The 72,089-nt window shown below is 33.6% G+C and overlaps 1 protein-coding gene across 1 annotated transcript; it reads right to left on the minus strand.

Annotated features, from left to right (window-relative positions):
• Positions 1-9,048: 9,048 nt before the first annotated feature.
• Positions 9,049-44,719, minus strand: LOC129226715 (dynein regulatory complex protein 1-like). The gene is made up of 9 exons (XM_054861343.1): positions 44,597-44,719; positions 41,247-41,372; positions 39,485-39,759; positions 35,184-35,330; positions 32,623-32,654; positions 26,054-26,256; positions 14,986-15,072; positions 9,297-9,427; positions 9,049-9,190 (listed from the first exon to the last, which is right to left on the minus strand). Exons 1-9 carry the CDS (start codon positions 44,717-44,719, stop codon positions 9,049-9,051), a joined length of 1,266 nt encoding a protein of 421 aa, XP_054717318.1.
• Positions 44,720-72,089: the final 27,370 nt, after the last annotated feature.

Raw genomic sequence — 72,089 nt, forward strand, 5'->3', positions numbered from 1 at the left:
AAATTTCTCAAAATATCGGGGGGAAAATTAATTTTTAATCGCCAAACCTGAAATTTACTTACGACGAAATTTATGATTTACTTTACTTACACACGAAATTTTTTCTTTTGCCAAACGAAACTTGCTAAATATTCTAAAATTATTAAGAACTATACAAGCCAACAAAGTCCTAAAATCGAACACTACCAAAAATTATCCCAAATCAAATGTCTGTTCATTATTTTTTTAATTTACAAGAGTTTCATTGCTATAATTATTACTATTTTATTTTCATACGCTGATGATCTCAATATTTTTGAATCTGTGATAGAATTAATTTTTTTTTCCATGTGCGATTTTTATTGAGCTTTACTAAATGGCAAATAAAAATTTGTTTATTTTCTTAAATATCTTTATTTGCAATATTTAAATTCTGTTATCATTTTGAGTAAGAGTTTTCAAATGTCAGAAGTTAAATATTGATACAAGAAATAAAAAAATGAAAAAAGAGTTAAAATATTTTAAATGTGAAACTTATTGTTTTCCTCCTACTTTTCAAACTAAAATCTACTGCTTGTGTTTCTTGCATAAAATGGCAGATGCTATATTGATGTAGTTCTACCTTTTAGATATGTGTGATAGCCACAATTGTAAAATCAGGAAAGTTTTTGGAGCTATATCAGGGAACTTTCTGGGATTTGTTACCACCGTGATATAGAAAAGCAGTTGCTTATGTTTAGAGATTGCTGCTCCAGAAAAGCTGTACAATAATGTAAGCCTACTTTTCCATGTGAAAGTGAGAATGCATTCTTGGTTTTTAGTGTTCAATCTTTCTGTATCCTGCACACAAGTCCTCGGTCTCGTAAACCGAGATGGGCACAGTTAGCTTTAGCCCCCACGGGCTGTTGCTCCACTTCGTTTTATTGAAGTTTAATGATTTCTAGGTTTCGCTGATATGTTATCAGTCGTTTATATCATATATTTATTTTCATGATATTTTCAATATTTATTTTTTCAACTACGGTACTTTCAATGTAAAAGCTATATTAATTGTAGTAATATTGTTCATTTATTATTAAAAATAACTAAAAAGGTATATACTATATTTTTATGATGTAATAATACATTAATATAACTAGGTAAGTAATATAATATTTTTTTATTCATAACATTAAAATGTAACATATTCATATTAAAAGTGCCTAATTAAATATTAAACGTTTGTCAGAAAAAAAAGAATGTCTTATGACTGTGCACAGACTAATGCATACATAATTCTGAAATAAATGTGTTAGTAAGGAAAAATGAGTAAAACAGCTAATACTAAATTAACTCCATTAAAATCAAAAAAATGTAAAATAAAATATTAGATATAATTAATGAAAGAAACATTACTTTCAAGCACTCTTTATTTTCTTATATTATTGTAAAAATAATATAAGAAAATAAAGAGTGATTAAGAGTCATTTGTTTAAGTTGGACAAAGTAAAATTGGGCCTGATAGTTGACAACTTCAATTTTTCTGAAACTTTCAGGATATTTTACTTAGTATGGTGAGAAGAAAAAGTATAACTTCTTTCCTCTCTAGTTTGAGTTGTTGGCCCTCGAGTTAAGGTTAAAGTTTAGGGTTGTGATAAAAAAGAGCCAAATATAAGATTGCTTTGCTTCGAAAGCAATGAGTGAACCAAGCCAATTCTTTTAAATAAGGATACTACTTGATACTAGGTACATGCTTGCATAAATATTTTGGTGGCTCGATCATGGCTTTGAGGGCAAAGGTCAATTGAAACTTTTTTTTTGCCATGTTTACGCCCGGAAATCTGCTAAAGTCGTGAGTAACCCTCGGAAATAAGCATATGATTAACTACTCATCACAGTATAGTACTAAGAAAAATATAAAATAGCTTTCATTTCTCTTGGCTTTAGTAGTTAAATGGTTGATGATTTTTTAAAAATGCCCAAGTTTAAAGGTCAATAACTTGAATCGCGACGAGACAACAATTTTGGGACACACAGCTGTAGTTATAGTCTGAGCGATGTAGTTTAAGGTCCAGGTTAGAAACCCATGGCGACTAATCAACTTTTTTAATTACGTGGTCTCAAAGTTGGTAATTTGAAACAAAAAGAATCAGTTTTAGGTCAATTACTATAAAACGCCTGAGTCAATAACTTTGAGCAAGAACTGTAATTATGCTCTACGTGGTGTAGTTTTAGACTCATGTCAGAAAACCATGAGATCTAATCATGTAACTTATTAAACGGTCTCAAAAACGATAATTTCAGTATAAAAGAGCGTTTTTTGATGAGTTTATATACATGCTACTCAAAATATTATAAGCTCAAACTCACAAAAAATACTAGAACGAATAAACAGCCTAAGGTACTTTAAGCTCCTAAAATTTCATGCTTCCAGCGTAATAAAATTTTCTGTAGCCTTGACCACAACACGGCAACTTTTCTCACAAATCCGATCCACCATTTTGTAGCACTATATATTGGAGATCCTAGATCCTCAGGATTCGGCTCTCGGAAGCTGAAAATTACCATCGGGTTAGCTTCAGAGACATCTCTACACCTATAAAATTTCATCCCATTCGGGGATGATAGAGTGGGAACAGTTTGAAAAATCAGGTCAGTTGACATGGCATCACTCTGATATAATCATTATGAACATTTCACCTGCATCTTTTGCTACTTAACTTTTTTTTTTTTTGACGTTAATTTATATTTTTACTTTTGAGCCTTATTTAATAAATTTGTTTCTTTATAAAAGTTGTAACACTACTAAGTGGTGTATATGCAAATTCTACTGTAATTATGAACTGAATCTCTTACCCAATTGCAATCCTCATCTTAAAATATAGCATTGGTAAACGGTCATTATAAAGTCAAAAATAATGAAAGATGCATGTGAATTGCCACAATGTTATATCAGGGTAATTCCACGTCAATTGACCTAAATTTCTCAAATTGTCTCTGTTCCATCATCCCCAAATGGGATAAAATTTTAGAGGTGTAGAGTTGTCTTTGAAACTAACTTTTTGCAAATTTTCAACTTCCAAGATCCAAATCCTGAGTATCAAGGATCTCCAAAATATAGTGCTCCAAAATGGCGGATCAGCTTTGTGAGAAGAATTGCCATGTTGTGGTAAGGTTACAGAAAGTTTTATAACACTGGAAGCATTAAATTTTGGGAGCTTAAAGTACATTTGGCTGTTGATTCGTTCTAGTATTTATGCGAGTTTGAGCTTATAAGATTGAGTAGCACGCATATAAACTCGTGAAAAAAAAAACAGGAAAACGAAGACGGGAGAGAGATTCAAGTGAGGAAGAATGAAAGCTTTTTTATATTTTTGTTAGTACTATACTGTGATGAGTAGTTAATCATATACTTATTTCCGAGGGTTACTCGCGGCTTTAGCAGATACACGGGCCTGAACAAAATAAAAAAAAAAGTCGCAGTTTCAATTGACCTTTGCCCCCAAAGCTATGAGTGAGCCACCAAAGTATTTGTGCTAGCATGTATCTAGTATCAAGTAGTATCCACATTTAAAAGAATTGGCTTGATTCACTCATTGCTTTTGAAGCAAAGCAATCATATATTTAGCTCTTTTTTTTTCACGACCTTAAACTTTGACCCTACTCAAGGACAAATAAATTAGTTTTTTAGTAAAAGAAACTTTACTTTTTCTTATCACAGTACCACTAACACATTCTGAAATTTTTACGAAAATTGAAGACGTCAACTATCAAAAGTGTACAACTTTAAAAATAAATGACTCTTAAAGATTCATTTACTATTTTAAAGACTTAATTTGTGCTTGTTGAAAATGTCGATAGATATCAAAATATCTGATATTTTCGAACCCTGATGATTTCTAAGGTACGGTAACGCTTCGTTTTATAGTAAAACCGGTCTTCAACAATACTGTTGGGACCAAAAAAAACATCGTAATAGACAGGTTATCGTTATACACAGGTTTCACTGTATCATGCTTTTCGGAAGACGACAAAAAAAAAAAAAAAAAAAAACTCAATACAACAAAGGTTATTAAAAGTATAGATCCAATTAATGTACAAATGACTTGTGCACCAGCAAAAAAATTATCACATAGGGACGATTTTCTTCATAAAAACAAGAAAATTAGCTGAGATTGTAAAATCTCTTACAATAAATAAAATGGAAAAGAATTTCAATTATAGAGGAATACGAATCGAAAACTGCAACTAGAATAAATTTCGATGCATGGAAAACATACCAGCTTTGTTTGATTAAAAAGATTCTTTTTCTGAGAAATAGTAAACATTTCTCTGTGATGCGAGATGTAAAGCAACATTTTTAAAAGTATATTTTTTTGGCGAGAAAGGAAAAGCACACTTATCCAAATGAACGATATGACGAGGGGTTATTGTATGTTCATGACATGTTGAACTCATATTTTTTTTCTTATAAATAAAGCTTTAATTCATGCAATTTTTTGAATTTAAATTTATTTTTCCAAATACTTCTGTTAAAGAAATGTTTTTGAACAAGTCCCCACTCCTTTATCGCTTTTAAAAGTCGTCAATACGTAATAATCTATTTTGTGTCATTTAAATGTGAAAGGGTGGATGTTAGATTTAAAGCTTAAAAACGGTTTGTAAAATTAGTGCATAAAAATCATTGTTGCATCTGCATCCTTTAAGTGAAAATCGATTAATTTTAATACATGTTCTATTTTCATGTAAGTTACGTGTTTGTACGTCTTTGGCATTCTGTACTGTAGGCCCGAGTTCGAACTCACGGTCGCCAGTCAGTGGATTTTCGAAATGCTGAAAGTTGTCGGTGCCCATCTCGTGTAATTATGTGGCTTGTAAAAGGTCCTGTATGTGTATGGCTTTGAATGTCCTCGGCAAAATTATATCCCTAGTGGAGTTTTACACGGAAGCGAGACCAGATGGCCTCCATAAGAAGGGAAACTAGTTGTCAAATTTGTCTGCCATTGACATCTCTGCCTTAATGGTGGCATAAGAGGGACTGGGTGTCATATCAGGACGGCTAAATGGCCTAACGCAGCTCCTTTAGAAAAGAAATTTCAAAAATGTTTTTTATCAAACTCTAGCATTTGAGTTTTGCCTGTTATAAAGATCCAATTTTTACTTTAAAAGCTGCATAACTTAATGGCGAATAAGTACATATCAACCTAACCAAATGTTATTCAATAGTGTCTAGCCTTGCATTTCCATTTCAAACATATTCATTTTCTCAAATTTTTGAATCTTTTGTGGACGCTCAAACTATTTTAAAAAAGGTGATCGGTGATCGTAGAAGTTTTGGTATTTAATGTACATCATTTAGTCTGATTTTCAAAACTGATGGACTTGAGTTCACTACTGATACATAATTTTGAGTGAACAGTGGTATAATGGATAAAAAACTAGAAGGTTTATCAAGAAATAAAAACGTTGGAAGGTGCTCAGAGCATGATTAATCCTAGTCAAAATAAAATCTATACTTTGCGTTGTATCTAAAAACAATTGTGGAACGTAATTACGCGTATAGCAAACATGAGAAAGCGAAAAATATTGTTTTTTTATGGCTAAATGTTTTTGTCATAAAATTCAATTAAATCGTTGAGAATTCAGAAATGTTTTTATCATAAATGTTTTTGTCTTTTATTTTAAATAAAGAATCTTACACATAAAGCTTAAAATTTTTCTTGCACTAAAATTGAAGATATCGCAGTCTAAAAAATTTCTTGGGCGGAACAAAAGCCAAATACATCTGTACTTTTTCAATCTGCTTATGAAAAAGATTTCATGATATGTTGAGCTTTACTTATACTTTTGGAATGCTATAAATAAAGTAATTTTCCAAAGATTTTTCAAGTGCTGCATTTTTTCCCAACAAGTCCGATTTTTCATTTTCTAAATTGGCACGAGTTTTCAGAGCTTGCCTAAAAAGAGAGAAAAAGTTTTTAACTCTTTTAGGTAGTCGATTCCTTTTTCACTTATTCACAGAGCTGTCACTAAGTTCCGTTACTAAAAATATTTGCTTTAACAGTCTGCAGAAATAATAGTCACTAGGTGTAGAAAATAGTTTCTAAAAGAGTCAGTTTTTTTTTTAAATAGCATTTATGTCATAATGCAATAATAAGGCTGCCACTGGGTTCCGCTACTAAAAATAGTTTCTTTGAGTAATCTAATGTGAAATAAGTGTCAAATAATTGTCAGATGAAAAAAACAATTTTTAAAATAGTCTCCCGTTTCTTTAAAACAGCATTCATGTCATAATAATGTAATCACACTTCTTCGCTGCGTGGTATGTACGTGGTACCATTAAAAACATGGGGCAATTAAAAAAAAAGAAAAGAAAAGGAGAAACAACATTTTTCTGCCATTTTAAATGAACACTATAGAAACAAGTACTGACAAATTCTGGTATAATTTCACTGTCCAATTGTTAATTAAAGACTACATTTAAAGATTTGGCTGCATAAAAAGCGCTAGAAACTTGGTATTCGCGACATTTCCGATTGCGATGCGTGGAAATTGGAGCTCGTTTTTAATAGATATTGAAATGAGGCTACGTCTACAAGAAATTACAGAGACAACTTTTATTGGCATTTATCAGAATGCACATAGCAGTTTCAATGTAAAAAAAAAAAAAAAGCAGTAGCGGAAACGAACCTCTTTGCAAAAATAGTGATCGCTAAAAGGAACCTTTTTCGAAAATCGTGAACTTAAAAACGAAACCAATCGTACAAAATATGAAATCATACATTTATGAAATGATCGAGAATATCTTTAAATTACATTTCCTTTTCCTTCTTTTTAAAACGTTTATTTTCAACAAATAAATAAACGCAGTAAAACATTCCACTTTTTTTCCGAAATAAAAGGTACTTTAAAGCAGATTTCCCTTGTTTTTTCAACATTTTTTTAAACCCTAGTTAAAAAAATAAAATAAAAGGGTGGGGGGGTGTATTTTAGTTATTTATTCATTGAAATACTCGCAGTTTTTTTTACAATTGATTGCTAAGTAGTCGTACTTGCTCATATATTGGCTAAAATAATCGCCATAGTTGCTTTTCCTTCAAAATTGTAGTTCTAGCCGCTAGTGGCAGCACTACTCATTCATTACCTTTTTATTACACTTTTTAAATCACTTGTTTACTTTAGAAACAATTTTCCTCTTCGAAAACGAAATTCGAGCATTACCGTTTGTGTTAGAAATAAGGCCAGTCAAATAGATAATCCAACTTTAAAACATCAATAGAATTTGACTTTTTGAGAAGATACATTTTTACTGTCGACTCTCAGAAACCATTCCTTAAAATTAATTTTTAAACGCCACAAGAAAGTAATTAATTTTATTCTGATTAAAAGATAGTATACGTTTTATCGCTAAAAGTATGTTTCGCGTAATTAAAGCTGAACAAATGGAACTGATTGGGCGCTTAATTGCTCATCATTATTGTATATGAAAGTCCACATTTGTTTTTAGATTTCTCTTTAACCCCTTAACTGCCGCGAGCGTTAATGACGTCTAAAGCCCTGGTTTCCTAGGAGCAAATCGCTGTGACGCTGAAATCAAAGTGGATTCCGGCGTGGCCATTCATAACGTCGATTTAGCTCGGGCGCACATGCGCAGAAGAATCAAGTTTTCCCCTCGGCGAGGAGGGGGAAACTTGAGGCAGTTACTCACACGATGCGTTAACTGCCCCAAGCGTATTGTACACCAGCCCGGATCTACGTACCCGCAGTGCGGGAGGGGGGGAGGTCTCAGTGGCGTAGAAATTCAGTAAGGAGTTAGTGGCCCTACTGATGTTTTTTGCAGGGGGGGCTCAAAAGTTATAAATCCGCGTCTGATTGTACCCCTTCCAAAATATAGTACCATCATTTGGATAGCGCTGCTACTAGTAGAATTATTTGCAAAGGTTTGGAATGCAATAAAATGACCTTGACATAGTATGCAAAGGATTTCAGAGAGGGGGTGGGGGTATTTGCGAGGGAGATGTTTCTGAAATAGTGAAATTAAGTTTCTGTTTGAGTAAACCATTTTTTTTCCTATTCTTCTGAGTCTTCCTTTTTTGTATGATGCATTTTCTACAAATCAATGCACGTATCTTGGTTGATGTGTACAACCATAATTCCAGAAATATCACATGGCAGATATAAGTTCCAACATCTTTTTTATTATATTTTCACTCTAAACTTCAAGTTTGGGATGTTCTTCATTTATCCTCCTATTCTTTGTTTTGTGAAAATAAACAGTTTTTGCACTGCAAAACTTGCATTTACTTCTCCCCTAATACATATCCCATAAATACGCGCGCATGTGTCAATAACTACGGCACTGGCTAGGGTAACGGCACCAGTTACAGACAAGGGTCCAGTAACAGACAGTCATAAGTTTGGATTTAAATAATAAAAATTTTAGGCGGGTAAAACTGATGTTGCTCTGTCCCATGAATACGGTGCAACCATCAGTGTTATCAGAAAGAATTCTATGAGCCAGTTGGTATATAAGACAATGGTGGAAGGTTATGAAGAGACTTCACGAGATCTGCTGGTGTTTCGTGTTCATTTGAATTTATTAAGGCTTTAGATCTAAAAATAAAGAACTTTTGCACATTTTGAATAGAAAAAAAAGGAGTGTTGTCCATTACTCATCCTTTCATCATCCTATTTATTACTTGGTATCGTCAGATTTGTCGGTGTTTGTCACTGGGGTGTCGGATCTTGTTTCGAAATTGAGCAAATAAAAATCGAATCAACTAATTCAGAGAATCCAGACGAAGCTAAATGTTAGATGAAATGTATTAGCATGATATAAAAATAGTTTAAAAAGTCTAAATACATTAAAAGGTTCAGAAAATTGAGTTAACCTGCGAGCGATGTCTTAAGCATGTCTGTTACTGGTGCCGTTACCCTAGTGGATCTTTTACGTTTGTCTCGGCAGGTAAGGGGTTCGTTAAACTAAAGATCTTCTAGCGATCTAAAGGGGTTATTCGTGCTCCGCCAGTTTGCCAAATATAATTAATTGCACAAGGTGGTCGGTTTCTAGGTTTAACTAGAGTACCAGAATCACCTATATTCTTCAAGCCCTTCCGAAACAGCCTCCCATAGAAGACAATTTGGCATGGTCTTAATCACTGAATTCCAATACTCTTCTTCCACCACCAACTTAGGTTCGTCCAAAGATGTTTCAGATGAACTTCGAGATTGCCTAAAAAAAATAAGGTTTTCATCAAAGTACAATTTTTTGTCAACTTATTGGGAAAATTTTATTTGCCTCGGGAGATAAAGTAACAAAAATAAACCTTTTTCTGCACACAAAATGCAAAAATCCATCCAAAGCTCCTTGCGAGTTGAAAGCTAATTCGCCATTCTCGTCCCGTTTGCAGTAACTTGTCATATGATCCTTTAACTCTTTGAGATCTTCCACAAAACTAATTCTGAAGACCTAATTTGTAGGAAAGGGCATCCGTATCAGCCTCGATTGATATAAGGGTATCACCACATTGCTTTCCACGACAATGGCGAAAATCCGTCTTAGTACATTGAAGCAATAATGTAACCCAACCGGTTATTACTTGTTAGAAAAATAATCCAGATACAGTCTGCCCACGGATTGTATGAAATTGGCAAACGTACAATTAAGACGAGTCTATCTAAATGAGAGGAAAAAGTAAAGATTTGATACTCGTGTTCCGCTCATTTGAATGTGACCTTGCTTAAGTTAGAGACCAATATACATCTGCAAAAGCTTACATCCCTGAAAAGTAATAGATGCGTCCATTTCCGTCTATAAACCGTATGTTTGTTTTTTCATCTAATCGGTGGTCAGACTAGCTTAAAAATAATAAAGTATTTTTAGTGTTGGTGGTGTTTCGGATAAAAACGCGTGAACCCTTAGGCGTTAATGGATTTTTTATTTATTTATTTATTTATTTTTTTAGATACTCAAAATATATATTCGTACAGTAATCGAGAGATTCAACTGTTTGCTCGAGGAAAATCTGTCTTTTTCTTCGGAATTCATTCACACCTCAATTTTACTTGTTAGTTAGTTAGAATTAGACTTTCTAAGTTTTTAGGTGAGACAGACAGTCTAGTGCTTAAAATTAGGAATGCGCCAATAAGTAAATTGGCACATTCCTAAATCATGCCGCCTGATTAATCGCCAGAGCCAATTAATGTTCATAATCATTATACATTAATACTTTTTACCAATTTCTCCGCCACCTTTTATCATTTTTTCTTTCGACTTTAGAAATAGTTAATAGTTTATTTCTGGGTGACGATTCATTTTTCACTCTTTCCAAATTTTTGAAAAATAATTTCAAAACTTCATCCAATTTCTTTGAGCCAATTTTCAAATTATTGCTAATGAAATTAGGTAATGTTAACTAGACATGAGAATTAAAAAATATTAGGGGGCAGCCTGTGGTCAGTAGCACTTTTAATTAAAATTTATTAGCGATTTAGCCAAAGACTTTTATTTTTCATTTCAAATAATAATAATAATAATAATAATAATAATAATAATAATAAATGATCTAAAAGGGAAAAACATCGACACGTGAAAAATGTTGCAACATTGTATATATGTGTAAATGTTTATGCAAAAAAGAAAAATAAGTTTTAAAAAAAACATCACTTCAACCATTAGTTTGAAATTTAAAAAAAAAAAGGAATTGAACCTCGTGCTCTTGGATCACCGATTTTTTGTGTTTTCATGTTTTTCTAATAGAGTGGGTAAGTTTTCTGCTTTCTTTTTTTGCAAGTCAGAGCTGGGGGGTTGGATAGTACATGTCAGCATTATCCAAAAACGTGTCACCTTTTATAATATTCGTTTAATGTCAACCAATACAAAGCCTCACGCAGTTGAAATAAGCAAGCAAATTCTTGCTAATTTGATGAAAATGCAATTACTCGCTGAGTTGTGCGTTACCAACCTCCATAGAAACCTGCAAATTATTATAATATGCCAACTGCTCCAGCTCTTTGAAAACGTAGCAGTTACTACCCATTCTATTAATTAGCTTAATGTTCATATTATTCAACGTTTCCTATTTACATGGTTTTCAATTTACATCGTTAATGTTCTTTCGGGTTTCGGGTTTCTTGTTGCTGTTAAGTACACTTGCCATTGTGCTACCTACGAGTGTGACATTATATATATATATATATATATATATATATATATATATTTATATATTTAATAATCAAATGATATCCTCTTATATATATATATATATATATATATATATATATATATATATATATATATATATATATATATATATATATATATATATATATACATATATATATATATATATATATATATATATATATATATATATATATATATATATATATATATATATATATATATATATATATATATATATAATAGCTGTTGATCGAGTAACCCGAGTGTTTCAACAATGAAACTTCTCACCACGGCATGATAATTTGATACATGTTTTGAAAATGTTTAGCAAGCAGGGAAAGGCTTTATTGCGACAAGGCTGAACGCGATCGGGTCACTTAACTGTTTTACTGGTAAGACTGTGTCATTTTGGAGAGTGAAGAAAAGAAAAAGTGGACAAAACAATGAACGCTATCTATTGGAGTTTATGTTTAATCCACTGGAGTTAGGGTTACAATTTCTTAACTATCAAAATATCACCAAACAGGCAGTGATTTTGTTCAAATGTAGAAGCAATTTTCACCCGTCATAGCTTAACGGGCGACTTTTTAGTTTCATAATAATAAGTTTTTTGTTGAATCAAAAATGAATAATTTTAAGAGTAAAAGTTGTAAAGTGTAAGATGCAATCATATGTACAGTTACAAGAAACAAAAAAACAAAAAAAATGTGCCATCAAAAGCTGGGATCAGGGTGCCATAACATAAACTAAAGAAATGATTCTCATTTTATTTTAAAAATAAAACGAAAGCTTTAGGAAGCTTTTTCGTTTTCGTTGTGGGGAGATTGCAATTTGGGATCATATACACATTTGTTTATTTTTACTACTTTTATGTTCTTCAAAAGATTAATAGAAATAACGTTAATAGGTCCTTAGGGGGCATTCATTAATGACGTAAGAATGATTTTGGCAATTTTACCCCTCCCCCAATGTAAAGGTACGTAAGATTTTTCCAACCCTTCCCCGTCCCCTTCCTCATCTTACGTAAGATTCCATTTCGTTTTTCAAAATAATAAAATAACAAATCTTACATCACTGGAATCGTTATTAAATTCGCTATTGGTTAATTAAACTATATTATGCAAAGAAATATTTACTAAAAAGTTGAAATCTAGACTGAATGTTTTTCCGCCTTTTTTTGCGGAAAAACATTCTATGCGATGCTAGTTAAAAATACATCATGTCATGTACAGTGCGATTCTTTTATTATGTTTTACACCATTCATTCTTTGTGAAACAAATGAAAAACAGCTCATTCTAATACGTTTTTTACCTTCCAGACGCAAATGAAATATGATCCCTTGCCGAACCACTTGACAGCGCGATTTCTAATGTAAAGTATCGACTTGGAAAATATTGCGTAAGAATGTGTGTTTGACCCCCTCCCCAACCAAAAAAAAGAAAAAGGGTACGTAGAGATTTTCCCAACCCCCTCCCCCTCGGCACCCTTGTGTAATGGCCACTTACTGGTCCGTTGGTCAGAGAAGAAAGGCTGGTTCACCTATTAAAATGATTTCACTGAGCTCGTCCATCTGTTACTGTAGATGGAATTACACAGCGAGTGTACTGTACCGACAGTGAAGTGAAGATTCAGGTGACCAACACCCGGAGCAGTTTCTCGCGGTTCGCGAATATTTTCGATTGTTTGATTAAAATTTAACCATGATATAATTTTAGCTTTGGCAACAGAGAAAAATAAAATAAGGACACAAATTAAAAGTAGTCATTCAGGGTAAATTCAAGCCGCATTTTTTTTTTCTAACTACCTCACGCCTATTTTGATAGGGTTGCTGTATCTATAGGCATAAAGCGAAAGAACTCCTAAATTATTATGCAATTAACAAAAAATTTTAAAATATCAGTATTAAAACCATTTAAAATAAATTATCAACTTGGTTCAAAGTTAGCTTGACACTCGGGGTAATTTTGAGCCACGTAAGAAATGCGTTGAAAAATAAATTAGTTAAAACATAGTATTGTCGCGGAATATTCAATCATAAATATATGATTAAAACTCCCCATTTTTGCTTTGTGTCATTCCATATAAATTATCATACTACAAAAATTTTTGCTTGCAGGAAGAGTGAAAAAAGAAAAATATCAATATTGAGAGGGAATTTTTTTTTTTTTCTTTTGTTGGCTAACAATTCAAATATTAAAATTAAAACTATCCCACTTTTAAGAGAATTTTGTGAAAATGTTAAACAAGAAGGAAAAAAAACATAAACATGTAACCATATTCAGCGTTGAAAGTAGTAGCCTCAAAGTGTTTTAATATTTATAAATGATACGTTGCAGGAATGCAGACTTTTCAGTGTTGCGAAACACTTTCTTAGCAACCGGTTTAAAGATTGACTGAGCGTGTGTAATAAAACATATCATCTTTAGTTCGATTACGGCCCGTCCAGATTGACTAAGCTCCCAATAGCCGCGTTCACAACACACTTTTCGACCCCGTAAATCCCCGATCCGGCTCCGCAAAAAACCGAATGAAAAATTCCCCGTTTCCATGTAAAAAGAAGTTTTTCATTGTACCAGAGAAATCGGTTTTTACCCAGCATCCTTAGCGGCTATACCCAGCAAGGAGAAGAACTTGTTTCGCGTAATGCATTCTGGGTAAAAACTACGCTTTCACTCCAGAAGGAAGCAGGAGGAGAAAAATTCCACATACGCCCCGCAAATAACCGGACTGCGGTGAAAAGCAGGTTTTTTCCGGGTTCAAAAGTATCCATGGAAACGGCCCTACTGAGAGCGAATAAGTCTCTGGATAACTGCAGCTTTGCAAGGTAAGGGAGATGCTTGGTTCTAACTTGCAATTCTGCTTTAGCTTTAGCCATGGTCGCAGTGATGCTTCTGGAGCTTTCTTAGTAAATCAAGAAGGTTCTAAGTAGTTACGCTAAACATACCTAATAGCCCAGTCAATAAAGGTTTCGCGTCGCAACTAATTTAGGGAAAGCTGATTTTTTGCAGGATGTTAGGACATAGAGTAAACACTCACTTGCGAGAAACGCATATGCTGGTAAGAACATGAAAACTTAAATAATTACCTCGAAAAGAATTGTAAATTGGTTTTATGAAAAATAAGACTATTAATTGAGGCAGTGAGAAGGAAAGGGACGTAAGCGTCGAAACTACATTTTTGAGCTCACCGGTAATGGAGATACCAGGTAAAGGTAAGTGAAACTCTCCTCTGTCTTGGGTTAAGAGATAGTACTAGTAGCCCTGTTAGGTGCTGCTATACAGCATGATTTAGAAACACTTTTCAATGAAAGTCTAACTAGGTCCGCAACTTTAAACGCGTTTTACTCGAAACTTTAAAAAGTCCACCCTTTGCCTCAATTCTTAAAAAAAATCTTCAGAGTTAATTGTGTCACATGCATTACCAGGTTATAAAGCAATAGATTTCCCACGATAGGGATAAATATTTGTAGATGTAGCATTAGTTAGATACACAACGAGAAACCGGTTCCATGGGAACCGGATACCATTAAGTAGCCGGCCAAGCTTCCGAAAAGCGCATGCGTCTGGCCTAGCGCATGCGGACAAACAACTTTTTCCGTAACCATCCTCGTCACTGATACGCTGCGCTTTTTCCCGTTTTCTTCAAGATTCGCGCGTTCAGTGGTGGCCAGTGTCTGTCGCTACGAATTGTGTATCTAGTTATACTTCATCATGTAAATACTGCGCATCATTTGTACGCATATACATTATCTGTTTTTTAAAAAATGATTTTTTTAGAGGGGTGTACGAAAGCTTCCGCTTTCGAACCGATCCGCATACAATTTCAGTTTTTGAAGACTTACTTTAAACATTTCTACCCATTTCACATCATGATTCAGACTCAAAGTTTCTTTCACATAGTTCACCCATTTGAAATCCAACATGTATCCCTAGGAAAGAAGATAAGTTACAGACACAGTTATGAAAAATTCAGGGATTCTTATTTATCCCTTCAGACGAAACTTTTTCCTCCCTGTTTTAAGGCACATAACTCTTAGATGGATAACTTTTTTCTTTGTAATTTTTGCATAAGAGATTAACTGATTTTCAGCGAGTTGTATTTAGGATAAACCAAATTAAATGAAATGCAATACATAAAACAATTTTTATTATATTTGTGCTTTATGATCGAAGTGTTCAGACAAATAAACTCCGAATATATGATGAGAATGTATGATTAGAATGTTCGACCGATTGACGCACAGCACCACCTATAACTAACTATTGACTTAACTCTAAAGTATTCCCACTAAAGAGACAGAGTGCCATCCGTAAGGTTGGAATATTTATTGGAAGTATATACAGGGTGAATCGTACCTAAACTGCCAAAAGGAAAGGGGGTGATAAAAGAGCTTAAGTGGAGTATAGAACCACCCCTTATCTTATCCAAACCGTTACCGTGTTTTCGTAGAAAGACTGAAAATGAACAAAAAAAAAAAGCAAATTTCTGAAAAAAAGACCGATTTCTGAAATTCTTGGAAAACCTACGCAAAAAATAAGAACATATTTGGAAAGAGCATACAAAATCCTACAGAATGACACTTTTTTGATCAAGATAGTTACATTTTTCAGCGCGCTATAAGCTTTGAAACATTCAAAGTTGAGTTGGTGCTAAAACCTGCTAACGGCATTTTCAAAAAAAAAAAAAGAAGTTTGAGCTACAATCGGTCAAATGTACTAAAAATTAGTCCACTCTACTAGTTTTCAAATGAAACCACAGCAAATCATATTGTAGTTCAAGTTCGGTAGAAATTAAACCTTTTGTTTGAAACATTAAAATCAGCGTTTGAGAAAAAAGGCGACTATAGTAAACGCGTCGGAGCCACTTAAGTACAAAATTCCCACCTGTGCCATCTGTTTTTTTAAAAAAAACACAATTTTTATTTATAATTATGATAAAATGAATATGTTTTTGCCATGTTGTTTGTCAAAATATAGCCGGACGTAAGTAAGGGAACTCTTGTTGCCATCTTGGATTCTAGGTGAATTTTTTCGGTTTTCATTTCATGTAGCGAAAACTATTTATTTGCGGGTAAAACTATTCATTGATGAAAAATTTGACCACAACATTGTAGGGTAATCTGACAAGTAAATGCACACTTAAGTGCAAATTTTATTTCCAGAAATTGGACATATTGTTGAAAATTGTAGCGTTTGGGCATGAAATTTGTTGAATAAATTTAACACTGTTAGGGAGTCTGACAACTAAAGAACACTTAAACACAATTTAGAAATTTATTATACTATAGGAATTTGTTATAGTTTAAATTTGATGCCATGACATTAAAACTTTTTTTAAAATTATATCTGTAGATAATTGTTATGGTTTTTCTGCAGTTTTTTTTTTTTTTTTTTTTTTAAGTACTTCATTGAAAAATGGCGCAGCAACCCATTGAACAAACGACTGACCAGTAAACAAACACAAAATTTTCCATTTGCGTTCTTTTTGGAATCGTATAAAAGGAAGTTACTGGTTGCCAATTGATCTACTAAAAAAAGTTTTGAACTCTTATTTTCAAAAAGAAATTACAAGCTAAGATAACCTGTCGGATGTCTTTTCATCCCTAAGTTCATTTCGATTGCATTGAAAAAGGCGTTCCTTGTAACGCCAAAACACGTGTCTACAGTAATCTGTTATTCGTGCTTTTTGACGTTGTTATTTCTTACTTTAAATTACAAGCTGTTTATTCACTGTTCGGTCTACCCTAGAGTCCCTATATGAAAACGTAGTTTTCAGAGTTGCGACAACGCGGTATCATTTTCCTATTGGTCGAAGACCGCCTGAGGCAAGGTTTCTTCTTCTCCCGTAGGATTAACATGGAGCGTATGACAGTGCTGTGGAAAAACCCAGAATCTGAAAAATTAAAGGTGAGTCCAGGACTTTGATGCTCATATTACTGTTCTACAATGTTCAAATTATACGTGTGTAGCTTTACTTGAGTGAGTCCATTCCTATTTCTTTTACTATCGCGTAATTATATCAAGAACATGTGTTCCAGTGTGCTAAAATTTCATCCTGACACTTTATTTGGGCCTTTTATAGTTGTTTTTTCTGTTAAATCTATGATTCCAATCACAACGTTATTGAAAAATAACACTTTAAGACAAGGTAAATGTTTAAATTGTGTAAATTAAATTTTTTTTTAACGATAGATCTCTGTATTCGGTTTGGCGCGATCAATTTCGTGCTTGGCGACGAGTGGAAGTAAACAAAACATACACTTGTGATGTGAAGAGATCTTAACTTGTGATTTGTATTATAAATGCTTTATGCTGCGGAAATTTTTATTTTAAATGAATGTGACTTGATATTAAAACCCATTTTAACTTATTTTTTACTGTTAAGGTTTTTATTTTTCCTGATCATTTCTTAGACAAAAATTGACTAATGTATCGTTTTTCATGTTCCTTCAAGCAATCTTCACTTTATGCAACGTAAGTATTTACAGTGTCAAATTTTTGTTTTTTGAAAGGAGATGCATAGGAAATAAAATGCTTATAAATTATAGGACTTTCAGTGCTTGCTGGCAGTATCTTTTAATAACATTTTGATTTATGGAAACGTTTTGTTATATTCTGCTAAATGTTTATTAGTTAAAATTTGTTTAAAAAAATGTCAATTCGATTATGAAATTAATGTCGCCACATGAATTTGCCAAAGCGTTTGAGGTGGATATGGAGTAGAACACTTGCTTGACACACGGCAGTTTTTATCGATTTTTTAGGTTGAGCGAGCCAATTTAAAATGTACTATTTTATTAAAATTTTAATGAATTGTAGGCAGTTTTGGTTATTTTGGTAATTTACTCTTTTTTATTCAACAAGCATGTCACTCGCTGTGTGTTCCATCATAAACAGAAAACTCAGATGTTCTAAGTTCGTTTCAAGTAGTGTGTTGGTACTTTTTATTATGCTCTAATTAGGGTTTACTAATTTTTAGGTTGCCTAGTTATTTCCTTTTCATGCTACTCTTTCTTTATCACCTGAAGAATAAAGTGCATGCAATCACCCCGCTTCAGGTTAGTAAAAATTTCTATTTTTATTGAGAAAATGATTTTTAAAAAATTATGGCCATGACTGATACAAAATTAAGTTTTAACAAGTGTTGAATTACCTATGAGATCAGGACCGTTATCTTGGGTTTTTGAGATTGTAAAAGTCCTCTCAGCCACAGCTCTTGTTTGTCAGAAATTAGGTACATTTAAAAATTTGCGGGTTGAAATATCAATATTTTTTTGATAAAATGCTGAATCAAAGATTTTTTAAGTGAAACTTTTTATGCAATAGCTTTGAAGTTATGATCCAACCTTTTTGTGTGACGAAAAGTGGTGGGGATAAGCAATGTCGGTTAGAAGGAAAGCAGTGGCTTGCTTGCCTTCAGGTATTGGAGAAAAGTGAGACATTACACTCTTCTTACTTCCTTTCTCATTTTGTATGGTTGCATGTACTGCGTTCAGGCAGCGCGGAGATCAATATGTACATTTGTAATTACTTACTTTAGTTATCGTAAACAGATCCAATCTCTTCTTAAGAAGGAAGAAGATGACCATTATCAATGGACACATGTATATCATTTTATGTAAAAATATGAATAAGAAACACAATCTGTTCAAAAGTGTTTGATGAATAGTTAAAATGTTTCATGTCTATCGTGTGTCATTATGACGCAACCTGTTTCTTGGAATCAAACTTTAGAAGAATTCTACTCTTCTAGATCAGCAGAAAAATAAAGTACATGAAGCTCTCACCCCACATCAAGTTTGTAAAAATTTCGATATTTGGTGGGAAAATGATTTTTAAATAATCCTATCTCAATTAATGTGGAGTTAAATTTTAACTAGTGTGGAAAGGCTGTTAAAATAAAGGCTGTCATCATTGGGGTTTTGAGATTATCTGTAAAGATCAGGGTTCGAAAATATCCGATATTTTGATATACAGTCGAGTCCCGACTTACGCAAGGGATGCGTTCCAAGACCCTTCGTGTAAGTCGAAATTTCGTCTTGTGGAAAAAGGTATGTGTAAAAACTTTTATAAACATAACCAATCATTTTAGACATGTGTAAACACAACCTTAATCAGTTAAAAATCTTTTCTTAACCATACCTTACTGTTTCTTACATAAAGAACTGAATTTTCATTTGTATTTAAAAAAAAGGCGTTTTATTCAACATAAAATACTGCTATGATGCACAAAAACAATGATCAATGGGAAAGAAAGACATAAACCAGTACTGTACGTACGGCATGTAGTAAGGAGAACAAATGCCCTATAGTTGTACTGTACAGTTGATTCAGTATTGATATTTGTAACTTAAAAAAAGTGAAAATAATGATTTATGCTGCAGTTATTCTAATATATTTTTAAATACAGTTGCTTCATTGGTTCTTTTATAAAGTTTCCATCTATGGCATTATCCCTCTTCCTGGTTTCTTTAATTTACAATAAAAAACAGCTTCCATTTTCATAATTTTTGCATTTTGCGTGGATACTATTACTGGGTGAAATTTTATGGGTTTCCGTTTCGTGACTTTTAATTGTACGTATGGAAGATTCACTCATACCATCATACCTAATTGTTGTGCTACCCTTCGAAGCATTTTTTGGTTCAGCTTAAGCTTTTAAAGAAGCTTTACCTTTTCTTTAATTGTCAGAAACGTTCTCTTTTTCTTTCTATCTTCACCAACTTTAGATAAAGCAGCGCTCCTAGGTGTCGTTATATTTTGTTAACGTTCGCATTTCGAATGAAAAAAAATAATGGAAAATGAGAAGTAGTTATTTATATAAGCGATAAAAGACTAGTACAGTGTGGGTACTTCTGCTCTCAGTGATTCTAAAGGGATGATGGTCCGTTCATGAAAACAACTTGCTCGCCGTGGTTCCTTTCTGAAAATTTTCATGTTGCGGGCGAGGAATTCATGCTAGCTCAAAATTTCTTTACTGTTGAAAAAATCGCGTTATAGCCATTGCTCGTAAGTCGGATCGCTTTGTAGCGGGAGTCGACTGTATATTGGATATTTTGATATTTATCCGATGTTTTCAACCAATGCAAAATAAAGTGTTTAGTAACTGCTTCCTTAAATCAGAGTTATTTATTTTCTTATATTATTATTATAATGCATCAACTTTAAAAGTAATTTTTCTTTCATTATTTATATTCATTTATTACATGTTCGTGATTTTGCCTCACCCACTCAAAAAGTAATTCAATTGCATCCGAGTTCATTTCAACCACTCATAAAAATAAATACATAAATAAATAAATATTCAATTTATCAGACCTTATCTTAATTTGTTGAAGTCTTTAGAAAATCAATACTTTTGTCAGGAAATAGAACATTGAAATAAAGGGGAATTCAAATGCTCTAAAACAGTGGTGCCCAACATACGGCTTTCAAAACTGATTCATGTGGCCAGCTGAAATATCAGGTATAGATAAATGAATTTACTAAAAAATGTGGCTTTATTTTAAAGAATTTAAATTCAAGCATCAGTATATTGCATTCTCTATATTTTTACTTCACTTAAATTTATATATTAAAAACAAACAAAAACAGTTTATAATTAATTTCTTTAGTATGCACTCACATTTTTTCAATCACAATCACAAGTAAGCGCTTTGATGAGGTAGTGGCATTCACGTAAAAGTTTAAGACAGGAGTTAAATTTTTTTCCCACAATCTTGACTAAAACCATTAAAAAAATTAATTCATAGTTTTCTGAAAAGTACTCAGGACTGCTGAAATAACACTTTCTGGAATAAAATTTGTTCAATATAACTGTACCATGTGATTTCATTATAGGATTTGTAGGACCATAGGAGCTATTTGTTGGTCAAAAAATAAAATAAAAAATATTAATATTATTCAAATAATTGGAACCCGTACAACATCCCCCACTGTCCAACGTGCTCCACCTCCCCCTACAATTTTGTTGTGGATATTCCTAAGTGAGGTGCAGAAATAACAAGCAAGTTTTCTCACAGTTCCTAAAAAATTTAGAATCACGAACGTTCATTACTGATTTTAGTCATCATAAACTGATGATTTCTCTTCTTAAGAGCAAAGATGATGCACAGTAACAAATATGTACATAATTAAATGAAAAACAATCTATGCTAGTCAAAAGAGATTGATAAATTAGGTAAAATATTCCCCTGTAATATGTGTTTTACTTTTTCAAGTGTTTTTAAAACACACCCTATTATTTGAAATTAAATTTTACAACACACTTAATGCAAAGTAGTTGAAATACAGCTCTATTTCGATTAAAGTGTGTTTATTTATTTTCCATTTATAATTTTATGAACTAGTTTAAAAAAACATTCCTGCCAATTGTGTTCAGCTGTATTGATGATTTAGCACATTTGAAGAGTTTTACTTCTGCTTTTAAATTTATTTGCTCTTAATGTTTTTTAAGTTTCTTCCAGATATTCTGCAACTTGAAGAAAGCTGAACTACTAGCTGAATTTATAGCCCTGATGCAGATGTTCTAGAAAACTCATGATAGTATTGTACTGTTCGCTTAAAGAATTGTATAATAGAATGATCTCCAATATTTAGTTTACAAGGATGTCCAGAAATGATTTTCCAAGTTTTCTTAGCTTGACAGCTTTATCAAAACTAATGAAGTTGTTTAAAAAAATAATAAACTTCCATACATAATATGCCATTCATGTTTCTTATACTTCTTATTATGCTGATGACTTCAGGAAATTTGTTGCCGAAATGGTCTTTGGACTTTCAACAATGACATACAAACCAACAAAAATTCTGTGTTTAAATGCTAAATAGTGTAATTAAATGAAATTTTGATCTTCTTCATACAAACAGTGCTGTATTTCTGATTTGTCACGCTTAGTATCATATTTATTATCATTCATTTGTATAATAATATTGAAATGTAAAGAGGTAAAACAAACAATAATTTTGCAACAGAAATTGAGAAATAGCTGGAATTCTGTTTTAATTCTCTAAATTTAGAGTTTTGAATTTGTTTTGTAAAACAAATGCTTGTAAGGTTTATGCTTGTTTGTCATGTAAAAATATTGTTTTCAATTTAGATTTTTAATAAATTTTTCGGCATTCAATGCAAGGCTAAATAATTTAGGTATACATAAAATTATGAAAGATATATTTAGGTTTGTTTATTTCAGCATTAAATGAACAGTTCATTGATGCTTATTCTCTTTGTGTAGTTATCCAGAAATCCCCCCCCCCCTTTCAAGAAGAGATTTTTCTCCCCACTTAAACTACAGGACAGGATTTGAATAACTGCAAATAACTCCAATTTTGGAAGGGATAGGTAGCAACTGTTATCTTAATCCACTTCCGACTGTCAATGCACCTTCTCTGTTTCTGACTAAATTCTGGAAGCATTTTTTAGGATGTTGGAATATAGGTCATGTTCATCCATCCATGATACAGGGTAATGAATGGAATTGCAATCTATATGAAAATATCTGAACAAAAAATTCAATTTATTTCAATCAAGGGTTTTTTTTTTTCACAAACATTCACTTCACAAATAGTATAAAAGAAAATAAATTACAAGCATCAGTATATTTTGCCCTGTCTAATCGAAACTCTCTAATTGAGTAGATGGGAGCAAAGCCTATAACAAAATTTATTTTCTTTATGCTTATTAGTGACTGAAATTTTTGATTAAACTTGTGTTTTGTTCATAGTTATTATTTTTAGGAAATGATACTTTGGAGTAAAGAATTTTTAAAAATTTGTTAATAATAACCACATTTTGAACATGTGAATATTTTAAAGTTACGTTGCATTTCAGAAAACACAAAGATTAATCTTTACTTATTTTGTTACTTAAGCGGTTATTGACAATAATAGTTTGCCCCAAAATCTATAAAAACAACAAATTCTGTTTTGGTACCCTGAATTTGATTTTAATTGCCTCATTGAGAAAAATGTCTTTGTTTTCTCTCTTTTTTTTTTTTTTTTGTAAAAATGTTAGAAATTCTATGTTTGAAATAAAGTTTACAGATGTAACAACACCAAAAAATAAATTGAACATTAGAGACTTTTGTTGTAATCTTTATGTGGTAATGACCTGAACTGTTAGTATGGAATGAATGAGTTTTCTTCATGCTAAGTTGTATTTAAAATCTCTGTCAAAATTAAATGTAAGCATTGTTTTTCCACGAACATTGAAAATAAGTACAAGTCCACTACTGGTGCTGGGAATGATTTTTTTCTTTGTTTCATTAAGAAAGTGTCTTTCTTTTCTTTATAATATTGTTTTGATTTGAAAATATTGTTCAAAATGTAAGTAATAGATGCATGATGTGATGCAGAGAAATAAATAAATAACAATAGATACATTTGTTTCTTATTCATATGAGTTGAAAATAAGTAATGTTTCAAATTACACCCCCTCAACTCCTCAATTTATTCCTGTATATTTCTATCTACATCAAATTAAAGTAATAATTTTCAACTTTATTCAAATTAATATTTTAACCAAGAGTGCCTACTGAACCACTAAAATATTTAGAGGTTCTTGGTATTCTTTCTTTTTTTGGGGGGGGGGGGCGTTACCTCGTTTTGACCATCTACCTATTTCTAGTATTGAATTTTCAAATTTTCCTTTGCATATTTATCTTTCAAATTTTTAATTTAATCTTTAACTTAATCACATTTAAATCAGAAAATTGTACAGGGTAAACTTAAACATACAATTTTAATTAGCATTTTTTTTAAATAGAAAACCATTTTAATTAGTGATATTGCTTTTTAGATGGTTACAGGAAATATTTTTAGATTTAAAACTCTTTACAATGTTTGTCTTTCCGTTCATTTATTTATTTTATTACCTTTTTTTTATCTCTTTCTTTATTTTGAATCAATTAAATTCTAACACATGAAGGTGAGAATTCACATGCTGCGAACCAAAAAAAAAAAAAAAAAAGAGAAAAATTTATTACAAAAAAAAATAAATAAATAAATAAATAAAAAAAAAACTGTCGGCAGATTTAAATGGATATATTTTTGCTGAAATTAAAAAATAATAAATTATTCCTTAGTTTTAACTGTAAAAGGCATGTGACAGCAAAGTTGCACTTTTTGAAGATTAGCCCATTAGTGACTGAAGTTTTTAATTAAACTAATGTTTTCTTTTTTGTATAAAAATGCTTAAAATTTTGTGTTTTAAATAAAGTTTATAGATACAATAACACCAAAACGTAAATTGAACAACAGCAACAAGATTACAACAATAAGATCATGCTATTGATCTGAAAACTTAGCATGAAATAAATGAGTTTTCCTCATGCTAAATTGTTTTCAATTTTTAGTTTTTGCTTTGTCATAAAAATTCAAAATAAGTACAAGTCCTTTTTTGGTGCTCTGAATTGTTTTAATTTCGTTTCATTAAAAAAATGTCTACCATCTAACTACCTTTCATTGCATTGTTTTGGTATAAAAATGTTGAAAATTTTAAATAGATAGTTAGTGTACTTTCAAGAAATAAATATAAAATAATAGAGACATCTGTTTCTTATGCAAATAAGAATGTTGAAAAAATATAATGTGTCAAAATACACCCCCCCCCCCTCCTTAACTTCCCAATTTATTTCTGAATATTTCTATCTGCATCTAGTTTCAAATAAAAATGACCTCTGATTAATATAATTTCAGTTTTCAACTTTATACAAATTAATCTATTAACTAGGTGTACCCGCTAAACCATTAAAATATTCAGAGGTTCTTAATCTTTTTTTTTTTTGGAGTGGGTTGGGGCGAGATAGGATACCCGCAGTGCGGGGTGCCCCACGTCTTATAAGGGTTTCAACGGCCTCTGAAATTTAAAAAAAAAAAAAAATTGAAAAAACCTAGCACTAAGACTTATTTAACGTTACAAATATACACTGATGGCCTCTGGGGAGGAGCTATACAGATTTTGTTGCAGGAGGCCTAAAATGTATAGATCCTGGCCTGGATAGGATACCTTGTTTTAAGCTTTTACATATTTCTAGTATTACTCTTTCAAACTTTCCTTTGCATATACATGGGTGCCACACCCCTAACAGCACACCCCCCCCCCATATTTTAAGCTTCTACATATTTCTAGTATTACTCTTTCAAACTTTCCTTTGCATATACAAAGGTGCCACACCCCTAACAGCACCCCCCCCCCCCCGTATGTGGGCATCCCAGGCATATATTTCCTTTGGGAATTTTTAAGCTAATGCTAAACTTTGTTCCATTTAAATCAGAAAAGTATATTTTTCCTTTTATAGAAAAAAAATAAATAAGTAATGCTTTTGATATCAATCTAAGAAATATTTCTATGTTCAAAAATCTTTATAAAGCTTTATTTAATGTAGCAAAAACAAGCAATTTTTTATGTTCGTTATTTGTTGCTTATTTATTTATTTTAATTTTCTTGATCAGTTTTTATTCTTTCATTCATTTTGAATCAATTAAAATTATTATATAATTTTCGTTGTCTCGGAATCTTTTGATTACTTTAAAATTGATCGTATTAAAGAGAATAAGATTTAAGAAAAAAAAATCTGCTCTTAATTCTGCTAACACAGGACCATTTTGTCTTTTTTTAATGTTTGAATCAAAATCGAGCGTTTCACTTATTGAACAGCATGCATTTTCGAATCCGCGTGTTTACATCCTTCAGAACCCGTTTCAGCCACTCTTTCCGCTCCCGTTTGCGACTATTTTTTTTAATTAAACTCGAAAGCGAACAAGGAGCCAATCTTGCAGCTCGGCGGCAACCCTATTTTCCCCCTGTAACCGGTAGCGCTTTCCGAGCGTAGCTGTTGTCGCAACTCTGAAAACTACGTTTTCATATAGGGACTCTAGTCTACCCTACGCACCGTAGTTTAAATTACATACCAATTCAGTAGCGATCTCATTCAGCACCGCTTCAAATTCACCATTGGACACAAGCAATCTGTATGACTCCGCAAATTCATCATCTTGGATTATTCTTATTTCACTACCCTTTCTCTCAACTTGCCCTGCTTTGGCTCTCTTCTCCTCACTTCGAACTTCTGAGGGAAACTTTTGAGGAAAGGTGAGATTATCAGAAGATATATCTGAAAAGAAAAAGGTATTTGACACGCAACAGCACACTAACGCCTCACATTTCAATTTTTAATTTCTAACAGTTTTCTGTGCAATATTTGAAAAATAGTAAGAATTTGAAAAGGTATACATAGAAGGAAGAAATATGCTAAAAAAGATCACTGCGTATAAATCCGCTTGTCCACCTTTTCTTCCTCTTTTTTGAAATAGCTTAAAATTTATTAATATATATATATATATATATATATATATATATATATATATATATATATATATATATATATATATATATATATATATATTTTTACCATATGCAACATTTCGTTTTAATAATACATTTTATAAAAATATGAACATAAGACATACCCATACATACACTGAAGAGCCAAAACGTAGTGAACACCTCAATATTTTTCAATGAACCTGTCTGGATGACGTAAGGGGCACATGAACCATGAGATGTTTCGTGAGTGCTGCTGGCGAAATTTGCCTAAAAAAGCAGCACTAGTCCCCGACATCTCACAAAACAAGCAATTGGGTTACTGAAAGTACAGAATATCAGCATGACATGAAATACAAACATTGAACCTTTTAAAAACGAAAAATACAAGTTTTATCTAAAGAAAATAGAACAATATTTAAGCTACAAGATTTATATAAAGAAAATAGAACAACATTGAAACCACAAGAGAAACAAAAGAAAGAACGCACAACTATCAAATTCATGGAACAGAAAAATCACGGAACTGACAATTGACTATCGCTAGTCCTCCACAAGACTGCAAATGAAATGCTTCGTAAGATGCTCCGGATATTGGTTTTCAGTTAGGGTAGCAGTTAAAATTCGAATCGCTGTTTTCAGATTTTTTTTTATTATTGCATATTTTTTTATATCTAATAATTTGTGAAATGATTATATTTTTGAACACTTTTCTACTGACACAACTGTGAAAATGAATTAAAGAATACACTTCGAAATCAAAATCCTGACGTTTATCATACAAAGCTATACTGGGAACTTTATTATTCAGTTGAATATTGAGATCAAGGAAATTAACTGACTCATCCTTATTTGTTTGTTTCAGCAGTAGTTCATTTGGGTAAATTTCTTTGTGTAAATTGTGAAAATCATTGTTATTAAAAATAATAATGTCATCAATATATCTAAATGCTTCTATATTGTTGTTTATTAAAAAAATAGATTCATAAAAATGCAAAAATAGGTTTGCAAATGCACTAGAAAAAGATGTGCCCATCGGTATACCATTGATATGTCTGTAGAAATTGGAACCATTATATAAGTAGTTCTCAAAAATACAAAATTTAACAAGGTTAATCCAAGAGTGTTTTTCTAAATTGATGTGTTTTTCATATCTGTCGAAAAGTCTATTTGAAACATCGATTATGAGTTTGTGGGGAATGTTAGTGAAAAGATTTTCAAAGTCAAAAGTATTAATACTATGAATAATGGTATTTACCACTGTTTATGAAATCTGTTTATGAATTTCTTGTACACGCATTGTGAACTGGAAGTGTCACAATGCGTGTACAAGAAATTCATTTTCAACAGAATAAAAAGAAGGGGCTGTAGGGGGAGAGGTAAAAATAAGCAGAATAGGCAAATACTTGATACCATTAAAGCTGTTAACTACGAAGAATTTAATCTAACAAATCTAAAACTAATTAAAACTGCGATACTGTCCTCAAAAAACAGAGCACTGAAATACTTCATTAAACATCATTTGGATGAGTTTAAATTTAATAACAAGACTGTAAATGATACCATAATAGACCTTATAAAGTATAAATTAAATGCAGATGAACTTTGTCAATTTAAAAAACCGACTAATTTGCCGGTGGAAAATTTTGTAATTTCTTTTAAAAGCAGAAGATTTGACTATATTAATTTCTCTAAGATCTTTGAAAAATGTAAAGGAAGTTTCCCACTTAAGTATAAATGTAATATACGTAAGGTCTTCAGGTATGAAAAGAATTTAAAAAGGCTTACTTGCAATTATAGTTTTTACAGTAAGAATATTGATCAAATAAAGGAAACGGACTGTATCTGCAATGAAAACATCTTTGAAAACTATATTGATAAGGATCATGGGCATATTATTACAGGAGATTTGGAAATAATTCAAGATGAATCATTAAAAAACTTGATGGAAAAGGGTTCGAAATATCGACCGCAGAGTCACATAAGTAAAAGAACGATCAAAAAAGTATTTTGCAAAGAATTGGATATTTTCATATTAAAACTTGCTTATAAATACAATTCGCCAACTGAAGGTTTTTAGAATGGAAGAAAAATATTTTGAATGAATTCAGTTATTGCTATAATCTTCAGGAGATTCAGAACAACAACATAATTGACAAAAATCTTAAAAAAAGTATAGAGGACCTAAAAAATAGTTTTATTATAACCACAGTTGATAAAGCGGCAAATAATTTTGCCATCATGTGCAAATTTTTTTATAAACTTATGCTTCAGAAGGAATATACGAATATCAATACATACAAAAAAGTCACAGAAGCTGAATTCAGTTTAAAGAAAAGAATCCTAGCCTTCGACAAAATTCTAAACACACGGCATCTCAATTTCAATTTTCCTTTCCTTTTTATAACGGTTAAGTTTCATAAAAATCCAATAAAGTTCAAATTCGTTACTGGTGGAACATACTCCTACAATAATCAAGCAGGTTACATTTTTTTCGAAAAATTAAAAAATATCTTGGCCAAAATTGCACAAGAAAAAAGTTATATAATTCTGAATAACCAGAAAGTTCTAGATTTCATAAACAGTGGTAAATAACATATTCAGAGTATTAATACTTTTGACTTTGAAAATCTTTTCACTAACATTCCCCACAAACTCATAATCGATGTTTCAAATAGACTTTTCGACAGATATGAAAAACACATCAATTTAGAAAAACACTCTTGGATTAACCTTGTTAAATTTTGTTTTTTTGAGAACTACTTATACAATGGTTCCAATTTCTACAAACAGATCAATGGTATACCGATGGGCACATCATTTTCTAGTGCATTTGCAAACCTATTTTTGCATTTTTATGAATCTATTTTTTAAATAAACAACAATATAGAAGCATTTAGATATATTGATGACATTATTATTTTTAATAACAATGATTTTCACAATTTACACAAAGAAATTTACCCAAATGAACTACTGCTGAAACAAACAAATAAGGATGAGTCAGTTAATTTCCTTGATCTCAATATTCAACTGAATAATAAAGTTCCCAGTATAGCTTTGTATGATAAACGTCAGGATTTTGATTTTGAAGTGTATTCTTTAATTCATTTTCACAGTTGTGTCAGTAGAAAAGTGTTCAAAAATATAATCATTTCACAAATTATTAGATATAAAAAAATATGCAATAATAAAAAAAATCTGAAAACAGCGATTCGAATTTTAACTGCTACCCTAACTGAAAACCAATATCCGGAGCATCTTACGAAGCATTTCATTTGCAGTCTTGTGGAGGACTAGCGATAGTCAATTGTCAGTTCCGTGATTTTTCTGTTCCATGAATTTGATGGTTGTGCGTTCTTTCTTTTGTTTCTCTTGTGGTTTCAATGTTGTTCTATTTTCTTTATATAAATCTTGTAGCTTAAATATTGTTCTATTTTCTTTAGATAAAACTTGTATTTTTGGTTTTTAAAAGGTTCAATGTTTGTATTTCATGTCATGGTGATATTCTGTACTTTCAGTAACCCAATTGCTTGTTTTGTGAGATGTCGGGGACTAGTGCTGCTTTTTTAGACAAATTTCGCCAGCAGCACTCACGAAACATCTCATGGTTTTTCCCTACCCTTGGGGAGTCCCCCCTGATGAGGCCCTAGGGTATTTTGGGATTTTTTCATTATTTCCTTCTTTTAAAATAATTTTTCGTTCTTGTACAATCCTTATATTGCTATCAAATGTGTTGTCTACCAGTATCATAGAGCAGCCTGTGGCGCCTATTGAAATGAGTAGTGAAGTTCATTTTTAGTGAAGTTCATTTTGGTTCACTTGTACAGATTATAAATACAATATATGATAGTGTTTCTCTCTCTCTCTCTCTCTCTCTCTCTCTCTCTCTCTCTCTCTCTCTCTATATATATATATATATATATATATATATATATATATATATATATATATATATATATATATATATAGGCTCTATATTAAACTAATGCCAGCGAAAATAAGAGATCATTCTTGCACTTATTTTTTGCGAGTGATGGGAAAGACAGCTGATCTAAGAAAATTTATAGAGTGCAAATATTAATGACTCAAAGACTTGGAATTAGTACCCCCCAAACTGCGAGACTGTTAGGTTGTTTGTGATTTGGTGCATTAATATTTATGAAAGGGGGGGGGGGAGGATAATGGTGAAGCCAGCAGCAGACGCCAAGGTGCAGGACGTCCACGTGTCTTCAGACTTTGAAGACTCTCTCTCGGAAAAGCAAAATCAACGCCAAACAATACCTCAACTGGTAGACTAATACAATGTAGGACCAACCACAAGTGTTTCGAAACACACAGTTTAACAGACGCTATTAGTCTAAGATCCCACTAGGCTTGACCTACCCCCATCGAATTTCCAGAAATTGTTACCATAGATGAAGAGTAAAAGTTGTAAATAAAACGCAAAAGTAAGAAAGAATTTCTACCTCTTTCACGTGAACTAATCAGGGTTGACAGGAGGTGAAAGGTGCCTAAAAATAAGTAATTTACTCTCATCGAGTTTTCGAAAATCGTTATCATAAATTAAGAGAAAGAGAGGGTAATAAAACGATTGAGTATAAGGTTTTCTACATTTTTTGGGTCCCTAATCAGGGTTGTTAGGGACGTAGAAGTGCTCAAAGAGGGAGATAATTTACCCCTTACCAAATTTTCGAAAATTGTTGTCATTAATGAAGAGTAAAAGCTGTAAATAAAAAGCCGAAGTAAAGTTGTCTACCTTTTTCCGGTTCCTAAATCAAGATTACCAGAAGCTAAAAAATGCCCAAAAATAAGTAATTTACCCTCATTGAGTTTCCAAAAATTGTTAATAAATAAAGAGTAAAAGTTGTAAACAAAACATTTAAGTAAGGTTGCTACCTAGTACGTGTGAACTAATCAGGGTTTCTAAGGACTAAAAGGTGCCCAAAAAATGAGTAAGTTACTTTCTTCGAGTTTCCAAAAATTGTTGTCATAAATGAAGAGTAAAAGCAGTAAGAAAAAACTATTAAGTAAGGTTGCCTGCTTATTGCGAAAAGGTGCCCAAAAATGAGTTACCCTCATCGAGTTTAAACAAAAGTTGTATTAAAAAAAATGTAGGCAAAAATATTACAAAACCGATGGTGTAGGGTCACCCAAGCAAAAGTGGACCAATCATAGGGTTGTCGTTATTCGAAGTTTCAATTATTGAAACTTCCGATTCAATAAATAATTCATATTTTTACTAAAAATAATTTTGTAATTTTATTCAATAGACTTTGTATTGCATACTTATACAATTATAAAAGAGTTATCTTGAACCGAAAGTGAATTTTAAAATGATTGCTGCACAATGGGGTGGTTTCCTGTAGTCAAAAGTACTACTTTTAGACATTGAAATGGATAGAATGAGCAAAACAAATAGCATAGACCCAGAAAATACTTTCATTTTCCCAACAGTTTTTTTTTTAAATTTATTTTTTAAAATGTCCGATTTTTAAAACAAGGCATGGTCTTGATGCCGTCACAAATGATGCACTTTGCCGCATCTTTCTACTGCGTTTCCACGTTACGATAATCAAGCAGCGAATTAAATATTGCGCTCTACGCTTGCTATCAACCATATCGTTGCTAATACACGTGAGTAAAGATGCGAATTAAATATTTTGCACAGTGAACGGCAGCACTGAATGGCATTTCATCATTTCTGATGTCATCGGCATAAGCCGTAAACAATGAAATCGCTCCGATGTAAGTAATTTTTTAAAAATATTAAACTTAAACAAATTTATTAAAAAATGGTCAGATCCTATGTTTTTAAGCACATTTCTTTCAGAAAAAAATACTTTTAAAATTTTGGAAACGACCCCATTACAGCAAAACGCATAGTTACGCATAACACGAGGCATCGGAAAAAAAGTGAAAAAAAAAAAAAAAAAAAAAAAGCTGAACTACAAACACTGTGTTTTCAACAAGTGATTACCGAACGAAACAATTTTAAACTTTTAAAACTGGAAGAAAAAAAAAAAGGATTTTTTTTTTTGGATTGAAAAAGTTCCGGATTTCGGGTCTTCCGGATTTTGGGATTCCGAAATTGGGATCCCATACTGTATTACAATCTGGAGTTCAGAATACTAGATGTTACTTTAAATAAGTATACCTTTCATCAGCTCCTTGTTTTCCCAAAATGATCTGAAAGTATAAATACGATAAAGCAAATAAATATCTTATAGTAGCAACTCGGAGTACTTCAATTCGTTAAATTTATTAACTTATTGCAATGAGGGCTCGAGTTTTTTTTTTTATTTCTTTCTTTATTTACCCTTTTTTTTTTAAAAAAAATTATAAAAATCAGATTTTTTAAAAAATTAAATGAGATTTTTTTTTTTGAATTTTTTCAAACAAACATCTAAAAGTTTAGATATAATTATGTAATGCACAATATTCTTAAAAGATATTTAAAAAAAAAAGCTAATTTTCATGGCATAATTTTTTAAAGTAAACCAAGTTAAGTCAATTTGCACATGTATGACTCAAATCAGATTGTTTATAACACCAGGAATAATACACTGTATACGCGTAGAAAAGATTAAGTTTAATTAAAATTCTTTTTTACTTTTGAAAGTAAATGTAATCCACGCCATTGTTTCATATTTTATATGAGCACTTACATTTCTCACCGAGTACAATATAATATGTTTTCTATTTAAAATCTTATTATATTTTTCAATACCTAATTAGTAAAGCCCAGAGGTTCAGTTCATTACTAAAAGCAATTACAATAACATGAATTAACATATCCATGAATTTTACTAATGAAATTTGGATATTTTTTGTAAATATTTCATAAACGAAGGTTTAGAAATACGTTATAATCTGTGGTGCGAAAAAAAGCGGATTGGTTTTGCATAAAATTAAAAGTGTAAAGTTTTTTCATAGTATATTTTATCAAAGGAATCCGATATTTAACAATTACACTTTTCATAGCCTTATTAGTGAAAATTTTTTAAATAAACGTGAAATTTTTGTTTCATTCTTTACTTCATTTCTGAAGAATAGCGACAGAGTATTTCAAAGTTCTGAAAAAATAATTTAATTCCAAAGCATTGAAATCATACACAGAGCGTAAACTCACTTACAAACAGCCAGAGACAGACTCAGATAGCTCAGTTAGTCGAATCAACAGTTGTAAATTAAACACACATCTGACACAGTCAATAAAATGTATAAGGCAGTGAAAAGCAAAGGGATGTAAGTGGACATTTTCAAGTTTTGAGTAAAACCGCGTTTAAAGATAACGTTTTAGGTAGGCTTTCATCGTTTTTTTTTCTAAATTATGCTGTACCGCAGCACCTACCAGGGCTACTAGTACTATCTCTTGCCCCAAGACAGAGGAGAGGTTCACCTACTATTTGTGCTGGTTATCTCCAAAATTTTGATTTTTCCACTTACATCCCTTTGTTTCTCCCTGCATCATATGATAATCACTAAGCAGCTTAAAAACTTAGGTTGTTCATGAGTTAAAATGAGTTATATCTTCTAACAGGATGCTTTTTCTGTCCAGTTAGCTTCAAGGTTCCTTTCCCATAAAACGATATAAAAGTGAAGTAGAGACATTTGGGGTGAACAAAAACAAAATTTCGATTTATGTTTAAATTTTAGATCGATCCCCCTCCCCTTTTGGGAAGCATTAGGAGATAAAATTGTATTGTATTGCATCTAATACTTTGCTCTCGGAGAGTACAGTCGGCCAACAGAAGTGTAAAACTCATGGACAAATGTCAAATGAGAATATGACATGCAAAGTATGTTGATGTTATATTTTGCATTTGTAATTAAACTTAAAGTGCTTTGAATAAAAATAACTTTCATCATCATCCTATTTTCACATTCAAAGTTCCTTTTACTGCCACTAAAAAGCAACACATTCAGTTCTGCAACGGAAAATAACAGAATTAAAAAAAAAAAAACTAAGCACTTTTCATAATGCCCTCAAAATGACAAAATAACTTTTCTGGGCCAGAAAGTCCTGTAGAATTATTCCAAGAAAAAGACTTCTCAAACGAAGAAAAGTGCGACTCAAGTGATGTAGAGAATGTTTTATCATTATCAAGCTTACAATCATAAAGTTGAGTGTTGAAACATGCATATTTTTCTTAATGGGAAAGTTTAGTTTGAAATGACTTGAGCTCACTTTTCTTCGTTTGAGAAGTTTTTTACTTGGAATAACTGAAAACTACAGGAATACTTAAATTGTCCTTTCTGACCCAGAAAAGTAATTTTGTCATTTTGAGTGCAATATGAAAAGTGCTTAGTATTTATTATTATTTTTTTTTAATTTTGGTCTTTTAAAGTTTTCCGTTTTGAAACAAAATTTTTATGTGCAGAGAAGCCTTGATTTAAAATTTTCATTATGATTGCTATTAATATTACTGTCGCAAGGCAATAAAATTTGTAACAATGGATTTTATATTTAAACATTTAATGGAGAAAATAAAAGAAATTTTCTCTTTTCCATCCTAACCGAAATAAGAATTTTGTTTTAGAATTTTAATTTTTCAGCGTTAAGTTGTACCTTATGATTAAGCAAATCGTTTAGTGAAATCCCGAAGTCTCTAAGTGGTCTAGTTGCTGAGATATAAACAAAACCAAGCCTCAGATTACTCCGTGACAAGTATAATAAAAGTGCTTAAAAAAAGAGAGTCAATTCAGTAGACTCACGTATCAGGAGCTTCCCACTTCACATTCAAAATATCTTTGTGAATTAACTTATCGCTGTCAATAAGCTCGTTTAAAAGTTCTTCGACTTCCAATTTTTTCATCTTCATCACGTTTTGACATTTTTTCACAGCATTGTCATGAGCCAATCTGATGGAGAAATGTTCGGAAATGACATTAAGTGAAAAGCTAAGCTAGAGTGTAGAACAGAACAAAGGAGATACATTGGCGAATGATGAAAACAGTGACGATATAACGGATTTATCGCTGTATTGGAAACGAACAACTTCTTAGCCGCCATGTTTGATCAAAGGTACTGGGTGCGGCTTATCAAATTCTCGTATTGGAGTGAGTGCTGAGTGAAACGTGTCTGGGATGAAGTATAACAGTATACATGCCATTTGCAGTGTTGCAATGGTGTAGCATTGCGACCATTGTCTTTTGTTGCAAAGGAAAATATTCGTAATGGTGAATCTTTGCGAACAAGGAGCATTTTGCATTTCCATCTTGGCCGACAAAATCCTGTTCGGCAAGAAAACTATTCACGTTTGACTATCAACATTCAGAGCTACAAGTTTTGCGTTGAAAACAAAAAAGCCTGGCAAACCTCGAACCGTAACAACACAGAAAATTGCGAGGTGCGCACGAATGATGATAATGGAAACTGAACAACGATTTTGGAAAAAAAGGAAAAAGTCCGAGTAAAAATACGCACGTGCTCGGAACAGGGAAAAATAATCCGCATAGAATTTCCCTCCACCGATTACCCCCTAAACCAAAATCCCTACAACTAGTTTGAATTCACATACCCCACACTCCTACAGGGAGATTCCCATCCATCATACTCTCAAGCAGAAATGCCCTTGGGGATTGGGGCGAAAGATGGTAGACATGGATAATTTTGCGGAATGGAGCTCCATATCTAACCAGAATGATGATAATTTTTCCAAATCGTCTGACATAATTTGCCGAGCAAGGATATTTTTGGGAGGTCACAGTGATCTCCCGTCGCCTCCCATCGGGGCACGCCTATATCCACCTTTGCCCTAAACACTACTGCTGTTCCGTTTTACTGTTACTTTCTTTGGAAACTGGTTGAACCTAGATTTATATGAAATACACAGTCAGCTCAGTCAATTCCAGCCGATGACTGCAGTTTCGTGCTTATTAGCACTCATCAGCCCGGCATAGGAAGTGTCTGAGATGGAGGTGGAAACCTCTTAAGGAATCCAAGAGTGCCAAATAAACTGGTAACTAATACAGAATTAGCACTGACCAGAAAACTTACTGACTAGACTTACACCATTTTCGCGTGAAGAAGAATGAGGTTAAAACTAAAATCTGATGGTGTAAATAACGATTGTGAAAAAAAAAGGGCTTAGCGGCAATTTTGCTCTCAACGGCTCACTTGTAAAAGCGATAAAGGAGAAAGAAGATTTGTTGCAGTTCCTGAATTCTGTAATTGCATTGATGATTGAGAGGGAGTAAAAGTGACTTTTATGCGATTAGAAATATTTCGAAAACAACCGTATCAAGGAAGATTATTAAATGTGTTTAGTATTAAAATTTTATCCAAGAATGAGTTGTTCGATAAACTAAATTCTGTTTTTTTTAGCACATTAGGGGGACCAAAAAGTTATGTCGTTCTCTTTAAGCCGTACATTTTTAACATGTTTTTATTTTTAAATTTGGATGTTATAAACCTCGTTATCAGCAACTTTTCGCAATCTAGCGAACAAAAATTCAATCTCGGATGAACAAAATTCTCTTGACTTAGGATCAAAATCTCTGGAGGTGGATAAATAACAAACTGCTACCGCTTCTGAATTGATTTCTACAAATAAGATAGAAAACCCCAGTAAACATAAATGCGTATTTTGCGATTCATTTTCCCATTTTAGTTCTGAACTAGGGGGCTATCGCCCCCTGCTCGCTATCGCTCGCCAACCCCCGGAACTGCTTACGCAGTTCCCTGTGGATCGCTTCGCGATCCATGCTCGCTTCGCTCGCTCGCTTCGCTCGCTCGCTGTATGCCAATACATTAGCCTAGCTAAAATTTTCCGTAAAAATTAAAGTTGGTAATTGCATTTAGGTCACCATCCATTTAACCAATATGAAAATTACGTTCATAATGTTAATTTGTCTGCTTTAGCCAGATTTTCGACAGTTTAACTTTGCTGTATGTAAGATGACTGCCTTGGCAATGTGCACAACTTTACCATTATAGATACAAAAGTGTCTGTCATTGCTTTGGAGAGATTGCACTTCTACCTGTTGGTCCGCGGAAGGTATTTTATTTCCCTTCTACCACCCATTGGAAAACCAATGAAGGCATTCCCCTATCCGCCACCTGGGGACGCGCCCTCTAGGGGTTACAGGCTCCCCCGAGGGATGTATTTACATTATTTACACTCTTATATATTTACATATTTACACTCTTATATATTCTAATCTGAGAAAACTTCCTCATATACACAATTAAAAATGTCCCGTTTGGGAGCCACAACTGACACTGCTTCAAAAGATCTTGTTCTTGATAATGCCACATAGAGCTGGCCATGACTAAAAACAGGCTCAGAGAGCACCAAACATATTTTCTCAAACGTTTGTCCTTCTTGTTGTTATTCTGAATCCTTGCCACGTCACGAACAAAAAATGGTTTAACTAAAAACGCGAAAACTCGCCAAGGCTACACAATACTAAAACTACTATAACCCTAAACAAATTTGGCGAAACCTTTCAGCTGAGAATAAAAGGAATAAAGTAAATTCTTTCTCGGTTATTCATTTTGAACTGAACTGTCGTACTGAAGCAGAGAATAGACGACGCTCAAAGCGCCTACGCGTTCAAAACAACATTGCCGATGAACATGATTGTGGAGCAATGTGTGAAGAATGCGAATTTTGTGGTGCTCTTTATTGGCAGAAAGAGCGTAATACTGCAAATAAATATACTAAATGTTGCCATGACGGAAAGTGCGGTTACCGGCATTGTGTGACGCACCTGATCTGTTGAAGGAACTGCTGACTGAAAATTCCCCAGCCGCTAAAAATTATCGGCAGCGAATCAGAGAATACAACTCTGGAAATGGCTCGTCTTAAATTGGATTCAAGAACGGTTTCCTGCCTTCTTTGAGCTTTTCTTTGCTGATTAAGGTTGAAATGGGCCACAGCCCGACTCAAACTCATCTCAAAAAAAAAAAAAGTTCGTTGAGTATTCTGTGATTCAAGATTTCAAAACAACGTAGAAGTTTGTTTACATGATTTATCGGCGAAGTGTTGCCAACAGAGGTTTAGAAATTCACCCCTTCATTTGCCGGCACGTAAGAGAATTATATATATAGATGTGAATCCGCTAGTAATTTATGACGAGAAGAGCGGGAAAATATCCTAATGAACGAACTGATTTCCTTTTACGATAGTTTTATTATAATAGTGCCTTAGACTTGGAGTAAGCAAAGAAACACTTTAAATATTTTTAAAACCCAAATTTACTGCGAACCGGAGCAAGAAAAAAAAAAAAAATCTTTCATACAAGTTAATTTTCCCAACATTGGCAATTTTAATGTGATTCAATGGTTAACTCTCGCCTTGGTTAAATATTGCCAATAGCGACCAAATTGAAACCAGATTCAAAAAAAAAAAAAAAAACGTCATTTTTGTCGTCAAGTTGGCAACAAAACTTGGCGACCAAAAGCCTGGCGAAATACCACCAAGGGTTTGCCAAATTATAATACCACTTGAGTTTGCATTGAAATTAACAATAATTCCCCCCCCCCCAAAAAATGTGTAAAAGACCCCGCCCCTTTGGAACACCCGAATGCAACCAAAAGGGGAGGTGCACAACTAGACCCCACTAGGTGTTTACGCACCAAATTTCAACTTTCTAGGACATACCGTTCCTGAGTTATGCGAGATACATACGCACATACATATACATACGTACATTGGACGTCACGAGAAAACTCGTTGTAATTAACTCGGGGATCCTCAAAATGGATACTTCGGGTGTCTATACGTTCTTAGGCATACATCCATGTGTGGTCGGGTTGAAAAAAAAAACTCAATATTCATTTGGGGACGAGTAAAATGGAAATTAAGGCCGATCTTTCAATGAAAATTTTTTCGCAAATACAATACCTCCTTTTTTGAAAATGGTAGTAAGTAAGAAAAGAAAAAGAAAGAAAGAAAAAGAGTATCAGCAATTTGGGGATCAGCACCCCCCCCCCTTTTTTAGTGCACCAGCCGCCTATGAGTTTATTGAGCTAATATTATAAAGCAATATATGAAAAACTTAACACGTACTTATTAGCTTGCCTTGTCCTCGTAATCCTCTCGTACAGCTTCAGTTGAGTTTTCATTTGTTCATTTTTTTCCAGATCGTATTGGTTCTTGAGGTAGCGGAGTTCTTTCTTGAGCCGATTCCTTTTGCTTACTTGATCGGTGAGTTCCCGCTTCATTTTGGTAACTTTCGGCATATTTTCCTTGTAGTCCTTCTCCATCCAAAAGACTTCCTTCTCTAGCTTGGATCTCGTCAGATAATAATTGGTTCTTACTTTCTCCAGCTCTGTAGAAAGCATCTGAAAAATAATAGCAACTATTTGCAAAACGCACAGCAACCACTCATTAACCCGGACCCAACTAAACCGCTCGAAAGATCCGGAAGGCCATTTAGATGTAGGGGAATGTGGGGCAAAATGAAATAGTTTAAAGATGACTGAGATTTCTCAAAATAAACAAATTCTAAATTTGTTTTCAAAACTACTTTACATAAAGAAAGAACATAGTATCCGTCCTAGTCCGACTGAGAATTGGACACACTCGAGCACAGCGACATGTGGCTGGTATTAAGGTTTTCCCCTTGTGCCCAAAATGTAATTTGACTCAGGCTGCTCCCGCCCATATTTTCTCTTGCATCGGCTGTGACCTGAATCAGCTGTATTCCGACCCTTCTGTTGTTTTGGAGGGACTTTGTTCGCACGGCTTCATGGACTTGGTATGATGTTTCTGTCTGCCAAGTGGGACAAGCAACAACAACATAGTATCCTCATACAAATAATAGACGATGATCGAGTAACCCGCGAGTTTCAACAATGAAACTCGCATCACGGCATGATAATTTGATAATGGTTGCTTTCGTTGATTGACCGGTGGCTTACCGATCGGTTGATCTAAGGCCCCTATATATACGAGCCGGCGCATCAGCTTAAGATCAGCCTTTTTGGATGGGAGCGCGGGTTTGAGTGGTTGTCTTTTCTGGCCAGTAATCGCGTTTGGTGATTGTTCACTGCGAGCGATTATTAGCAGCACGTGAATTGTTTATTAAATAAAGTATTATTTTCGGCAAATTTGGCGAAACCCGGAACTTTGCTGTGTAACCCTAGCAGTGCAACAATGAAAAATCCGATCCAAAATGCCTAAACTTAAGCTGATGCGTCGGCCTGTCTGTATAGCGGCTCTAGGTTGATCACATGACAAATAATGACGTCAGCTCCAATGCTTAAGCATTACGTTAGCTGATGTCATTAGCTGTCATGTGATCAACCTACCGGTCGAGGCAGTCTAACTTAAGCAATATGCTTTGGTAATGTTTAACATGCATGGAAAAGCTTTATTGTGACAAGCCTGAACTCGATCCGGTAATTTAACTGTTTTACTGATAAGACTGTGTCATTTCAGGGGAATGAAGACACGAAAAAATTATCAACAATAAACGTTACCTACTGGAGTTCAGGGTAAATCCACTGGAGTTATTAGGGTTACAATTTCAACTATCAAAATATCACCAAACAGGCAATGGCTTCGTTCAAATGTAGACGCAATTTTCACCCGTCATACCTTGATAGGCTATTTTCTAGTTTTATAATAAAATTCGCTTTGAAATACAATTTTTGATTTTTGGCAGTAAAGTTTGGGAACCTTTGTGATAGATAGGTACCAACAAAATAAACAAATCAAAAGCTGTTCTGCCTTTCTGAATAATCCTGATTTCACAGATAGTGTTGGTTGAAATTAAAATGATGATAAATATTTATGAGTGCCAATAATTTATGAATAATTAACTTACGAACAAATCTTCAAAAGCTTTTTGCCAATGAACGGTCATTTCTTTTTGATCAGCAAGAAAAGCATTTCTGATATCTTTTGATGTGAGTTCTTGGGTGCATTCGTGCCACACGGTCATTCCAAGAGGCTGAAAAGTGACATTAAGAGCAAATGTATTAGAAAGTTTTACAATTCGTAATCACAAAAATATATGTAACCTAATATAAAACGCGACGGTGTATGAAAAGCATCCATCATGATTTGGACATAAGATTTAAAAAAAAGTAAGATTAAGTAATAGGCCGGGGGCCTATGTGACCGAGCGGTCTGAGTGACTGCTTGACATTGGCACACCTGAGGGGATGGGTTCGACTCCCGCTCCGGTTCTTTGTGATGTAAATTCTTTCATGTGTTGTTTATATGTGTAATAAAAATGTATCCATGCGTAAGGGAGGCAAGTCACTCAGATTGTAGTCCTCAGCAAAATAAACCTGTGCAAGTGAGGAGGGGGATGAAAGAATGTACGAATTCAGAAAAATATTTCGTTCGATAAGTAAATTCTATTCTACAGTTTGTGTTAACGAGATTTCCGCCCGAACTATCTAAATATTTTGACCTAATTTCGAAAAGCCAGGTAAAGCACCGTTTATACGTTTTTGAAGAGACTTCATAAACACACGTATAAATAAAAAAAAGCGTATAATGGGTATCCGTTAATATTGGAATCTGCAGTGACCAATTTAAGAAACGTATCAATGATAAAAATGTATAAAAGAGAAACTCAGAAACAGGGTGCTTCACGTTGGAAAACATTTTTATTTTCATAATTGTTTGTAAGATGCTCGTTATTTGCAGAAAATGTTCAAATTCATCGCAAACTTTCCAATGTTTAAGCTTCTATGCAATTTTTAATCAAGCTGTACTAATCAAATGTGTAATTAGTGAAAAGTTTTTCGACAAAAACATTTCATAGTTCCATGAAAATTTCAAATTTGCATTAAAAGTACGTAATTATAAGTTTTAGCGCAACACTTAAACAAAATTGCCTTAGACGCTTAAAGATAAAAATTTAAACAAAATGATTTTTCATCGAAAAATTTTAAACACAAAGTATTACTTGACTGTGTGTCTTTTCGTGTAAATCTTTGATTTTATGTAAAAAGTTTGCTCCTAAGTCTTGCATCCAGGCAGTCATGTTTTCCTAAAAATGAAACAAAAGGACGTTAACACGTAAATATAGATAGAAATGCTTAATCTATTAAAGTCAAGTAGTACCCTTACCTCAGTGGCAACATTTCTCAGCCAGGCCCTGACAAAGGGAGCAACTGCTCTCGAAACCAGTCTGCCAATTTAAAGCTTTCATTTGCACCTATTAACATTGCACTTTTTCCATATTTAATCGATCTGTTACTCTGAAGGATCAAAATTGGAGAATGTCAGCATTCACTAGTGATTCTCCGAAGTGCTCGGTCTTTCGCCGATGTCTTTGATATGCAAATGTTGACATTCAACGGAGAATCTTGATATTTACTACTTCTCGGTTTTTCAAAATATTTAAAATTTCCCTTAAAATGTTTCGAAAATAAATCAGATTTAATCTGTGACAAGGAGTAGGTTACAGCTCTAATATATACAAAGAGTTTTTAGTCTAAAATCTTTCGTCTGTTTAGAGGTACCGTCGGACAGGCTTTCATCTTTACTAATAATAAAGTTCAAAGTTTGTCTGGATATCTGGATCTCTGTCGGGATATCTGTCCGGATATCTGTCGGTATATTTGTCTGGATCTCTGTGACGTTCATTGCGCCTAAACCGTTCGGCTGATTTTCATGAAGTTTGACACAAAATTATTTTGTAGCATAAAAGTGTGCATCTCGAAGCGATTTTTCAAAAATTCGATGTTGTTCTTTTTCTGTTCCAATTTTAAGAGCATTTTACCTAGCAAATTATCATAACATGAGCGAGTAAATTACCTTAACGCGGGAGAGCAAATTACCACAACGTGGGCGAGCAAATTACCATAACGTGGACGAGCAAATTACCGTAACAAGGACGAACCATTTAACATAGCAAATTAGCGAGAAATTCATCATCCATTATTTGTAAATATACAGACCAAATTATCTTTTAATTTTTCTACTACAGGAAAAACCGTGCTAGTATTCTTACATTTCAAAAAAGAGAGAAGTGTAAGATAACTAGACTTTAAAAACATTTTTTTATGCACTTTTATTATACTTGGCCTGTTTGTCACGGAGTAATCTGAGGCCTGGTTTTACTTATATCTCTGCAACTAGGCCACTTAAAGACCTCGGGATTTCACTAAATGATTTGCTTCATCTTAAGGTACAACTTAGCACTGAAAAATTAAAACTCTAAAATAAAATTATGATTACGGTTAGGATGAAAAACAGAAAATTTCAAATGATTTCTCCATTAAATGTTTAAATATAAAACCTATTGTTACAAATTTTGCTGCCTTGCAACAGTAACGTTAAAAGCAATCATACTGAAAATTTTGAATCAAGGCTTCTCTGAAGCAAGCATGAAATTAGCAAGCATAAATCCTAGAGAGGGACAATGATTAAATTTTAGTGCCAACTGCTTAAAGTTTTAGACATGTATATAGGTTTTTTCCCTTTTAGTACCGAGCATTTATGTATGTAAAAATAAGGTGAAGTTTCGTGATGGTAAAATTATTCTATTTCTGAAATACATTTACACTAAAAAGAATAAAATAACAGAATCTTTTAAAAAATACTAAGCACTTTTCATAATGCACTCAAAAGGACAAAATAACATTTCTGGGTCAGGAAGGACGATTTAAGTATTCCTGTAGTTTTCGAAAATTCCAAGAAAATGACACCACAAACGAAGAAAAGTGTGGTTCTAGTCATTACAAACCAAACTTTCCCAATAAAAAAAATATGCTTGTTTCAACACTCAAAGTTATGATTGAAAGTTTGATAATGATAAGAAATTCTCTTCATGACTAGAGTCGCACTTTTCTTCGTTTGTGGTGTCGTTTAATTGGAATTTTAGAAAACTAGAGGAATATTTAAGTTGTCTTTTCTGACCCAGGAAAGTTATTTTGTCCTTTTGAGTGCATTATGAAAAGTGCTTAGTATTTTTTTTTAATTATGTTATTTAGTGTTATCTTCAAATAGCGTTGACGGATACACAATAGTTTGGAAACACGCGAACCTCTCAAAATCACCTCTACATGTAATCAGTCTTCACTCACCAACAGCTTAGTTTTAAAAAATATCACAAGGTTGGTAATAGAGGTTGTCTCCGGTTACCTTTTATTTCTTCCTTTTAACTCAATGGACCCTACTGTATATTCTGCAAAAGTTAATTTTTTCTACACTTACTCGTAAATGAGATATTTCTTTCTCCCCTGTTTCCTCCACTTCCGATAAAAACTTTTCAACTTCACTAATAGAAGGCAACATCAATTGCTTTTGTACTCTCTTTCTGCAATCTTCATATTCCATCTGGAAATACTACGAGACGGAAATGGTTTTAGAATAACAGGAAACAGTTTTTTTTTTTTAATAATATACATTTTTGTTAAAAATGCAAAATATTTTCTAAGAAAAAGTGATGTATCGTTTAAAAAAAAACATAAATATCGCAACGAATTTCCATTTACAACGAATTCATAAAGGGAATAAAGTATAAAGAGCATTATTATTTTTTTTTTCAGAGAAAATACTTTAATTTTCCTAGCATTTGATTTTTATTTATTTGTTTTTTTAAATCCTAGATTTCTAACGCAAGGTGTGTCCTTGTGTGATGACACAAATAATGAATATTTACATAATATGCTATCAACCGTACAATATATTCCATTCAATTCTTGATTTTCCTATTAATTTAACAAGTACTTTAAGAACTCCCGGAATCCGAAATAAAAAGCGAAGTTTGAGCATTTTTTTTACTTTTTTTGGGATATATTTTAATCAAAGTAATTGCTGAAGTAATATGTTTAATCAACCAATCTAAATTTCTAAATACGTAGCATATTTGAGGCAAAAATGCTTAACACATTTATCATTAAATCCAGTATGTAACTGCCCTATCGAAGAAACGAACTCTGTAAAACAAGTTTCACCGTTAGCAAAGTCACAATGGAAGGAAAACAACCACCGTCCTGTTATAGCTGCAAGGAACGCAACAGATCTTGGCTAAAACAACTAATTTGCTGATTAAGCAAGCCCGTCATTTCAAAACTTTCCAAGGTGGTCAAAGCGTATTTAAACTCAACTCAGTGGCGCAACAGCTCATGGGGACCAAGGCCTACTGGGCCCATCTCAGTTTACGGTACCGAGGGCTCCAAGGACGGATCGAGAAAGTATTCAAGGAGGGGGCGATTGACTTCTGAAATTTACACTTTCACAAACTGCCAAACCTCCTGCCCACTGAAATCATAAAAGATCCTCTCAAATTCTTCTTCTTCTTCTTCTTTTTTTTTTTTTTTTTTTTTTGGAATTTCTATTTCTAAAAAATTCCTGAGGAGTGTATACTGAACTCCATCCTTTACCTTAATGTCATCAAAGGTGTCCTAGAATTACTGTTTTTGGACTTTAATTTTAAAAAACTTTACAAATGAAAGCTTCCTAAACCCATTTAAAATCGTCTAAAATTGAGCTTTGGAAACTTCGAAAAACTTCCTATACAAAGTTCCGATCTTTGAGTGTTAAACCATTTCCTTTTTTAAGATTACAATTCTGAAAAAATTTCGAGGGAGAGCACTATTTTTCGTAACATTATTGAAGATCGTCTAAAATTACGTTTTTGGAACTTCAGTTATCGTAAATGAGCCGAAGGAGAGTTCCAAATCTCGGCTCAAGGAGGGGGGGGGGGGATCGCCCCTCCCTTGTATCCGTCCTTGAAGGGCTCTAGAGTGCAAGGCTGACAGTCCATCCATACATTATGTCACGCTTTGAGGGAGAAGGTGGTTCGACGCAGGAATCTGCGGGGAAAGTGAGGGAAACCACGGGACTCCGTCCTCACACGGAGGAGCATTTCGCCAAATCTGCGCTAAATCTCGTAAGGATTTGAATAGTCTTCGATTTTAATTTTTTACCTTCTGCCTGAAATGTTTTGGCACGTTTTTTTCCTGTCACCCGCAAGCGCATAGTTTACTAATTCATGGATAGGTGTTTTTTCTTTTTTCTTTTTTTTTCTTCAATTTCTACAGTAAGTTGTTGAGTTATGCCGATTAAAAAAGGACATAGGAAAAAAATGCCGAAATCCAAAGGATCGAACCACGTGGTACACGGAGATAAAATTATTTGATCTTCTCCCTGGATCATAAAGCTTGTCGCCTTTACTCCTGCTTTCAGCGCATACAGTAGAGACTGAATGGCTAGTCTATCTCTCACTGGTCTAATGCATGACAAATGGGAGGGGGGGGGTACAGAGAGAGAGAACAAGAAGGGTAAATTCAATCAATACGTAATGAAAAAAAATTAATGCATTCAAGATAACATCATACCATCAAAGGGATACTTACGTTTCTACACATGTCTGCAATTCCGTCAAATAATTCGAACACGTAAGCACATTCTCTTTTCTTTTTTTCCAAAAACTGTTGAAATACGTGCTTGAATTAAATTTTAAAAAATTGCACATAAAGAACAGAATTCAATTTATTGTTTTACAAAATGAATCGTATTTCTTTTACAATTCTTTTGAATTTGTTTCTTATTTTTGTTTAATTTTTTTCAAATTTATAAATCAATTATTTTTTCAAACTTATGTTCTATAATAGAACATTTTTCTTCATGAAAACCCTTAAATTGAAGATTAGTTTATTGAAAAACTGAATATGCTCTTTTTCAGTAAAATATCAACGGCAGCAATGAACCAGTATTTTATTCAGTAGAAATTGAAATGTCAAGCGTAAAAAATTTGGAGTCGTTAGGAAGAAATCTTTCCGAAGGGTTTTAAAGAGTTCTAAAGAGGATTACGTTTTAAAATACTCTAACTTTATAAATCTACAAATATCGACTTTATCCATAAAGAGGATTACGTTTTAAAATACTCTAACTTTATAAATCTACAAATATCGCCTTTATCCAGAGCTAAGACCGAATTAAAAACAATGCAGAAAATCATACTTACAGAATCGGGAGAGTAAGTAAGCCTTTGTTTTGGGCTCATAAGTCTTGAACAACCACAAAAGAGCTGCTGGAAAATAACCTCTAAAAGCTCCAAGTGAATCTTCACACTGGTTGCTAAAAGAGAAGTTAAGCAAACTATCACGTGCACCTTAAATTAGGTACACAGCTCCACCTCCAAAACAGTGAAGATAAAAGCTGTGGTAGATTATGCTCTTGTTTTTATTTTCTCTTTTTCGAGGTAGAGTCGTTCCAAGTTTGAGGGCACTCACTGGCTCTCTAAAATATTCTTAGCTACCAGTGTGAAAGGTATACTCATCGCTTATATGAGGTTATTTTCCTGAAGCTCGGTTGTGTCTATTCCAGATTAATGAGACCAAAAAAGGGTGAAACTGCAGTCTCTGTATGCTGTAATTGAGATGTTCGTCATTGTTTTTAATTCTAACTTTAGTTTCACATCAAGAAACAATTTCTTAGGAATTGAAACAGTTCTAAATCCAAACAGAAAAAATATATTATATTTAAAATTTACTTATATGCTGTTTTCAAAATAGTTAGCATTTTAATATGTGTAATTTTTCCACTTTACTGAATGAGTTCCTGTTTATAAATTTACTAACATTGAAATTATTTTGCATTTATTTAGTTTGATAGTATCTATGAAAAAGAAAGAGGCATTATGCTAGGTAGATAAACGTTTGTAATTCTGACTATTAGTAATCTATATTTTGTGAGCATTTTTTTTAATATATTTTTTTTTAAATTTGACTTTAGATTTTTTGAGTTGAACGAGCATTTAAATTCCGTGTTGTTGAATCTTTTGTTTTTCTTTGTTCGATAAATTAATGACTTAAAAAGAAAAAAAACTGCTAAATATAAGCAAAATTAATGGTAAAGCAATTTCACAGCTAAGTGACGGACATTTTCGTAGAAAAACCACAAGCATTTTATTACATTCCACGCAAAATATACATTATTTTAAAAATACTTTCTCTTGATTTATTTCTCTTTTCATCTGAATTTAGTTAAGTAGTTAAATTACAAAAATATGTTTTGGTTGACTTTTAAAAAATAGTTAAAAACAAAGTAACTAACTCACATGTAGAGCAATTAAATGTCAATCGGTTATCATGATTTTTACTATTTTTAAAAGTTAACCAAAAAGTATGTTATATCCTCATATATATATAATAGCGAATTCACTGATTGAGTAACGCTGACGTCCCCAACAATGAAACTCGCGCCATAGCATTATAATTTGATACTATTTTCTGGCAATGTTTGACATGCAGGGAAATGCTTTATTTTGACGATCCTGAACTAAATCCGGTAACTTAGCTGTTTTACTGGTAGGACTCAATTTAGAAGAATGTTGAAAGAAAAAAGTGGAATAGAATTAACGCTATCTACTGGAGTTTAGGGTTCCGCCACTGGTCTTAAGCAGCAGTCTCCAACAGGATGTATGACTATAAATCATCTGACAAATTAAAGAAAGATCGGACAGAAGAACAAGAGTCATATAAATCACTGTTCACAGTATGCACAAGTATCAAAAGTTTATTCATCAAACAAGTCAGCGACCCATAGCATTGAGTTAGTCACTATGTAAGAGCAGCAGAAGTGCTCCCCTCCCCCCCAACAGGAGAAATCCATAGTCCAAGATGCTTATCATCTAACCAGCGCAGCTTGGTGTTACCAGAAACGTGATCAGTAAACCTTGTCTCTTTTCTGAATTGTGGGGCAGAGAACTTGAGCGAGCCCAGTAAATGATTGAACCTTTAAAAAAAAATATTTTTCAGTACGTAATTCTTCATGACTTCTACACCTTTTGATACATCCAAATGAACTTTTCAGATGGTGTGCTTTCAGAATACAAAATCCTAGATTACAGAGGAAGAGAATTTACTTGTAAGAGAGCAAAAATTAGTTTCTACAACTAGGAGGCTAAGTTCATCTCGCCTATTTTTGCTCCAGAACTTTTCTAATGTCATTATGTGTTTGTTTGAAAACGTTTATCACAATTTAAAATGCATGTGAAAAATATCATTTTGCACATAAATGTTAAACAAGAGAGATACCTCTTTTAGATCTGGAGAAGGTTTCTGCTTCTCAAGGTCTTCTAAAATCTAAAAGTAAAATTTCTCTTTAGAAAAAAAAAATGAGAGATTATAATGAAGCTGAAAAGTAAAGCATTTTCTCATTATAAACAAACTTTCTCTTTCAGGTTTCTGTTTAATCTGTGCTATAAAGAATAAGTTTCAATAAATAATTTCAATCTGCACATGAAAAATCTTAAATTACTCTGACAGAAAAATGCCTGAAATATTGAGGTTGTGGCAAGTTAACCACGTCAACGTTGAGAAATACTGCTTGCGATCTTCCCATAAACCTTTCGCATGATGAATTCTTTCGACACCTATAGTGCATAGCGAAGGACCTTTACCTTTCCACTTTACTCAAAAGTGAATTCAGTGTAAAAATATAGTTTGAAAATGTAAAATCTCGTAAGGTTTTTCTCTCTGCAGAAGCTTGCATACTTAAGCTGAGTCGCACTGTTTTTGGCAGGAAACAGGTAGCAAAAGTTGCATCAAAAACTGAGTACTTCCATAACAAGCGACCTTATCGTCTCCGATTTGAACGAAATTTTATTGAGGTTCACACAGACATGCCTTTGAAACTCACCTATACAAATTTTCAGCTTCCAAGACCCAAATCCTGAGCAGGGCCCGACTAACTGAAAGTGAGGCCCTAGGCCCTTTAATTTCGAGGCCCCGTGAATACTCTATAACCTGGTCCGAATACATTTTTGGGGGCGCCTTTGTCACTGACAAAACTATGTAAATTATTTATCATGTGCATTCATAAGTCCCCTTCAGGGCATCTCATGATTGTGACAACGTAAACTCGCTACTGGCAGAATTAATAAAAATTCTCCTTTAAGAAAATTCTCTTCTAACTGAAAGTCATTAATGTATGGGGCCCCAGGCACAGGCCTAGTTGGCCTGTGCGGTAACCAGGCCCCGATCCTGAGGATCTAAGATCGATAAAAAAGGGAGAGAGAGGGGAGCTCCAAAATGGCGGATCAGCTTTGTGAAACGAATTGCCATGTTTAGTACGGTTCCAATATTGAAGGCTATTTTGGAGCCCACTTTTCTTTTCTTTTTGAAGTATTCTAGATTATCATGATTTGTGTGTCTTGGATGCTGAAAATTTGCATAGGTTAGTTTCAAAGGCATGTCTGCACCCTCGCTAGACAGATTGTCTTCCAAATCGGAGATGGTTGGATGGGGACTACCGGGTCACGTGGCATGGAATGAATCTATGGTGTTCAGCTTTTGCAGTAATTTTTCGCACCTTTGCTACCTGTTTTCTGCCAAAGGCAGCGCGACTCAACTTAAATAATAGCGAAACTTTCTTACCTGCTGTAATGTTCTTACGCAGAAAAATTTCGGGCCTTTATGTTATGACGTAGGTCTGGTACTCATGGACTGTTGGACTAAGGGAAATATAAGTTTGACGTGTCAGTGCATGTATGTATGTATCTGTGTATCTGTCTGTGGCACCGCAGCTCCTAAACGGATAAACTGATTTCGATACATTTTTTTTTTTGTTCGAAAGAAGGGATGATCGAGAGTGTTCTTGGCTAGGTTTTGTCTTTGTATGACTTTAATTACTAAAAGGTATAAATAAAAAACTCTGAAAATTAAAGTCTTTTGCAGTTTTGGTTGTGAAAACGTACTCGCACACTTTTCCTTTTAGTACCAATCGGAAGAACGAGATGTTCTGGGGGATATCTAGGAATTGGGGGGATATCTCTTTACGGGCCTTGACAATTTATGATATTTCTGTGTTAAACCGATGCAACTATGATCTGCAAGAGTCGAAGAACGGAATCCTGTGCATCCACCAATCAATGTCAACATTTCAAAGTTTGTTTATTTTTGATTAGGCGTCGACCATTTTGACCGAAAGAGGCACTGTGAACGGAATCCTTTGCATCCACCAATCAATGGCAACATAATGGAAAACAGGGATTCCCTGTAGCGCCCTTTTTGTTGCCATGAGTTTCAGGGATTGTCACGGCCTATAAGCGTAAGCGAAATTTAGTGGGGTTATACTCAAACATATTCCTTGACTGAAACGAGTGACGAAATAAATAGGGAAAATTATCATAACGTAGAACACTTGACTTCTTTTAAAAAAATCGCTTTACTAGTCGAAACAAAGTGCTTATCTGCTTGTGAAACTTTGCCAAAATCAATATTGGTGGAATGTAAAATTTCATACATGGCCCCACTTAATTCTTATAGGCCATGAAAATCGCTGAAACTCATGGCAACAAAGAGGGCGCTACAATGAACCGCTCTTTCCATTACGTTGGCATTGATTGGTGGATGCACGGTCTCCTATCAGCGCCTCTTGCGGTCAAAATGGACGACGTCTAATCAAAAATAAACAAACTTTGAAACGTTGACATTGATTGGCGGATGCATGAGCGTCAGAGCTATCTAGTGGAGCCATGTTTCATGTTTTAATCTTAATTCAAAACAAACAGTTAAACTAGGCTTCCTTTTTTTCTATGGAGGCTGCGTTAGACTATTTACGACCCGGGACGCAGAAAGCCAAAGCCTTACCATCACGTCACCCAGCCGACTATTAAACTAGACTAAAAGTTACACAAAAACGAAAAATAATGTGTCAAATAATTAAATTAAGCCATTAAAAAGTGAAATAATCCGCCATATAAATAAATCGTATCAAGCCATTAAAAAACTATTAGTGTTCCACTAAAATGCAAAATTAAAGCAAGAAGAGCAAAAGTGGCAACAGCTGTTTCGGAAATGAGAAATTTTCTGGCCAATTTTGGCATTTTCCACATTATGATAGTTTCCCCCACAATAAATAACTTTGTGTTTACCATTAAGAATATTTACCTGAATAAACTCCTTCTCCACTTTCTTATCAACCTCGTGCATTTTACTTAGATTCTCGAAAGGCTCCAGTTTTTTGTCCTCTCTGCCTAAGGCGTCTGGTTCTTCCCCTTTCAGAACTACATCTTCAAAATCATGCCCGTATGTTACATAAAATTCGTACGGATAGAGATCTCCGAAACCTTTTATGTTCTAATAAAATTAAGAGAAAACAACTTCCTTTGAAATCATATCATATTGCATAGTGAAAAAATTTCTCATTTATTATTCTATTGAGAAATTCGTTATAGTATTATAGAAAACTTACCTTCGACGTACGTTTCATTTCCTCTTCAATATACGATCCCATATTTAGTTTTTCTCCTTTAGCAGAATCCCGATCACTCGCCATGCTTCCGAAAGACATTAAAGATTAAAGGAGAAATTATCACAACGTGTATGTGTGTGGAACATGTCAAATTGAAGAAAATAAATACCTTTTTTTTTTTTTTTTGCTCCTCGTGCCTTTATTATACAATTTAACCGAACTGTTATTCGCAATTCCAGCGCTTGGACACGCTAACTTGCGGTGATTTACAAAATTACAGAAAAAGTTAAAACATTTTCTGGTGGATAAATTTACTTTGTAATGGCTTGCTTTAATTACTTGGCCAATTATTGAGGAGAAACTTTTTATGCGAAGGCTTAGAAATTCTGATCCGCAAAGATTTTTGTGTGACGAAAGCATAGGCGCCCATATAAGGAGTAAGTGGGGTGGGGGCTCAAGCCCCCCCCCCCCACCCCCTAGAAATTTGAACTTCCTTGCTTTAAGCACTTTTTTCTTTGCAAAAATGTAAAAACATTTCTTCTCCAGCCATTAATGAATAAGTCATTGAAAATGTTAAATTTTAATAACCCTAATCTATACTGAAATCGATTTCCATGGGGAAAATATCTGAGCCCCCCCCCCTTTACAAGTTTGTATATGGGTGCCCATGGGCGAAAGTGACGTAGCTGATTATTAATTGTAGCCAAAAACAATGAGAAATAATCTAAATATATAAAGGTGGCGGTGTTTCTTTCTACCCGATGGCCAGAAGGAAGATGATCTTCCCATTTCTCTCAATTAATTAGAACAGGAAATATAGGCAATTCTAATTGAACCAATTTTCAAGGCTGAACTTCACTGACTTTTCTGTGGTGACGTCATATTCGGAGGTAAACTTTCGCACCAGAAGGCATACGAGCCGACGCATCAGCTTAAGATTCTGGCAAGTTATCGTGTTTGTTGATTTGTCGCTGCGAGCAATTATTAGTAGCATGTGAATTGTTTATTTAATAAAATAATTTTTTCCGCAACAATAAAAAATCCGATCCAAAATGGCTAAACTTAAGCTGATGCGTCGGCCTGTATATTAGGGTGTCCCAAAAAAAATGAAAGTCGTTTTTTTTAAACGCATACCCCCTTATTTTTTTCCTTTTATATCAAAACCGTTGTAAAAAAAGTTTCATGCAATTTGAAGCACGATAACCCGTGCCGACTTGCGCCTAAAGGCCTAAACGTGTAAAATAGCACGTGTATTCATAAGCAAGCGAACGCTGGCGACGCGATACTTCGCGAAGCTCAAACCAGTTGTAAATAGTACACACAAAACAAATGAAAATAGAAAAACATATGTTGGTGAAGGGGGAGGGGGGCATATCCGTGGCAGTTTGCAAGCCCTCAAACATGTCAGTACGAATACATTCCGGTCAGCGAGCGCAGTATAGTCCTTCCATAGGGAACGAAACATGGCAGTGGAATTGCAAAGTTTGAAAAAAGAGATATTTTTAATAGGAGTCTGTTGTTGTTGCTTGTACCACTTGGCAGACAGAAACATCATACCAAGTCCATGAAGCCGTGCAAACAAAGTCCCTCCAAAACAGCAGAAGGGTCGGAATATAGCTGATTCAGGTCACAGCCGATGCAAGAGAAAATATGGGCGGGAGCAGCCTGAGTCAAATTGCATTTTGGGCACAAGGGGAAAACCTTAATACCAGCCACATGTCGCTCTGCTCGAGTGTGTCCACTTCTCAGTCGGGCTAGGACGGTTTGTTTTCTCTACTACTTGCCCGAAGTAAAGCAGCGCCAGGGCGGAGTGCTTTGTACCATTTATGAATAGCGGGCTGTCTCCAAGAGGAACTGATGCTTTGCTTAACACGGGTTGCAATTTCTGAAAAAGAAAGGCATCCGTTGTGGGGAGAGATCTCTCGGCTCCCCTGACGAGCCAGTCCATCCGCAATCTCATTTCCAGATACATCAACATGTGACGGTATCCATTGAAAAGTAATGGTGAGACGTTTACTCAAGTGTTTTAGATGTTGGATTATGTTCAGAGTCGTTTTGTCATCTTGTTTCCACCATTGAGACAGATGCTGGATAGAGCTTCGGCTATCACTCAAGATCCAAATATCAGTACTGACACTCTCTGTGATGCAATAATTCAGAGCCTCCTCAATAGCTAGAAGTACGGCTCGGAAGACGGAGCAAAAATCGGGGTTTTTAATACAACTCTTAATGCCGTTTCCTTCTCTGATATAAACACCGCTACCGGAGATAGCGGCGTCACCCCTGCTACCGTCAGTATATATTTGCAATGCAGCACATGGGATTTGGTGAATAACTTCCAAAGCAAGTTGTCTAAGATACTCCGGGTGTTGGGAGCTCTTGTTGGTGTACGAGCACAAGTGAGGTTTGAAGAAAACTCGTTCATGTAATGATGGGACAGCATCCAGACCACAAGTCAGTGAAACATATTCAACTTCATTAAAATCAAATCCCTCGCTTTCAGCAAAGCTAAGTGGACTCTGTCTCTAAGGCGTTGGTTATTCTTCCAGTTTCGTACATAACTGGAGGTCCTGTTCTGGTCACCATAACTAACAAGCTTAGCAAAGTATTTAGCCAGGAGACATCTGCTTCGGAGTCCTAGAGGTTGCAGGTCAGCCTCATACAGAACAATAACCTTAGGGCAACTATTTCGGAGGCCAGTGATGATTCTTGCAGCAGAGAGCTGAACCCTTTCCAGTTTTTCAAAATTACTGACAGAGGCAACCCGATATACCTGAAACCCATATTCCAAAACGGGACGAATGAGCGCAGTGTAAGTATTTCGAAGTGTCTGAGCATCCGCTCCCCAGGTCCTGCCAGAGATATATTTTAAAATTTCCAGTCTCTTTTTGCCTCTCAGGACCAAATTATTTATATGTGCATGACTGAGAATTTCCTGATCAAGGATATAACCCATATATTTCGGGTGCTTTTCGCATCATGTGGCAGCCGTACATGGTCCATTAATGTTACACTGCAATATTCTCAAAAAGCTCCCGCCAGAAGACGAAAATGTAGACTGTAGCTTACTTTTCGGACGGAGGCCTCTACTAACACTCCGAACGCGTCCCTTTTTATCCTGCGCGACGGACGAGGCAGTATTAACACATTGTTCATTACGACTAGTCATGGTGAAGGGGGAAGTTGCAGCTTCGGGAGGTAAATACCTTGAGGCACCTTTAGGTTGAAGTTGAAGTCTGACTTTGCCTCATGCCTGCAGACTTTAGCTGAGCATAATGGGGTGGCCTTCACGCCTTGGGTGACCCTACCAGGAGTATATACACTCCCGACGTTCTTCACCCACTCCGCCCAGGGCCACCCCCACGTCACGTTGAGACAGCCTGCTAGGACTTTGAGGGGGAAAATAGGAGTCTTAAAACAGCAAACTACGGGCTTGAAACTTCCCTCTAACGGACAAGTTCTGTCTGTTTTGTTTTATAACATTCGAGAAGTAAATTTAACCATCAGTGAAAGTGCAAATTTCGCTATTTGGGAATGCATCATCTTTTGGGAAAAGGCACGCATTCCCACCAAATCGTTTCTAAACTATGTGAATAAACTTAAAAACCTGTATTAAATTTGGGGAGACTTACAAAAAAAAAAAAAAAGCAAAGAAACTGCAAGAAGTATTCAGGCAGCGCCAACAAGAATTTAAGAGTAATTTAAACAATTTATTCAATATTGCACATGCTGATGCACTTCGGTTAATCAAAATAGAGGAAGATGGGATTTTCTTGCAACTCCAAAGAGAACCTGGCCGACGTGGTCACTTTAGGTGGAGTGGATAAAAAACTGGCCGACAAAGAGGTAAGAACTCGATTTTGAGCAGTCAAAAAAGAAAACAGGCGCATTAAATACGATTCCGCTTCAACATCCTCGGAATTGTATGAACCTGTACAAGAAGATTCCTCTTTGAGCTCTAGTGAAAACATTAATTCAGATTTTTTTTTTTTTTTTTCCCTGAATTATATAAATTAGTACCTGGAACAAGTTTATCAGAACTTGGAACATGTATATTAGAACCTGGAACAAGTATATCAGAACCTGGAAAAAGTATTCCAGAACCTGGAACAAGTATTATCAGAACCTGGAACAAGTAAATACGTAATGAGGAGCGATTTTATTATTCCACAGTCAGTTGCTGCATTAGACAGGTGTCCAAGTATGCGAGATTATGTGTTTATTCTTGAAGCTACTATTGAAGCACTTGGGTGTAACATTGATGAATTTCCCATAGGTAAATCTTCAATTCAAAGAATTCAAACCGAAAAGAGGAAAGAATAAAAATTGGTTTTCTGTACGAGGTACCATATGTAGTGAATTTACCTTGGTATATGAAACTGTCGCCTGCTTTGAGTGCTTAAAAATCAAAAGAAGATCGCTTATCTATAGTTATTTTATATGGATGTAACGAACAACTCATTGCTGAGTCTAAACTGGATAATTCTACAGGAAAAGAACAAACACAGGCTGTTTGAAAGGCAGTTTTAGATTGGAATCTCGAAGACAAAGTTAAAACTCTCTGTTGTGATACTACAGCTTCCAAAACAGGTTCTTTAAGTGGTTCTTGCGCTATTCTTGAGCAAAAATTTGATAGAGAAATGCTTTCCTTTGCTTGCCGCCGTCATATATATGAACTGATCTATCCCACTAAAATACAGTGCTATGGAAGAGCTGCGGAGTTGTTCCGAACTGTACCCTAACTTGGAAAATTTATTTGACTTTTACCGTGCTGAACTTATTAATATTACGGTCAGGGATGACTATCAAGAGTTGATAGAACTGCATATCATATTTTTAGGTGGAGATACCGAAAATGAATTTAAAATAAGACCACCGGGAGCCATGCATCAAGCTCGATGGATGACTCGAGCGATTTACTCCTAAAACTATTACTATTTAGCTCACGACTAAAATTAAATACAAAGAGAAATGAAGCATTGTTTGATGTCTGCTTGTTTGTAGTGACAATATATGTGAAACCATGGCTTCAATGCATTTTGGCAGTCAAAGCACTCAACAAAGATTTGTGTTTTTTGAAAAAGGTGTACGAAAATGTGGACCCAATTATCTCCAAAGCTGCTCTACAAAAATTCATCCAGCTTTTATGGTATGATCAATAATATTCCATTCCTTGATGTAAAAAAGACGTCTCAATGCTTAGAGCAGTAAACGGTGCAGCTGAAAGAGCGGCAAAAATGATGCAGAACTTTCATGGTTTGATGAGGAACAAAAACAACTTGTGTTACGTTGCATTCAAGAGCAGCGGAAGCTCTATCGTAGCTGCTAAAACAAACATTGAAATAAAAGTATGTGAAGTAATGTTTCTTGTATTCTAATATTGTTGTAAATATCTACTTTAAATAAACTGATGTCGTGTGTAGTAAGGAATTATGCAGTTAGCAATCTTTCCACTGTAGTCGCCGTACAGGATTTCAGGTCCGACTTTGACCTCAAGTCGGCACGGGTTCCCGTTATTTTATTGCAATAAAACTTTTTTCTCATGTTTCTGAGGTGTAATGGAAAAAATTTGGAGGGTATGCGTATTCGATTTCAAAATTTTTTTTTTCGCCATTATATCTTGGGGCACCCTACTGCATATATAGCGGCTCTACCCTACATATACGAGTCGACGCATCAGCTTAAAGATCTGCCATTTTGGATCGGAGTGCGTGTTTGAATGGTTGCCTTTTCTGGCGAGTTATCGCGGTAGTTGATTTTTTACTGCGAGCAATTATTGGTGGCACGTGAATTGTTTATTAGATTAAATATTATTTTTGGCTAATTTGGCGAAAACTAAAACTTAACTCTGGTAACCATAACTCCGCGACAATGCAAAATTCGATCCAAAATGGCTAAACTTAAGCTGATGCGTCGGCCTGTATATATAGCGGCTCTACTCATAAGTGGATTTAGGACTGAGTCCTTAAGGGGGGGGGGGGGTCAGGATTTTTTTTTTTTTTTTTTTGAGCAACATTTTTACTGCCCCCACTCTCATGTTTTTGTCTGTTTCCTATGATGCATAAGTCCATGCTTTACTTTTTTGTGTGTCGTTTTCATTAATGTGTGTTTTCATGCTGTCTATTTTGAATTGACCTTAAGAGAGGGAGCTGGTATCAAGAGAATGACGCAAGGCTCCCCTTTAAGTGGGAAATAGAATATCTCCAATTTTAGGGGACTGGGGGTTTCTCCCCCGGAGGAAATTTTGTAAAATGGATATAAAATTCTGCATTTTGAAGTCTTATAAAGGTTAATTGGATAGACACAGAAATTGATAACTAGATTATACAGTTGTACAGTATTGTTCAAACTTTGTAAGAAACAGCCATTTTAAGTTTGAAAGAAAAAATAAACTATAGATTCTCATTACAACAACCTTTTTTTAATTATAAGTGTGCAGAAAACGAAAAGGAATAGAGGTAGTGTATCACTTTTTTTCCTAGGTAAACAGATTCACAATATGCAGTAGAAATAATTGGAACCCACTTTTGCCTAGGATTTTCAAAGACTTATCTAATTATTTTCAAGGACTCTAGAATAAATAAAATTATTTAACGCACTTCATTTGTACTTTCCAGTCTCTGATATTTTAGTACTTGATTGTAAATTTTTACAGTCCTGTTCTAACTTTGTAAGAAATAGCTATTTTAAATTTAAAAGAAACCATAAATTTCTCATGACAACAACTTTTCTTTAGTTGCAAGTGGGGCAGAAAACGAAAAGAAATAGAAGTAGTGTGTATTTTTTTCCTTGCTAAACAGATAGATAATATGCAGAAGAAGTAAGATAGAAGCAATCAATGCAAAAGAACTTCCAAAATACTGCATTCGGGATTGAATAAATAGCAAAGATATGAAACATGTGAGTCACAAAAATTTATTTCAAATAATATGTTTCAAACGTGAGAACCATGATTTTTACATTTTTATTGCAGGATGTGGCAAAAGGAACTGAATTTGATATACTTTGGCATTCCTCCTCCTCTACCATTTGTTAGAAATTTTAAAATTTAAGGTTTGTAGCCACACGTTTTTAAGTGTTCAAGGTTTTCAAGCACTTAAAAATGAAATTGTTTTTTTCAAGCAATTTCCATTTTTTAAGGAACGAATCATGAATTTGTTTTGGGAGTTAGGGACCCACTTCAAAGCAGGAGCCCTTAGCAATAGCTTGTTTATCTTACACGTAAATTTGGCCCTGTTTGTAATTCACTCTTACCTGCAGATTTTTGCTTGATTTTTTGTAATTTTTACGAAAATTCGTCAGTTTTTGCGGTTAAAGGATTTTTACGATTTTACCAATCTTTGTTAGGTTTTTATAGACTTCTATAAAATTTCAGCAAATTTTTCCAAAACTTTTTATGACTCAATTATTTTGATTTCAAAAATGAAAAGGACTGACTCACTTAGACTTAGATGATTATGACTTACCTTACTTTATAAACAGTATTTATAAAGTAAGTAAAATTGTACTCTCCCTCCAAGTAAAAAGATTCATTTAATCAGAATACTCAGATAACTGAAATTTATTCAATTTGCAATAGTATTTATTTTCTCTCTCTCTTAAAAAAATAAAAAAGAGAGAGAGAGAGAGAAGGAAAAATAAAAACTATGTTTTTTAGAATTTCTCAAAAGGCCAATTAATATACTAAGAACATAAATATTATGCACAAATATACTTTAAATGTGGACACAAATCATAACGAGTAGATTGTTCTGTTACAGAGTGGCGACAGGAATTGTGAAAAAAAGTTCCCTGACTTTTCCCTGATTTCCCTGATTAAGTTCACCAAATTTCCCTGATTTACGTTACCAATGATAATGGTTTTCTTTCTTTGTTTTACTTGAAATCCATTGTATGTTTGTATAAAATGCAGTATTTTAAACGTTTTAAGTTGTGTAAAGTTGTTGAACTAAAGATATATTTTAAAAAGATGCTACTTTTTTAATAAAATGGTTAAAAAACATATCAAGTTAAGTTTTTTGGAAAAAAAAACCCCTACAAAACAGTATATTAAATTTTTCTACATGGAAAGATTATAAAAAAATTTTTAAAAAATATTTTACTTCCAGGAACCACTTAGCATAAGAATTTTAAGAAACTATTAAAATCACTCTTAAAAACATGTGTGTATTTCTGATAGAACTAAAATGTAATTGAATTTATCTTGAACTAAATTTTCAAACAGTATAATAATTGTTGCAAGAATAAAAAGTAATAGTGAAAGCATAGAAGTAATGTAGTTATTCTTATATAACTAATTGACATATTTATGCAAAACAGATGAAACCATTTGACATCCATTCAAAGGGAGCTTTTCTCTAATCAAGAACATAGGTTTTAATGAATGAATACAGCATTTTAACAATACAAAATAAAGATATTTACTTAAGTACACAAGTTAACTCTATTTCAAATGATTTTAATATGTAACGAAAAAAAATCTTAGATTGCTTTTGTAACAAACAACTGTGAAATGCAAGGGAAAAAAAAGAAAACAGAAAAAAAAGCACTTTGTTAATTTCAAAACATATGAAAGAAGACTACAACTTGGTTATAAATTAAAAGAATCATTAAAGTCTGAAGAAAAGAAAACCTTTATAATCTGCGGCGGCAACAAATAGCATAATGGCAAAAAAGTTTTTTTTTACTGAAAGTTCAATTTTAGCAATTAAATTAAAATTGCGAAGAAGTAATAACTTTTAAGCTTTTATCAGTAATCACTCAAAAACCAAAGATTTCTTCTTGAAATCGTAATTACAGTAGGATAATTACTTCAAGACAATGGAATAAAGACAAAGGAGCTAATTAACGAAGGTTTCCTCTTTGCCTGTATGGTTGTTTATTTTACGTAGCCTTGAAAGCGTGAAAGGAAACTTCAAGCTAGGTAAAATAAACAACCTAACAGACACTAATGCAATCTTAGGAAGTTCATCCTGTGGTTAATAAGTAAGATTCAATACTTTGACGTTGAGAAAAAAAAGATGCACCAATTTGCAGCAGTGTATAATCGCACCTCATTAATTTTACTTTTTTTTTGAACAGATAATTGGCGGAAAATGCGTAGGGAATTAGAATACTTAATTTTGTAATGCAAAAAAAAAAAAAAAAAAAAAAAAAAAAAAAAAACTTCATAAAATCAATTTTCCCTGATTTTTTTCAAAATTCCCTGATTTCTCCCTGATTAATAAAGTTCCCTGACTTTTCCCTGATCTGTCGCCACCCTGTGTTAGTGCGAATGGGGGGGGGGAGTTTTTCCCCCTTCGCTTTAGGTTCTAATTTCTTAAATTAATCGTCAATTATTATAAGTGTTGCAGCTTAATGTATAGCTCATTTAGCCTATATTTTCATTCATATACTTGCCCAAATGGATTTCAGTCAAAAATAGTGAATTTAGACACATTTTCAGCACCCCAGTGACAGCTGTACTATTTGTATATAATGTTCTTTTTTTTTTTTCCTTTTCTTTTCTCTCATCAGAAAAGGGCACTCGCTTTTCTCTTAATTTTCATTGAACTATTCAAAAAAGAAAAAGTCATGGTTTTTTTTTTGTTTTAAGATTTTGGAAGATGTGTTGTTACTATATAAAGTCCTCCCAAAACTGGGGGACATTGCCCCCTATAAATCCACCCATGCCCTTCTGAACTATTCAAAAATGAAAAAGTTATATTTTTTATTTTAATTTTTGGAAGATGCGTTATTACTACATAAAGTCCACCCAAAACTGGGGGGCATTGCCCCCTCTGCCCCCCCCCATAAATCCTCCCATGGCTCTACTCTAAAGTAGACAGGAAAGGGGGAAAAAACTGTTGGTGCTTAAAACATTTTTTTGTTGGAATTTGGAAAAATAACTTTTTTCAACTTTAAGATCGCTTGGGGCCCCGTGAAAGTCTTGGGGCCGTTAGGCACCCACCTAAGTTGCTTATTTGGTAATCCGGCCCTGTCCAGGGTTGCCAACAAAGGGTCCCTCCCCTCTAAATTTAGAGGGAAATATTTGGAAAGGTTTTTTTGGGGGGGGAGGGGGGAGCAATTAACGACTTAATGTAAGAACATGGATCAGGGGTTTTAGTGGACTCAAATAAAACTTTCAGAAAACAGTGAAATTTTGGAAACAATGAAGAAACTTTACCCCCTCCCCAAAAAAAGTCTTCAAATACGCATGCAAAAATCTTTGGGAAAAAAGAAAACAAAAAATGTTTTTTTTTTTTAAATTGATATTTTAGTTTCAGAATGTGTTGCTAGCCCAAAATTTTCGGTTAATATACAATAGTGTACAGTGATTTGATAAATACTTGTTTGAGTTTATTATTTTCTTCTCAAGCAAGTTACATTGTAAGACTTTAATTACATCGACTGCTTACCTTTTGGATGATTCATATTATTTTTTTTACAAAACATTTTAAATCCATTAGTTTTTATCAGAGCAAATCATGTAATGCGATACATTTGAAAAGAAAGCTGTTTCGTCCCTAGCCTCTATAAGGAAGTCTATGACAATTAACAACAAAACTGTAAGTGTGAACCCCAATACTCTCTTACATCGGATGGTGTGCACTGTCAGAAGGATGAGAGACTAAAAGAAATATATTTGAATTTGAATTATGTGCTTATCCCTCTATCCTTATTTGATGAATCTGGCTTGATAAGGAAGGGAAGAAAATCTTCAATGGCTTCTGTTTTGGTTTCAGATTCAAATGAATCATGGATACCCCCAGATTTTGAGAAAGTGTCCTACATCATTGATGGAGGTCATCTTCTTTATCGTGTTGTCTGGCAATGCCTAGACAAATTTGCGAGCAATACATAGATTACATAATTGCTCCTTATGGGCCAGCAACTGTTGTTTTTGATGGATACGAGCAAGGAACCACAAAAGATGAACACTTATGCAGATAATGTTCTACCACTATAACACTGCAGTGAAAGTTGAAGACTCAAAACATGAAACTATTAATCAAAATGAATTTCTAGTTAATGCTGAGAACAATATGGTCCTTATTTCTCTCCTTACAGTGCACTTACAAACAGGTGGTTGCATAGTTCGACAAGCATTGGGTGACGCTGACTTTTTCAGTTTTAACAGCGGCTGATGAAGCTAAAAAAATTTGAAGCTTGTGTAGTTGGTAGTGACACAGATTTAATAGGCAAGTTGACTGTTCACACACCATCAGCAAACAAAGTGAAAATGGTGGTACGCATACATAAAGGACCTACCACCAGGTCTACCCGTGGTTGAATGAGAAAAAGAATTCGCTCGAGTGGGGATGGAAAAAGATTGGTGAACACCTGAAATCAATTACAAAGGTGTCTCCCCAGTTTTGCCGACATTTCATCCCCCCCTCTTTGTGCTTTTCAGTTCTAACCATACCTTTCAAAGAGAGGAGAAAATTTGAAAAGTCGGTAAAACTGGGGATAAACCATTACAACAATGCTTGCAAAGATGAATGCATCCATAACTGTGAGTGCAAAAACAGTGTTTTAAACTGTTCAAGCATGTGTGGTAATTGCTCAGGCCTAGGATGTGATAACAGGGACCCTAATATCATAAACAAAGATCTTGAAGAGGATGGTGCTACGTTTAAAGAGGACTGAATACTGGAGGACACTTTCAATTATTCCAAAGAAAACCTCCAAAAGCTGCACTTATATAAATAATATAATTATAAATCATAATTATTATGCAGGTGATATATTTTCATATTTTAAAATCATCTATGTTGAAAAGATTTTCATTCTTAATGTGGCGTTTTCCAGAGAAGGTTCGAGTTTCTCTGTACCGCCATGGAAGTCTTTTTTCCCTTAAAAAGTAGCGCCCCTTGAGTAGGCGGTGAGGTTGTCGTTCTTTCAAGAGCTTATCACTAACATACAACCGTCCGTAAAATTGCATTTACAAAACACAATCCCTAAAAAAAATTAGTTTCCTTAGTGACAATAAATGTTTTTGCCAAAAAATCTAAGAAAATACGAAAATGCCTACTTTTATACCCTCTGTAACTCTCGAACCGTTCACTCAGCAAGATTATGCATAAGATCATTTTGTTCACAATTTAATGTAGATTATTTTGTACGTTGCACTTTTCGTGCTACACAGCATAGTTTTCTAAATATTTCATAAAATGTGATGAAAACTACTAATTTGCCAACTTCTCCCCCGCCCCCTCTTCCCAAACCAGACTCTCAAAATGGTGCAACTTTTTACCAAACAATATGTGGACTATATAGAACAATTTCAAGTTGGAGGAAAACATTTACTTTAGTTTAGGCCATATTTTGGACTAATTACACCGTACTATCTAGCGAAGCGGACACAATACCATAACCAAGCCGCTCAGATGGAGAAGAGGAAAATTTTTCTTTTTGCAAAGAACTTTTATTTAGTACTAGAGGTTCCCCCATGGCTTTGCCCGTAGTAGAAAAATTAAAAGGTCATTTGGTTCGCCTGTATATTTACAAATAATGGATGATGAATTTCTCGCCAATTAGCTCACTCATGTTATGGTAGTTTGCTCGTCCCCGTTATGATAATTTACTTGTCCACGTTGTGATAATTTGCTGAGTAAAATGCTCTTAAAAGTGGAATAGAAGAACAAATCGAATTTTCGAAAAATCGCTTCGAGGTTCTCACCCCTATGCTAGGAACTAATTTTGTAGCGAATTTCATGAAAATCGGCCGAATGGTCTAGGCGCTATGCGCGTAACAGACCTCCAGAGAGACAGACTCTCAGCTTTATTATTAGTACAGATATTTCGCCAAAACAAAAACAAAAAAATGGACACAGAACTTCATAATAATAGCTTGCAAACGTAAAATAATCCCACAACTCTATTGTTCATCGTCAAGCAACCGTGCTACCATAACCCAGCCGATTAGCGATATGAGATTTTGGACGTAAACGCTTAAGCGAAAATACTGCTTTTTTCCCTCCCCCAGCAGAGCAACGCAATTAAAAACACAATATCTAGAACACACAGGAAATCCCACTCCCCTGTATGAAAATGATCGAAAACTACCGTTTGAGAAAAGGAAAAAAAAAAGTCCCATGAATAAACTAATTCCCAATTCCCTGATGTAAAAAAATTATTTTCTTTAACTCAAAAACAATTCTTTGTAACTTTAAATATTTCGCCTAATAAGCAAAAATACATTAAATTACATGTAAACGTTTTTTATATTCTATAAATAAAACTATATCGTTGTTATTAAAAAAAAAATAATAATAATAAAATACTGTATGAGGTACATACACTAGAAAAGAAAACAATATGACCAAAAACTAATGTTAACAAGATTTATTACATAAAATTAAGACATTTAACTAAATTAAAAAAACTGAAGGATAGTACATCATTTTTTAAAAGTGTGGGGAAAATTAGATAAAAATTTATTCAGTTGTTTGGGCTCCATGTCTTTTACATTTATTTCTGGCACAAAATCTCCAGCAGACTTCTTTCTTTTGAACCTCTCCTCTCTTTGACGCTAAATAAAAGAATTATCAAATTCAGTATCATTTTCAGTTATTATTTATTCAATTTTGCTACAAAATAATTTATTTATTGAAAATATTTTACAAAATGTTAATTTTGATTTTATCTACACACACTGACAAAACTAAAGGTCACAACCATAAGCAGTGATTTGATAGTTAACAGAAGCAATTTTTCAGTTAAATATGGTTTGGAAAGCAAGCATTTAGAAAAAAAATGAGTAATAAATGTTAAAGAATTTTTACAAGAGATGTACTAAATATTCCAAAGGTATTCGATATACTGCCTATTCAATAGATCAGGCCTGGATCTGCATACCCGCAGAACCTGCAGTGGGGGGGGGGGGGGGGGATCCTTAAAGGACCCAATGGCCCAAGAAATTGAAAAAAAAAAAATTGAAAAAAAAGAAAAAAACTATCACCAACGCTTATCAACATTGCAAATATACACTGCCAGCCTCTGGGGAGAGGCCCAACAGATTTTATAGAAGAGGGGCCCAAAATTTATAGATCCAGGCCAGCGGCAGACAAACCGAATATATTCAGTATGGCCCAGTGCATCTCAATTCTGCAACCAAATACAGTAGACGCCGCTTAATGTGAGCACTTTGATCACTTTGGGACAGATGTAGTTTGATAACAATAACCGAAAAGAATCCGGCAGACACAAAATGATGATTTTATTTCAATTAAGAAGCATTTATTTTTAAAACTGAAAATTAAAATTACAACATTTTAAATACGCGCAGTTTCATACTATAAATTAGCAGAATGAAATAGCTCTTTTTTCCCATCGATTAAACCAACTGTCCAATGCTACAAAGTCTTTTTTCCCATTTTAAAAGCAAGATCTTCTGTTCTTTTTCCCTGACATTAGTTAACCACAGTTTCAAAGCAGGTTTAACTTCACCATCTTTTCCTGCATTGTTTCGCTTGTTGTTTAAGTTTTCATCGAGTTTCACTTTTTCTTCATTCTCGTCACGATTTTTTAGTAACTTACAAACTAATGGTTGAGAAATGTTTATTTGTTCTGCAGCATTTCTGTGACTCATCACGATTCAATTGTCAAAGCATTTGAAAATGTCAATTTTTTCCTTGATGGTGAAATCGTTGTACTTCTTATCCATGGCTAAAATGTTGGACCGTTTAGAGTGAAGGTTTTAGTGTAACCGGACAGGGAGAAAAATTCTTCTGCTTTAAGAAGGGGACTTGTTTTCTCGGAAGCTCCTTGTCAGAGTTCAGCTTTCTATTTATTTTGACTGAGGATCAATAAAGAGGAATAAATTGGAAGTTTATGAAAAAGTGATAACAATAAACGAAGACACTGATTACAATATCCGACTTTTTAAACACATGTTAACATAAAGTTGTTACGGGACTTCGTGATTTTGATATAGAACATTAAGCGAATGATAACATTAACCGTGATCACATTAAGAGGCGCCTACTGTAGTAAACAAAATTTCACTCTCTCACAATTGGTAAACAAAATAATTATTTTTCGTTCATAGTATCACAGCACAAAATTAATTCAAATTGTTACTCTCTAACATACTATCATACTCAAAGTACCTATAATGTGAGAGAAAACAGTCAGAGATGTTAAATAATCAGCTACTATTATCAGTTGATCAGTTACTTAAGAGACTAAGATAACAGAAAATCTTTTGAATAAATTTTAATTTTTTAGTACTATTTTTAAAAACGTGTGCTTGTACAAATACAAGATTCTTTATTACATAACACATTACTAGGATTATCAGTTATCAAATCATATATCAAGAAAGAAATCAATTGGTGCAGGGAGAAGCAAAGGGATTAAAGTGTGAAAATTAAAAACTTGTAGACAACCAGTACAAATGGTAGATGAATCTCTCCTCAGTATTAGAGCAAGAGATAGTTCTAGCAGCCCTGGTAGGTTCTGCTAGACCCAAGGACAGATACAAGGGAGGGGCGATCGCCCCCATCGCCGCTCCCTTGAGGGACCATGCATTAGCAATTTTTCCGAAGTCCTAAAATGCAAGTGTGGACTGTTTTTGATGATGTTAAGAAATGAAATGGAGTTTGAATTTCCCTCACAGAAATTTTTCAGAGTTGAAGTTTAAAAAAGTCGATCATAGAGGCTCTTTGGCGATGTTAGGATCATAAGAAGCTTGAAAGCCTTTCCCCAAGCATTTCGCAAACATTCAAGTCATAAAAACAAGATTGTAGAAATCTTGGGCAATGTTAAGGGAAAGGATGGGTTCAGTGACAATCCTCTAGTAATTTTTGGAAACTGAAATTTCAAAAAGTGCAATTTTAGACAACCTTCGCTGATGTTAGAGGGAGGTTCTTTCAAAACATTCTCCTGAAATTATTACAAAACAAAAATTCTAAAATGCAATTTTAGAACACATCTTTCTACAGAAAAAGGAAGGAATAATTTCGAAGACCTCTTTGGCTAAATCTGAATACTATAGTTGTTTTGCATAAAAATACCGTGCCCCCCCTCTTCCGGCAAGCATGTATAAACCAGGTACATAGTAGGAGGTCATTTAAAATATCACTCGCCCCCTCCTTGTAAACATCCTGGATCTGTCCTTGTGCTAAACAGCATTCTTTTAAAAACTTTTCTATGAAAATCTTCTTAGGATCAGAACTTTAAACATGTTTTACTCAAAACCCTAAAACTTGTCCATTTACATCTCTTTCCCTAGCTTCTTACTGCTTCAATTATCAGTTTATATAGAATTGCACATTAACATAAACCAAATTAATCATTTACTATAGTAATTTGCCATTGCAATTATTTATTTTATTTTTTACTAATTTAAAATTAATAATTTTCTTTGTGGAGCTAAATTTAGGACTTGAGATGAAAATCCATTAATATTCCATAAAAGACACAAAATAGACAATCATTTCTCATTTTAAATTGGCATAAAATAAACATACAAATTAGTTAGGAAGGTTAAACCCAATATTTGGTTAGGGTTTTTAAAACTGAATATCGAGTATTTGGCAAAATGTAATGATGAATATTGAATGAGGAAACAAATACGTTAGGTGAATTTTTAAAGAACATACAACTATGAATGTTTTTTAAAAATGCACTATAATATGAATAATGTAAATAAAATCATATGAATATTGCAAATAATCAGATAAGAAAAAAGTTACCAGATAATCCGTATAGCAACTTTGAACGTTTTCTGCTTGCTTGACACACATTTCTCCAGCATTATTATTATCTTTTAAACAAGTAATGTAGGCTAGAGTTTCTTTCAAACAAACTGCCTCTGCAAAATTAGAAAGGTAATAATAAAATTCAACCATTAATATTTAATACCCCAATTACATAATCACATTAAGTAAAATTTCCGGAAATTTTGAAGACATGAAAAAAAGGTTTCTCTTCAATGTTTTTCAGGAAAAAATGGAAAAGTTGATTTTTACTAATAAAAAGTTAGTTTAACAGTTATATTTTCTTACAAAAGTGAAAAATATATGCAGAGTATATTATGCTTCCTTCTTGGAAATATGCACAAAACTTTTACTAGGAGGCATGTTTTTAAAGTAAGGTCTGTTTTGAAATAAAAAAAGAATGAGTACAGATAGAGCAAAGAAATTTATTGCACAAAAATCTACCACCATTGCACTATTTTTCGACATTGCCCCTGTGTTTTCCAACCATTTGTCATTGCATGGTACAGGTTTTTGTATACCTATTTGTACAAAGTTGCCGTCTGTGTAGTCAACCATGAGGACTTTTACTGGGCTTTGGCTGGGACGTTTTTGAACATCCTCTGGTCTGCCCCCACTTCGCTCGCAGCAACTTTCATTTGTTTTGACATCTAAAGTCTTTCCTAGGTGGTCTGTGGCACAACAGCAATAATGAGCTCGGAGGACATGTTATCCCATGGTTGAAAACACAGGCGCCAATTTTCAACAGATAGGTATACAAAAACCACGCTGTGACAAATGCTTGGAAAATCATGGGAGCAAAGTCAAAATATAGCATAAGGGTGGTAGATTTTTGCGCAATATTTTTTTTGTTGCTCTGTCTGTACTTCTTTTTTTATTTCAAAACAGACTTTACTTTAAAAACCCCCTTGTATGAGAAAAAAACGGAAGTCTGCACTATTAAACAAAATTGAGTATAATTGTCAACAAGTGGCATTTTACCCAAATACAATGTTCTATGGTCATTTAAGAATAGAAAATATTTTTGAAAAAATTCTGACAAAGCAGCATTTGAACCAAATATATGGAGGAGTAAAACTATCATCTACTTTCTAACTCGTGATAGATCTCCAAGTTAAAAACACTGAATATTATCCAATTTAGTCCAATCATCATTCATCAGTAATATTTGAAAAGTGGTATGGTTTTTATAAATTACTAAAGTTTTTGGGATATATATATATATATATATATATATATATATATATATATATATAAAATTAAGCAAACAGAATTACAAATATTAAACAAATTATAAATAACAAATGATGATAAAAAGGAAAAATGCAAACAGCTATTAAGTAGGAATAGAAAAAGAGTGAATCCAGAGATACTTAGCTCTTTAGTTTTGCTGCGTTGCGCATCTATGGGCTCTTGGTGTGGTCTTTTCAATATTTTTCACTTTTATTTTATATATATATATATATATATATATATATATATATATATATATATATATATATATATATATATATATATATATATATATATATTTGTACAATAAGAAATTTAAAACAGAAAGTTGTGTTTCTTTCTTTAATGAAAAGTTGTTTCCTACAATTACAGACACATACACTGAAGAACTGAAGAGCCAAAACATTATGACCACCCCTAACTTTTCCAAAAAACTCATCTGGATGACATGGAGACCATATGATGAAGTGGAGTTGGTACATAACTCAGGGTTCATACCCTTTAGGCAGAAAAAAAATCAAGCACTTTTCAAGTACTTTTCAAGGTAAAAAATTTTGTTTTCAAGGCAATATCATAAATTTGTACTAAAAATATTGTATGCAGATTTCATTTACTACAAACACATAGAAATAAGGCAATAATACACAAAGTATAGGAAAACAAAATTGCTTTTTCTACAACGAGAGACGATTTGATGAAAGATCTACTGTGTTGAAAGTTTTTCTGAAAATTTTGAAAAGTTTGGTCATAAAGAGAAGCAGATACCAAGAGGTTTAATTTTGGGGTTTTTTAAAGGTTGCAGCAGTCAGAGGTTTGTATACTTTCTAGAATCAGCAAATTAATACTTAAAAAAAAAACTTTCATAAGTGCTTTTAACTTTTATGGGAAGAAACTAAAATACCCAAGTTCAATGGCATTGCCAGAGAGGAGTTTTTGAAGTTACTCCCCCCCCCCGGTTTCAATATTTATTTCCAATATCTATACAGTGGTTTATTACAATATAAGGGCGGTTAGGACAAAAACACTACCCAGAAAGTTATTTCAGTTTGCACTATTAAGTTCTAATAATATTAGGTTTGCAAATCATTTATAAGTATGCAAATCAATTATTCGTATGTATTTATTAGCTGTTCAGCCAATAAGGCATTTCAACTGTCCTGAAGTAAATTTAAAAATTAGGAAGTAAGAAAAGTTTATGAAAGTCCACAGTCCAGTCTCTACACCTCAAAATATACAAAAGCAGCTTAAGCAGTGATAAATACTCTGAATGCAAACTTGAGCCTATTCAGCTTTCATTGATTAACTTGCAATAGACAATAAATGTGCAAGTTCAGATTTATAGAGCCATATTTCGAAATTGAAAAGATTCACAAGAAGTTGACATATATTATGACAAAAGTAGTTTTATTTTGGGAAAAAATGGGTTATTGTTGAAATTAGAATTTAAATTTAGAAAGGCAATAATATTCATGTGTAATTGTGATTTGTGAGTTCATAAAAAATTACCTGAAAGTTTCAAAAAGCAAAATGGGGCGAGGGGGGGGGGAATAATTTTTAAAACTAAA

Source organism: Uloborus diversus, chromosome 7 (genome assembly GCF_026930045.1).
Source record: "Uloborus diversus isolate 005 chromosome 7, Udiv.v.3.1, whole genome shotgun sequence".
In the NCBI taxonomy this organism is placed as follows: domain Eukaryota; kingdom Metazoa; phylum Arthropoda; class Arachnida; order Araneae; family Uloboridae; genus Uloborus; species Uloborus diversus.

Bases quoted from the DNA above. Each gene is read 5' to 3' on its own strand.
- LOC129226715 (XM_054861343.1), bottom strand. From the start codon at position 44,719: ATGGAATATGAAGATTGCAGAAAGAGAGTACAAAAGCAATTGATGTTG. The intron at 41,373-44,596 runs GTAAGTGTAGAA...GTCACTTTTCAG, and splicing joins AAGAAATATCTCATTTACGA to CCTCTTGGAATGACCGTGTG. The intron at 15,073-26,053 runs GTATGTAATTTA...CTTCTTTCCTAG, and splicing joins ATGAGATCGCTACTGAATTG to GGATACATGTTGGATTTCAA.